This window comes from Syngnathus typhle, linkage group LG15, assembly GCF_033458585.1.
Source record: "Syngnathus typhle isolate RoL2023-S1 ecotype Sweden linkage group LG15, RoL_Styp_1.0, whole genome shotgun sequence".
In the NCBI taxonomy this organism is placed as follows: Eukaryota; Metazoa; Chordata; class Actinopteri; order Syngnathiformes; family Syngnathidae; genus Syngnathus; species Syngnathus typhle.
In genome coordinates, this window is record NC_083752.1 from 12,815,221 (window position 1) to 12,887,309 (window position 72,089).

Consider the following 72,089-nt stretch of genomic DNA (forward strand, 5'->3'; position numbering starts at 1 on the left):
TTCGATGCCAACCTAACCAGAGTGACGGGAGCGGCACAATTCAGAAAAAGTGCTCAGCTCGCCGAGAAAATGCGATTTAAGCAATAAAATTAAAAATGCTTATAAAACATAAACCAAACGTTGGAGGTGGTCATTTCTTAATGCGCAGTAATAAACTGGGCACTCTAAAGCACCCGAGAGCGTTTTTTTCGATGCCAACCTAACCAGAGTGACGGGAGCGGCACAATTCAGAAAAAGCGCTCAGCTCGCCGAGAAAATGCGATTTAAGCAATAAAATTAAAAATGCTTATAAAACATAAACCAAACGTTGGAGGTGGTCATTTCTTCGTGTGCAGTGAATAACTCGGCACTCTAAAGCACCCGAGAGCGTTTTTTTCGATGCCAACCTAACCAGAGTGACGGGAGCGGCACAATTCAGAAAAAGCGCTCAGCTCGCCGAGAAAATGCGATTTAAGCAATAAAATTAAAAATGCTTATAAAACATAAACCAAACGTTGGAGGTGGTCATTTCTTCATGCGCAGTGATAAACTCGGCACTCTAAAGCACCCGAGAGCGTTTTTTTCGATGCCAACCTAACCAGAGTGACGGGAGCGGCACAATTCAGAAAAAGTGCTCAGCTCGCCGAGAAAATGCGATTTAAGCAATAAAATTAAAAATGCTTATAAAACATAAACCAAACGTTGGAGGTGGTCATTTCTTCATGCGCAGTGAATAACTCGGCACTCTAAAGCACCCGAGAGCGTTTTTTTCGATGCCAACCTAACCAGAGTGACGGGAGCGGCACAATTCAGAAAAAGTGCTCAGCTCGCCGAGAAAATGCGATTCAAGCAATAAAATTAAAAATGCTTATAAAACATAAACCAAACGTTGGAGGTGGTCATTTCTTCATGCGCAGTGATAAACTCGGCACTCTAAAGCACCCGAGAGCGTTTTTTTCGATGCCAACCTAACCAGAGTGACGGGAGCGGCACAATTCAGAAAAAGTGCTCAGCTCGCCGAGAAAATGCGATTTAAGCAATAAAATTAAAAATGCTTATAAAACATAAACCAAACGTTGGAGGTGGTCATTTCTTCATGCGCAGTGAATAACTCGGCACTCTAAAGCACCCGAGAGCGTTTTTTTCGATGCCAACCTAACCAGAGTGACGGGAGCGGCACAATTCAGAAAAAGTGCTCAGCTCGCCGAGAAAATGCGATTCAAGCAATAAAATTAAAAATGCTTATAAAACATAAACCAAACGTTGGAGGTGGTCATTTCTTAATGCGCAGTAATAAACTCGGCACTCTAGAGCACCCGAGAGCGTTTTTTTCGATGCCAACCTAACCAGAGTGACGGGAGCGGCACAATTCAGAAAAAGTGCTCAGCTCGCCGAGAAAATGCGATTTAAGCAATAAAATTAAAAATGCTTATAAAACATAAACCAAACGTTGGAGGTGGTCATTTCTTCATGCGCAGTGATAAACTCGGCACTCTAAAGCACCCGAGAGCGTTTTTTTCGATGCCAACCTAACCAGAGTGACGGGAGCGGCACAATTCAGAAAAAGCGCTCAGCTCGCCGAGAAAATGCGATTTAAGCAATAAAATTAAAAATGCTTATAAAACATAAACCAAACGTTGGAGGTGGTCATTTCTTCATGCGCAGTGAATAACTCGGCACTCTAAAGCACCCGAGAGCGTTTTTTTCGATGCCAAGTGACGGGAGCGGCACAATTCAGAAAAAGTGCTCAGCTCGCCGAGAAAATGCGATTTAAGCAATAAAATTAAAAATGCTTATAAAACATAAACCAAACGTTGGAGGTGGTCATTTCTTAATGCGCAGTAATAAACTCGGCACTCTAAAGCACCCGAGAGCGTTTTTTTCGATGCCAACCTAACCAGAGTGACGGGAGCGGCACAATTCAGAAAAAGTGCTCAGCTCGCCGAGAAAATGCGATTTAAGCAATAAAATTAAAAATGCTTATAAAACATAAACCAAACGTTGGAGGTGGTCATTTCTTAATGCGCAGTAATAAACTCGGCACTCTAAAGCACCCGAGAGCGTTTTTTTCGATGCCAACCTAACCAGAGTGACGGGAGCGGCACAATTCAGAAAAAGCGCTCAGCTCGCCGAGAAAATGCGATTTAAGCAATAAAATTAAAAATGCTTATAAAACATAAACCAAACGTTGGAGGTGGTCATTTCTTCGTGTGCAGTGAATAACTCGGCACTCTAAAGCACCCGAGAGCGTTTTTTTCGATGCCAACCTAACCAGAGTGACGGGAGCGGCACAATTCAGAAAAAGCGCTCAGCTCGCCGAGAAAATGCGATTTAAGCAATAAAATTAAAAATGCTTATAAAACATAAACCAAACGTTGGAGGTGGTCATTTCTTCATGCGCAGTGAATAACTCGGCACTCTAAAGCACCCGAGAGCGTTTTTTTCGATGCCAACCTAACCAGAGTGACGGGAGAGGCACAATTCAGAAAAAGCGCTCAGCTCGCCGAGAAAATGCGATTTAAGCAATAAAATTAAAAATGCTTATAAAACATAAACCAAACGTTGGAGGTGGTCATTTCTTCATGCGCAGTGATAAACTCGGCACTCTAAAGCACCCGAGAGCGTTTTTTTCGATGCCAACCTAACCAGAGTGACGGGAGCGGCACAATTCAGAAAAAGTGCTCAGCTCGCCGAGAAAATGCGATTTAAGCAATAAAATTAAAAATGCTTATAAAACATAAACCAAACGTTGGAGGTGGTCATTTCTTCATGCGCAGTGATAAACTCGGCACTCTAGAGCACCCGAGAGCGTTTTTTTCGATGCCAACCTAACCAGAGTGACGGGAGCGGCACAATTCAGAAAAAGCGCTCAGCTCGCCGAGAAAATGCGATTTAAGCAATAAAATTAAAAATGCTTATAAAACATAAACCAAACGTTGGAGGTCATTTCTTCATGCGCAGTGATAAACTCGGCACTCTAAAGCACCCGAGAGCGTTTTTTTCGATGCCAACCTAACCAGAGTGACGGGAGCGGCACAATTCAGAAAAAGTGCTCAGCTCGCCGAGAAAATGCGATTCAAGCAATAAAATTAAAAATGCTTATTAAACATAAACCAAACGTTGGAGGTGGTCATTTCTTCATGCGCAGTGAATAACTCGGCACTCTAAAGCACCCGAGAGCGTTTTTTTCGATGCCAACCTAACCAGAGTGACGGGAGCGGCACAATTCAGAAAAAGTGCTCAGCTCGCCGAGAAAATGCGATTTAAGCAATAAAATTAAAAATGCTTATAAAACATAAACCAAACGTTGGAGGTGGTCATTTCTTAATGCGCAGTAATAAACTCGGCACTCTAAAGCACCCGAGAGCGTTTTTTTCGATGCCTACCTAACCAGAGTGTCGGGAGCGGCACAATTCTGAAAAAGTGCTCAGCTCGCCGAGAAAATGCGATTTAAGCAATAAAATTAAAAATGCTTATTAAACATAAACCAAACGTTGGAGGTGGTCATTTCTTAATGCGCAGTGAATAACTCGGCACTCTAAAGCACCCGAGAGCGTTTTTTTCGATGCCAACCTAACCAGAGTGACGGGAGCGGCACAATTCAGAAAAAGCGCTCAGCTCGCCGAGAAAATGCGATTTAAGCAATAAAATTAAAAATGCTTATTAAACATAAACCAAACATTGGAGGTGGTCATTTCTTCATGCGCAGTGAATAACTCGGCACTCTAAAGCACCCGAGAGCGTTTTTTTCGATGCCAACCTAACCAGAGTGACGGGAGCGGCACAATTCAGAAAAAGCGCTCAGCTCGCCGAGAAAATGCGATTTAAGCAATAAAATTAAAAATGCTTATAAAACATAAACCAAACGTTGGAGGTGGTCATTTCTTCATGCGCAGTGATAAACTCGGCACTCTAAAGCACCCGAGAGCGTTTTTTTCGATGCCAACCTAACCAGAGTGACGGGAGCGGCACAATTCAGAAAAAGTGCTCAGCTCGCCGAGAAAATGCGATTCAAGCAATAAAATTAAAAATGCTTATAAAACATAAACCAAACGTTGGAGGTGGTCATTTCTTAATGCGCAGTAATAAACTCGGCACTCTAGAGCACCCGAGAGCGTTTTTTTTCGATGCCAACCTAACCAGAGTGACGGGAGCGGCACAATTCAGAAAAAGTGCTCAGCTCGCCGAGAAAATGCGATTTAAGCAATAAAATTAAAAATGCTTATAAAACATAAACCAAACGTTGGAGGTGGTCATTTCTTCATGCGCAGTGATAAACTCGGCACTCTAAAGCACCCGAGAGCGTTTTTTTCGATGCCAACCTAACCAGAGTGACGGGAGCGGCACAATTCAGAAAAAGCGCTCAGCTCGCCGAGAAAATGCGATTTAAGCAATAAAATTAAAAATGCTTATAAAACATAAACCAAACGTTGGAGGTGGTCATTTCTTCATGCGCAGTGATAAACTCGGCACTCTAAAGCACCCGAGAGCGTTTTTTTCGATGCCAACCTAACCAGAGTGACGGGAGCGGCACAATTCAGAAAAAGTGCTCAGCTCGCCGAGAAAATGCGATTCAAGCAATAAAATTAAAAATGCTTATTAAACATAAACCAAACGTTGGAGGTGGTCATTTCTTCATGCGCAGTGAATAACTCGGCACTCTAAAGCACCCGAGAGCGTTTTTTTCGATGCCAACCTAACCAGAGTTACGGGAGCGGCACAATTCAGAAAAAGCGCTCAGCTCGCCGAGAAAATGCGATTTAAGCAATAAAATTAAAAATGCTTATAAAACATAAACCTAACGTTGGAGGTGGTCATTTCCTAATGCGCAGTGATAAACTCGGCACTCTAAAGCACCCGAGAGCGTTTTTTTCGATGCCAACCTAACCAGAGTGACGGGAGCGGCACAATTCAGAAAAAGCGCTCAGCTCGCCGAGAAAATGCGATTTAAGCAATAAAATTAAAAATGCTTATAAAACATAAACCAAACGTTGGAGATGGTCATTTCTTCATGCGCAGTGATAAACTCGGCACTCTAAAGCACCCGAGAGCGTTTTTTTCGATGCCAACCTAACCAGAGTGACGGGAGCGGCACAATTCAGAAAAAGTGCTCAGCTCGCCGAGAAAATGCGATTTAAGCAATAAAATTAAAAATGCTTATAAAACATAAACCAAACGTTGGAGGTGGTCATTTCTTCATGCGCAGTGAATAACTCGGCACTCTAAAGCACCCGAGAGCGTTTTTTTCGATGCCAACCTAACCAGAGTGACGGGAGCGGCACAATTCAGAAAAAGTGCTCAGCTCGCCGAAAAAATGCGATTTAAGCAATAAAATTAAAAATGCTTATAAAACATAAACCAAACGTTGGAGGTGGTCATTTCTTAATGCGCAGTAATAAACTCGGCACTCTAAAGCACCCGTGAGCGTTTTTTTCGATGCCAACCTAACCAGAGTGACGGGAGCGGCACAATTCAGAAAAAGTGCTCAGCTCGCCGAGAAAATGCGATTTAAGCAATAAAATTAAAAATGCTTATAAAACATAAACCAAACGTTGGAGGTGTTTATTTCTTCATGCGCAGTGATAAAGTCGGCACTCTAAAGCACCCGAGAGCGTTTTTTTCGATGCCAACCTAACCAGAGTGACGGGAGCGGCACAATTCAGAAAAAGTGCTCAGCTCGCCGAGAAAATGCGATTTAAGCAATAAAATTAAAAATGCTTATTAAACATAAACCAAACGTTGGAGGTTGTCATTTCTTCATGCGCAGTGATAAACTCGGCACTCTAAAGCACCCGAGAGCGTTTTTTTCGATGCCAACCTAACCAGAGTGACGTGAGCGGCACAATTCAGAAAAAGTGCTCAGCTCGCCGAGAAAATGCGATTTAAGCAATAAAATTAAAAATGCTCATAAAACATAAACCAAACGTTGGAGGTGGTCATTTCTTCATGCGCAGTGATAAACTCGGCACTCTAAAGCACCCGAGAGCGTTTTTTTCGATGCCAACCTAACCAGAGTGACGGGAGCGGCACAATTCAGAAAAAGTGCTCAGCTCGCCGAGAAAATGCAATTTAGGCAATAAAATTAAAAATGCTTATAAAACATAAACCAAACGTTGGAGGTGGTCATTTCTTAATGCGCAGTAATAAACTCGGCACTCTAAAGCACCCGAGAGCGTTTTTTTCGATGCCAACCTAACCAGAGTGACGGGAGCGGCACAATTCAGAAAAAGCGCTCAGCTCGCCGAGAAAATGCGATTTAAGCAATAAAATTAAAAATGCTTATAAAACATAAACCAAACGTTGGAGGTGGTCATTTCTTCATGCGCAGTGAATAACTCGGCACTCTAAAGCACCCGAGAGCGTTTTTTTCGATGCCAAGTGACGGGAGCGGCACAATTCAGAAAAAGTGCTCAGCTCGCCGAGAAAATGCGATTTAAGCAATAAAATTAAAAATGCTTATAAAACATAAACCAAACGTTGGAGGTGGTCATTTCTTAATGCGCAGTAATAAACTCGGCACTCTAAAGCACCCGAGAGCGTTTTTTTCGATGCCAACCTAACCAGAGTGACGGGAGCGGCACAATTCAGAAAAAGTGCTCAGCTCGCCGAGAAAATGCGATTTAAGCAATAAAATTAAAAATGCTTATAAAACATAAACCAAACGTTGGAGGTGGTCATTTCTTAATGCGCAGTAATAAACTCGGCACTCTAAAGCACCCGAGAGCGTTTTTTTCGATGCCAACCTAACCAGAGTGACGGGAGCGGCACAGCTCGCCGAGAAAATGCGATTTAAGCAATAAAATTAAAAATGCTTATAAAACATAAACCAAACGTTGGAGGTGGTCATTTCTTAATGCGCAGTAATAAACTCGGCACTCTAAAGCACCCGTGAGCGTTTTTTTCGATGCCAACCTAACCAGAGTGACGGGAGCGGCACAATTCAGAAAAAGCGCTCAGCTCGCCGAGAAAATGCGATTTAAGCAATAAAATTAAAAATGCTTATAAAACATAAACCAAACGTTGGAGGTGGTCATTTCTTAATGCGCAGTAATAAACTCGGCACTCTAAAGCACCCGAGAGCGTTTTTTTCGATGCCAACCTAACCAGAGTGACGGGAGCGGCACAATTCAGAAAAAGCGCTCAGCTCGCCGAGAAAATGCGATTTAAGCAATAAAATTAAAAATGCTTATAAAACATAAACCAAACGTTGGAGGTGGTCATTTCTTCGTGCGCAGTGAATAACTCGGCACTCTAAAGCACCCGATAGCGTTTTTTTCGATGCCAACCTAACCAGAGTGACGGGAGCGGCACAATTCAGAAAAAGTGCTCAGCTCGCCGAGAAAATGCGATTTAAGCAATAAAATTAAAAATGCTTATAAAACATAAACCAAACGTTGGAGGTGGTCATTTCTTCATGCGCAGTGATAAACTCGGCACTCTAAAGCACCCGAGAGCGTTTTTTTCGATGCCAACCTAACCAGAGTGACGGGAGCGGCACAATTCAGAAAAAGTGCTCAGCTCGCCGAGAAAATGCGATTTAAGCAATAAAATTAAAAATGCTTATTAAACATAAACCAAACGTTGGAGGTTGTCATTTCTTCATGCGCAGTGATAAACTCGGCACTCTAAAGCACCCAAGAGCGTTTTTTTCGATGCCAACCTAACCAGAGTGACGTGAGCGGCACAATTCAGAAAAAGTGCTCAGCTCGCCGAGAAAATGCGATTTAAGCAATAAAATTAAAAATGCTCATAAAACATAAACCAAACGTTGGAGGTGGTCATTTCTTCATGCGCAGTGATAAACTCGGCACTCTAAAGCACCCGAGAGCGTTTTTTTCGATGCCAACCTAACCAGAGTGACGGGAGCGGCACAATTCAGAAAAAGTGCTCAGCTCGCCGAGAAAATGCGATTCAAGCAATAAAATTAAAAATGCTTATTAAACATAAACCAAACGTTGGAGGTGGTCATTTCTTCATGCGCAGTGAATAACTCGGCACTCTAAAGCACCCGAGAGCGTTTTTTTCGATGCCAACCTAACCAGAGTGACGGGAGCGGCACAATTCAGAAAAAGTGCTCAGCTCGCCGAGAAAATGCGATTTAAGCAATAAAATTAAAAATGCTTATAAAACATAAACCAAACGTTGGAGGTGGTCATTTCTTAATGCGCAGTAATAAACTCGGCACTCTAAAGCACCCGAGAGCGTTTTTTTCGATGCCAACCTAACCAGAGTGACGGGAGCGGCACAATTCAGAAAAAGCGCTCAGCTCGCCGAGAAAATGCGATTTAAGCAATAAAATTAAAAATGCTTATAAAACATAAACCAAACGTTGGAGGTGGTCATTTCTTCATGCGCAGTGATAAACTCGGCACTCTAAAGCACCCGAGAGCGTTTTTTTCGATGCCAACCTAACCAGAGTGACGGGAGCGGCACAATTCAGAAAAAGTGCTCAGCTCGCCGAGAAAATGCGATTCAAGCAATAAAATTAAAAATGCTTATTAAACATAAACCAAACGTTGGAGGTGGTCATTTCTTCATGCGCAGTGAATAACTCGGCACTCTAAAGCACCCGAGAGCGTTTTTTTCGATGCCAACCTAACCAGAGTGACGGGAGCGGCACAATTCAGAAAAAGTGCTCAGCTCGCCGAGAAAATGCAATTTAAGCAATAAAATTAAAAATGCTTATAAAACATAAACCAAACGTTGGAGGTGGTCATTTCTTAATGCGCAGTAATAAACTCGGCACTCTAAAGCACCCGAGAGCGTTTTTTTCGATGCCTACCTACAGAGTGACGGGAGCGGCACAATTCAGAAAAAGTGCTCAGCTCGCCGAGAAAATGCGATTTAAGCAATAAAATTAAAAATGCTTATTAAACATAAACCAAACGTTGGAGGTGGTCATTTCTTAATGCGCAGTGAATAACTCGGCACTCTAAAGCACCCGAGAGCGTTTTTTTCGATGCCAACCTAACCAGAGTGACGGGAGCGGCACAATTCAGAAAAAGCGCTCAGCTCGCCGAGAAAATGCGATTTAAGCAATAAAATTAAAAATGCTTATTAAACATAAACCAAACATTGGAGGTGGTCATTTCTTCATGCGCAGTGAATAACTCGGCACTCTAAAGCACCCGAGAGCGTTTTTTTCGATGCCAACCTAACCAGAGTGACGGGAGCGGCACAATTCAGAAAAAGCGCTCAGCTCGCCGAGAAAATGCGATTTAAGCAATAAAATTAAAAATGCTCATAAAACATAAACCAAACGTTGGAGGTGGTCATTTCTTCATGCGCAGTGATAAACTCGGCACTCTAAAGCACCCGAGAGCGTTTTTTTCGATGCCAACCTAACCAGAGTGACGGGAGCGGCACAATTCAGAAAAAGTGCTCAGCTCGCCGAGAAAATGCGATTTAAGCAATAAAATTAAAAATGCTTATAAAACATAAACCAAAGGTTGGAGGTGGTCATTTCTTCATGCGCAGTGAATAACTCGGCACTCTAAAGCACCCGAGAGCGTTTTTTTCGATGCCAACCTAACCAGAGTGACGGGAGCGGCACAATTCAGAAAAAGTGCTCAGCTCGCCGAGAAAATGCGATTTAAGCAATAAAATTAAAAATGCTTATAAAACATAAACCAAACGTTGGAGGTGGTCATTTCTTAATGCGCAGTAATAAACTCGGCACTCTAAAGCACCCGAGAGGGTTTTTTTCGATGCCAACCTAACCAGAGTGACGGGAGCGGCACAATTCAGAAAAAGTGCTCAGCTCGCCGAGAAAATGCGATTTAAGCAAAAAAATTAAAAATGCTTATAAAACATAAACCAAACGTTGGAAGTGGTCATTTCTTCATGCGCAATGATAAACTCGGCACTCTAAAGCACCCGAGAGCGTTTTTTTCGATGCCAACCTAACCAGAGTTACGGGAGCGGCACAATTCAGAAAAAGCGCTCAGCTCGCCGAGAAAATGCGATTTAAGCAATAAAATTAAAAATGCTTATAAAACATAAACCAAACGTTGGAGCGGTCATTTCTTCATGCGCAGTGATAAAGTCGGCACTCTAAAGCACCCGAGAGCGTTTTTTTCGATGCCAACCTAACCAGAGTGACGGGAGCGGCACAATTCAGAAAAAGTGCTCAGCTCGCCGAGAAAATGCGATTTAAGCAATAAAATTAAAAATGCTTATTAAACATAAACCAAACGTTGGAGGTTGTCATTTCTTCATGCGCAGTGATAAACTCGGCACTCTAAAGCACCCGAGAGCGTTTTTTTCGATGCCAACCTAACCAGAGTGACGTGAGCGGCACAATTCAGAAAAAGTGCTCAGCTCGCCGAGAAAATGCGATTTAAGCAATAAAATTTAAAATGCTCATAAAACATAAACCAAACGTTGGAGGTGGTCATTTCTTCATGCGCAGTGATAAACTCGGCACTCTAAAGCACCCGAGAGCGTTTTTTTCGATGCCAACCTAACCAGAGTGACGGGAGCGGCACAATTCAGAAAAAGTGCTCAGCTCGCCGAGAAAATGCAATTTAGGCAATAAAATTAAAAATGCTTATAAAACATAAACCAAACGTTGGAGGTGGTCATTTCTTAATGCGCAGTAATAAACTCGGCACTCTAAAGCACCCGAGAGCGTTTTTTTCGATGCCAACCTAACCAGAGTGACGGGAGCGGCACAATTCAGAAAAAGCGCTCAGCTCGCCGAGAAAATGCGATTTAAGCAATAAAATTAAAAATGCTTATAAAACATAAACCAAACGTTGGAGGTGGTCATTTCTTCATGCGCAGTGAATAACTCGGCACTCTAAAGCACCCGAGAGCGTTTTTTTCGATGCCAAGTGACGGGAGCGGCACAATTCAGAAAAAGTGCTCAGCTCGCCGAGAAAATGCGATTTAAGCAATAAAATTAAAAATGCTTATAAAACATAAACCAAACGTTGGAGGTGGTCATTTCTTAATGCGCAGTGATAAACTCGGCACTCTAAAGCACCCGAGAGCGTTTTTTTCGATGCCAACCTAACCAGAGTTACGGGAGCGGCACAATTCAGAAAAAGCGCTCAGCTCGCCGAGAAAATGCGATTTAAGCAATAAAATTAAAAATGCTTATAAAACATAAACCAAACGTTGGAGGTGGTCATTTCTTCATGCGCAGTGAATAATTCGGCACTCTAAAGCACCCGAGAGCGTTTTTTTCGATGCCAACCTAACCAGAGTGACGGGAGCGGCACAATTCAGAAAAAGTGCTCAGCTCGCCGAGAAAATGCGATTTAAGCAATAAAATAAAAAATGCTTATAAAACATAAACCAAACGTTGGAGGTGGTCATTTCTTAATGCGCAGTAATAAACTCGGCACTCTAAAGCACCCGTGAGCGTTTTTTTCGATGCCAACCTAACCAGAGTGACGGGAGCGGCACAATTCAGAAAAAGTGCTCAGCTCGCCGAGAAAATGCGATTTAAGCAATAAAATTAAAAATGCTTATAAAACATAAACCAAACGTTGGAGGTGGTCATTTCTTAATGCGCAGTAATAAACTCGGCACTCTAAAGCACCCGAGAGCGTTTTTTTCGATGCCAACCTAACCAGAGTGACGGGAGCGGCACAATTCAGAAAAAGCGCTCAGCTCGCCGAGAAAATGCGATTTAAGCAATAAAATTAAAAATGCTTATAAAACATAAACCAAACGTTGGAGGTGGTCATTTCTTAATGCGCAGTAATAAACTCGGCACTCTAAAGCACCCGAGAGCGTTTTTTTCGATGCCAACCTAACCAGAGTGACGGGAGCGGCACAATTCAGAAAAAGTGCTCAGCTCGCCGAGAAAATGCGATTTAAGCAATAAAATTAAAAATGCTTATTAAACATAAACCAAACGTTGGAGGTGGTCATTTCTTCATGCGCAGTGATAAACTCGGCACTCTAGAGCACCCGAGAGCGTTTTTTTCGATGCCAACCTAACCAGAGTGACGGGAGCGGCACAATTCAGAAAAAGCGCTCAGCTCGCCGAGAAAATGCGATTTAAGCAATAAAATTAAAAATGCTTATAAAACATAAACCAAACGTTGGAGGTGGTCATTTCTTCATGCGCAGTGATAAACTCGGCACTCTAAAGCACCCGAGAGCGTTTTTTTCGATGCCAACCTAACCAGAGTGACAGGAGCGGCACAATTCAGAAAAAGTGCTCAGCTCGCCGAGAAAAGGCGATTCAAGCAATAAAATTAAAAATGCTTATTAAACATAAACCAAACGTTGGAGGTGGTCATTTCTTCATGCGCAGTGAATAACTCGGCACTCTAAAGCACCCGAGAGCGTTTTTTTCGATGCCAACCTAACCAGAGTGACGGGAGCGGCACAATTCAGAAAAAGTGCTCAGCTCGCCGAGAAAATGCAATTTAAGCAATAAAATTAAAAATGCTTATAAAACATAAACCAAACGTTGGAGGTGGTCATTTCTTAATGCGCAGTAATAAACTCGGCACTCTAAAGCACCCGAGAGCGTTTTTTTCGATGCCTACCTACAGAGTGACGGGAGCGGCACAATTCAGAAAAAGTGCTCAGCTCGCCGAGAAAATGCGATTTAAGCAATAAAAATAAAAATGCTTATTAAACATAAACCAAACGTTGGAGGTGGTCATTTCTTAATGCGCAGTGAATAACTCGGCACTCTAAAGCACCCGAGAGCGTTTTTTTCGATGCCAACCTAACCAGAGTGACGGGAGCGGCACAATTCAGAAAAAGCGCTCAGCTCGCCGAGAAAATGCGATTTAAGCAATAAAATTAAAAATGCTTATTAAACATAAACCAAACATTGGAGGTGGTCATTTCTTCATGCGCAGTGAATAACTCGGCACTCTAAAGCACCCGAGAGCGTTTTTTTCGATGCCAACCTAACCAGAGTGACGGGAGCGGCACAATTCAGAAAAAGCGCTCAGCTCGCCGAGAAAATGCGATTTAAGCAATAAAATTAAAAATGCTTATAAAACATAAACCAAACGTTGGAGGTGGTCATTTCTTAATGCGCAGTAATAAACTCGGCACTCTAAAGCACCCGAGAGCGTTTTTTTTTATGCCAACCTAACCAGAGTGACGGGAGCGGCACAATTCAGAAAAAGTGCTCAGCTCGCCGAGAAAATGGGATTTAAGCAATAAAATTAAAAATGCTTATTAAACATAAACCAAACGTTGGAGGTTGTCATTTCTTCATGCGCAGTGAATAACTCGGCACTCTAAAGCACCCGAGAGCGTTTTTTTCGATGCCAACCTAACCAGAGTGACGGGAGCGGCACAATTCAGAAAAAGCGCTCAGCTCGCCGAGAAAATGCGATTTAAGCAATAAAATTAAAAATGCTTATTAAACATAAACCAAACGTTGGAGGTGGTCATTTCTTCATGCGCAGTGAATAACTCGGCACTCTAAAGCACCCGAGAGCGTTTTTTTCGATGCCAACCTAACCAGAGTGACGGGACAGGCACAATTCAGAAAAAGCGCTCAGCTCGCCGAGAAAATGCGATTTAAGCAATAAAATTAAAAATGCTTATAAAACATAAACCAAACGTTGGAGGTGGTCATTTCTTCATGCGCAGTGATAAACTCGGCACTCTAAAGCACCCGAGAGCGTTTTTTTCGATGCCAACCTAACCAGAGTGACGGGAGCGGCACAATTCAGAAAAAGTGCTCAGCTCGCCGAGAAAATGCGATTTAAGCAATAAAATTAAAAATGCTTATAAAACATAAACCAAACGTTGGAGGTGGTCATTTCTTCATGCGCAGTGATAAACTCGGCACTCTAAAGCACCCGAGAGCGTTTTTTTTTATGCCAACCTAACCAGAGTGACGGGAGCGGCACAATTCAGAAAAAGCGCTCAGCTCGCCGAGAAAATGATTTAAGCAATAAAATTAAAAATGCTTATAAAACATAAACCAAACGTTGGAGGTGGTCATTTCTTCATGCGCAGTGATAAACTCGGCACTCTAAAGCACCCGAGAGCGTTTTTTTCGATGCCAACCTAACCAGAGTGACGGGAGCGGCACAATTCAGAAAAAGTGCTCAGCTCGCCGAGAAAATGCGATTCAAGCAATAAAATTAAAAATGCTTATTAAACATAAACCAAACGTTGGAGGTGGTCATTTCTTCATGCGCAGTGAATAACTCGGCACTCTAAAGCACCCGAGAGCGTTTTTTTCGATGCCAACCTAACCAGAGTGACGGGAGCGGCACAATTCAGAAAAAGTGCTCAGCTCGCCGAGAAAATGCGATTTAAGCAATAAAATTAAAAATGCTTATAAAACATAAACCAAACGTTGGAGGTGGTCATTTCTTAATGCGCAGTAATAAACTCGGCACTCTAAAGCACCCGAGAGCGGTTTTTTCGATGCCAACCTAACCAGAGTGACGGGAGCGGCACAATTCAGAAAAAGTGCTCAGCTCGCCGAGAAAATGCGATTTAAGCAATAAAATTAAAAATGCTTATAAAACATAAACCAAACGTTGGAGGTGGTCATTTCTTAATGCGCAGTAATAAACTCGGCACTCTAAAGCACCCGAGAGCGTTTTTTTCGATGCCAACCTAACCAGAGTGACGGGAGCGGCACAATTCAGAAAAAGTGCTCAGCTCGCCGAGAAAATGCGATTTAAGCAATAAAATTAAAAATGCTTATAAAACATAAACCAAACGTTGGAGGTGGTCATTTCTTAATGCGCAGTAATAAACTCGGCACTCTAAAGCACCCGAGAGCGTTTTTTTCGATGCCAACCTAACCAGAGTGACGGGAGCGGCACAATTCAGAAAAAGCGCACAGCTCCCCGAGAAAATGCGATTTAAGCAATAAAATTAAAAATGCTTATAAAACATAAACCAAACGTTGGAGGTGGTCATTTCCTAATGCGCAGTAATAAACTCGGCACTCTAAAGCACCCGAGAGCGTTTTTTTCGATGCCAACCTAACTAGAGTGACGACAGCGGCACAATTCAGAAAAAGTGCTCAGCTCGCCGAGAAAATGCGATTTAAGCAATAAAATTAAAAATGCTTATTAAACATAAACCAAACGTTGGAGGTGGTCATTTCTTCATGCGCAGTGAATAACTCGGCACTCTAAAGCACCCGAGAGCGTTTTTTTTCGATGCCAACCTAACCAGAGTGACGGGAGCGGCACAATTCAGAAAAAGCGCTCAGCTCGCCGAGAAAATGCGATTTAAGCAATAAAATTAAAAATGCTTATTAAACATAAACCAAACATTGGAGGTGGTCATTTCTTCATGCGCAGTGAATAACTCGGCACTCTAAAGCACCCGAGAGCGTTTTTTTTCGATGCCAACCTAACCAGAGTGACGGGAGCGGCACAATTCAGAAAAAGTGCTCAGCTCGCCGAGAAAATGCGATTTAAGCAATAAAATTAAAAATGCTTATAAAACATAAACCAAACGTTGGAAGTGGTCATTTCTTCATGCGCAGTGATAAACTCGGCACTCTAAAGCACCCGAGAGCGTTTTTTTCGATGCCAACCTAACCAGAGTTACGGGAGCGGCACAATTCAGAAAAAGCGCTCAGCTCGCCGAGAAAATGCGATTTAAGCAATAAAATTAAAAATGCTTATAAAACATAAACCAAACGTTGGAGGTGGTCATTTCTTCATGCGCAGTGATAAACTCGGCACTCTAAAGCACCCGAGAGCGTTTTTTTCGATGCCAACCTAACCAGAGTGACGGGAGCGGCACAATTCAGAAAAAGCGCTCAGCTCGCCGAGAAAATGCGATTTAAGCAATAAAATTAAAAATGCTTATAAAACATAAACCAAACGTTGGAGGTGGTCATTTCTTCATGCGCAGTGATAAACTCGGCACTCTAAAGCACCCGAGAGCGTTTTTTTCGATGCCAACCTAACCAGAGTGACGGGAGCGGCACAATTCAGAAAAAGTGCTCAGCTCGCCGAGAAAATGCGATTTAAGCAATAAAATTAAAAATGCTTATAAAACATAAACCAAACGTTGGAGGTGGTCATTTCTTAATGCGCAGTAATAAACTCGGCACTCTAAAGCACCCGAGAGCGTTTTTTTCGATGCCAACCTAACCAGAGTGACGGGAGCGGCACAATTCAGAAAAAGTGCTCAGCTCGCCGAGAAAATGCGATTTAAGCAATAAAATTAAAAATGCTTATAAAACATAAACCAAACGTTGGAGGTGGTCATTTCTTAATGCGCAGTAATAAACTCGGCACTCTAAAGCACCCGAGAGCGTTTTTTTCGATGCCAACCTAACCAGAGTGACGGGAGCGGCACAATTCAGAAAAAGCGCTCAGCTCGCCGAGAAAATGCGATTTAAGCAATAAAATTAAAAATGCTTATAAAACATAAACCAAACGTTGGAGGTGGTCATTTCTTCGTGCGCAGTGAATAACTCGGCACTCTAAAGCACCCGAGAGCGTTTTTTTCGATGCCAACCTAACCAGAGTGACGGGAGCGGCACAATTCAGAAAAAGTGCTCAGATCGCCGAGAAAATGCGATTTAAGCAATAAAATTAAAAATGCTTATAAAACTTAAACCAAACGTTGGAGGTGGTCATTTCTTAATGCGCAGTAATAAACTCGGCACTCTAAAGCACCCGAGAGCGTTTTTTTCGATGCCAACCTAACCAGAGTGACGGGAGCGGCACAATTCAGAAAAAGTGCTCAGCTCGCCGAGAAAATGCGATTTAAGCAATAAAATTAAAAATGCTTATTAAACATAAACCAAACGTTGGAGTTGGTCATTTCTTCATGCGCAGTGAATAACTCGGCACTCTAAAGCACCCGAGAGCGTTTTTTTCGATGCCAACCTAACCAGAGTGACGGGAGCGGCACAATTCAGAAAAAGCGCTCAGCTCGCCGAGAAAATGCGATTTAAGCAATAAAATTAAAAATGCTTATAAAACATAAACCAAACGTTGGAGGTGGTCATTTCTTAATGCGCAGTAATAAACTCGGCACTCTAAAGCACCCGAGAGCGTTTTTTTCGATGCCAACCTAACCAGAGTGACGGGAGCGGCACAATTCAGAAAAAGTGCTCAGCTCGCCGAGAAAATGCGATTTAAGCAATAAAATTAAAAATGCTTATTAAACATAAACCAAACGTTGGAGGTGGTCATTTCTTCATGCGCAGTGAATAACTCGGCACTCTAAAGCACCCGATAGCGTTTTTTTCGATGCCAACCTAACCAGAGTGACGGGAGCGGCACAATTCAGAAAAAGTGCTCAGCTCGCCGAGAAAATGCGATTTAAGCAATAAAATTAAAAATGCTTATAAAACATAAACCAAACGTTGGAGGTGGTCATTTCTTAATGCGCAGTAATAAACTCGGCACTCTAAAGCACCCGAGAGCGTTTTTTTCGATGCCAACCTAACCAGAGTGACGGGAGCGGCACAATTCAGAAAAAGTGCTCAGCTCGCCGAGAAAATGCGATTTAAGCAATAAAATTAAAAATGCTTATAAAACATAAACCAAACGTTGGAGGTGGTCATTTCTTAATGCGCAGTAATAAACTCGGCACTCTAAAGCACCCGAGAGCGTTTTTTTCGATGCCAACCTAACCAGAGTGACGGGAGCGGCACAATTCAGAAAAAGCGCTCAGCTCGCCGAGAAAATGCGATTTAAGCAATAAAATTAAAAATGCTTATAAAACATAAACCAAACGTTGGAGGTGGTCATTTCTTCGTGCGCAGTGAATAACTCGGCACTCTAAAGCACCCGAGAGCGTTTTTTTCGATGCCAACCTAACCAGAGTGACGGGAGCGGCACAATTCAGAAAAAGTGCTCAGCTCGCCGAGAAAATGTGATTTAAGCAATAAAATTAAAAATGCTTATAAAACATAAACCAAACGTTGGAGGTGGTCATTTCTTAATGCGCAGTAATAAACTCGGCACTCTAAAGCACCCGAGAGCGTTTTTTTCGATGCCAACCTAACCAGAGTGACGGGAGCGGCACAATTCAGAAAAAGTGCTCAGCTCGCCGAGAAAATGCGATTTAAGCAATAAAATTAAAAATGCTTATTAAACATAAACCAAACGTTGGAGGTGGTCATTTCTTCATGCGCAGTGAATAACTCGGCACTCTAAAGCACCCGAGAGCGTTTTTTTCGATGCCAACCTAACCAGAGTGACAGGAGCGGCACAATTCAGAAAAAGCGCTCAGCTCGCCGAGAAAATGCGATTTAAGCAATAAAATTAAAAATGCTTATTAAACATAAACCAAACGTTGGAGGTGGTCATTTCTTCATGCGCAGTGATAAACTCGGCACTCTAAAGCACCCGAGAGCGTTTTTTTCGATGCCAACCTAACCAGAGTGACGGGAGCGGCACAATTCAGAAAAAGCGCTCAGCTCGCCGAGAAAATGCGATTTAAGCAATAAAATTAAAAATGCTTATAAAACATAAACCAAACGTTGGAGGTGGTCATTTCTTCATGCGCAGTGATAAACTCGGCACTCTAAAGCACCCGAGAGCGTTTTTTTCGATGCCAACCTAACCAGAGTGACGGGAGCGGCACAATTCAGAAAAAGTGCTCAGCTCGCCGAGAAAATGCGATTTAAGCAATAAAATTAAAAATGCTTATAAAACATAAACCAAACGTTGGAGGTGGTCATTTCTTCATGCGCAGTGAATAACTCGGCACTCTAAAGCACCCGAGAGCGTTTTTTTCGATGCCAACCTAACCAGAGTGACGGGAGCGGCACAATTCAGAAAAAGTGCTCAGCTCGCCGAGAAAATGCGATTTAAGCAATAAAATTAAAAATGCTTATTAAACATAAACCAAACGTTGGAGGTGGTCATTTCTTCATGCGCAGTGAATAACTCGGCACTCTAAAGCACCCGAGAGCGTTTTTTTCGATGCCAACCTAACCAGAGTGACGGGAGCGGCACAATTCAGAAAAAGTGCTCAGCTCGCCGAGAAAATGCGATTTAAGCAATAAAATTAAAAATGCTTATAAAACATAAACCAAACGTTGGAGGTGGTCATTTCTTAATGCGCAGTAATAAACTCGGCACTCTAAAGCACCCGTGAGCGTTTTTTTCGATGCCAACCTAACCAGAGTGACGGGAGCGGCACAATTCAGAAAAAGTGCTCAGCTCGCCGAGAAAATGCGATTTAAGCAATAAAATTAAAAATGCTTATAAAACATAAACCAAACGTTGGAGGTGGTCATTTCTTAATGCGCAGTAATAAACTCGGCACTCTAAAGCACCCGAGAGCGTTTTTTTCGATGCCAACCTAACCAGAGTGACGGGAGCGGCACAATTCAGAAAAAGCGCTCAGCTCGCCGAGAAAATGCGATTTAAGCAATAAAATTAAAAATGCTTATAAAACATAAACCAAACGTTGGAGGTGGTCATTTCTTAATGCGCAGTAATAAACTCGGCACTCTAAAGCACCCGAGAGCGTTTTTTTCGATGCCAACCTAACCAGAGTGACGGGAGCGGCACAATTCAGAAAAAGTGCTCAGCTCGCCGAGAAAATGCGATTTAAGCAATAAAATTAAAAATGCTTATTAAACATAAACCAAACGTTGGAGGTTGTCATTTCTTCATGCGCAGTGAATAACTCGGCACTCTAAAGCACCCGAGAGCGTTTTTTTCGATGCCAACCTAACCAGAGTGACGGGAGCGGCACAATTCAGAAAAAGCGCTCAGCTCGCCGAGAAAATGCGATTTAAGCAATAAAATTAAAAATGCTTATTAAACATAAACCAAACGTTGGAGGTGGTCATTTCTTCATGCGCAGTGAATAACTCGGCACTCTAAAGCACCCGAGAGCGTTTTTTTCGATACCAACCTAACCAGAGTGACGGGAGAGGCACAATTCAGAAAAAGCGCTCAGCTCGCCGAGAAAATGCGATTTAAGCAATAAAATTAAAAATGCTTATAAAACATAAACCAAACGTTGGAGGTGGTCATTTCTTCATGCGCAGTGATAAACTCGGCACTCTAAAGCACCCGAGAGCGTTTTTTTCGATGCCAACCTAACCAGAGTGACGGGAGCGGCACAATTCAGAAAAAGTGCTCAGCTCGCCGAGAAAATGCGATTTAAGCAATAAAATTAAAAATGCTTATAAAACATAAACCAAACGTTGGAGGTGGTCATTTCTTCATGCGCAGTGATAAACTCGGCACTCTAAAGCACCCGAGAGCGTTTTTTTCGATGCCAACCTAACCAGAGTGACGGGAGCGGCACAATTCAGAAAAAGCGCTCAGCTCGCCGAGAAAATGCGATTTAAGCAATAAAATTAAAAATGCTTATAAAACATAAACCAAACGTTGGAGGTGGTCATTTCTTCATGCGCAGTGATAAACTCGGCACTCTAAAGCACCCGAGAGCGTTTTTTTCGATGCCAACCTAACCAGAGTGACGGGAGCGGCACAATTCAGAAAAAGTGCTCAGCTCGCCGAGAAAATGCGATTCAAGCAATAAAATTAAAAATGCTTATTAAACATAAACCAAACGTTGGAGGTGGTCATTTCTTCATGCGCAGTGAATAACTCGGAACTCTAAAGCACCCGAGAGCGTTTTTTTCGATGCCAACCTAACCAGAGTGACGGGAGCGGCACAATTCAGAAAAAGTGCTCAGCTCGCCGAGAAAATGCGATTTAAGCAATAAAATTAATAATGCTTATAAAACATAAACCAAACGTTGGAGGTGGTCATTTCTTCATGCGCAGTGAATAACTCGGCACTCTAAAGCACCCGAGAGCGTTTTTTTCGATGCCAACCTAACCAGAGTGACGGGAGCGGCACAATTCAGAAAAAGTGCTCAGCTCGCCGAGAAAATGCGATTTAAGCAATAAAATTAAAAATGCTTATAAAACATAAACCAAACGTTGGAGGTGGTCATTTCTTAATGTGCAGTAATAAACTCGGCACTCTAAAGCACCCGAGAGCGTTTTTTTCGATGCCAACCTAACCAGAGTGACGGGAGCGGCACAATTCAGAAAAAGTGCTCAGCTCGCCGAGAAAATGCGATTTAAGCAATAAAATTAAAAATGCTTATAAAACATAAACCAAACGTTGGAGGTGGTCATTTCTTAATGCGCAGTAATAAACTCGGCACTCTAGAGCACCCGAGAGCGTTTTTTTCGATGCCAACCTAACCAGAGTGACGGGAGCGGCACAATTCAGAAAAAGTGCTCAGCTCGCCGAGAAAATGCGATTTAAGCAATAAAATTAAAAATGCTTATAAAACATAAACCAAACGTTGGAAGTGGTCATTTCTTCATGCGCAGTGATAAACTCGGCACTCTAAAGCACCCGAGAGCGTTTTTTTCGATGCCAACCTAACCAGAGTTACGGGAGCGGCACAATTCAGAAAAAGCGCTCAGCTCGCCGAGAAAATGCGATTTAAGCAATAAAATTAAAAATGCTTATAAAACATAAACCAAACGTTGGAGGTGGTCATTTCTTCATGCGCAGTGATAAACTCGGCACTCTAAAGCACCCGAGAGCGTTTTTTTCGATGCCAACCTAACCAGAGTGACGGGAGCGGCACAATTCAGAAAAAGCGCTCAGCTCGCCGAGAAAATGCGATTTAAGCAATAAAATTAAAAATGCTTATAAAACATAAACCAAACGTTGGAGGTGGTCATTTCTTAATGCGCAGTAATAAACTCGGCACTCTAAAGCACCCGAGAGCGTTTTTTTCGATGCCAACCTAACCAGAGTGACGGGAGCGGCACAATTCAGAAAAAGTGCTCAGCTCGCCGAGAAAATGCGATTTAAGCAATAAAATTAAAAATGCTTATAAAACATAAACCAAACGTTGGAGGTGGTCATTTCTTAATGCGCAGTAATAAACTCGGCACTCTAAAGCACCCGAGAGCGTTTTTTTCGATGCCAACCTAACCAGAGTGACGGGAGCGGCACAATTCAGAAAAAGCGCTCAGCTCGCCGAGAAAATGCGATTTAAGCAATAAAATTAAAAATGCTTATAAAACATAAACCAAACGTTGGAGGTGGTCATTTCTTAATGCGCAGTAATAAACTCGGCACTCTAAAGCACCCGAGAGCGTTTTTTTCGATGCCAACCTAACCAGAGTGACAGGAGCGGCACAATTCAGAAAAAGCGCTCAGCTCGCCGAGAAAATGCGATTTAAGCAATAAAATTAAAAATGCTTATTAAACATAAACCAAACGTTGGAGGTGGTCATTTCTTCATGCGCAGTGAATAACTCGGCACTCTAAAGCACCCGAGAGCGTTTTTTTCGATGCCAACCTAACCAGAGTGACGGGAGCGGCACAATTCAGAAAAAGTGCTCAGCTCGCCGAGAAAATGCGATTTAAGCAATAAAATTAAAAATGCTTATAAAACATAAACCAAACGTTGGAGGTGGTCATTTCTTCATGCGCAGTGATAAACTCGGCACTCTAAAGCACCCGAGAGCGTTTTTTTCGATGCCAACCTAACCAGAGTGACGGGAGCGGCACAATTCAGAAAAAGTGCTCAGCTCGCCGAGAAAATGCGATTTAAGCAATAAAATTAAAAATGCTTATAAAACATAAACCAAACGTTGGAGGTGGTCATTTCTTCATGCGCAGTGATAAACTCGGCACTCTAAAGCACCCGAGAGCGTTTTTTTTATGCCAACCTAACCAGAGTGACGGGAGCGGCACAATTCAGAAAAAGCGCTCAGCTCGCCGAGAAAATGATTTAAGCAATAAAATTAAAAATGCTTATAAAACATAAACCAAACGTTGGAGGTGGTCATTTCTTCATGCGCAGTGATAAACTCGGCACTCTAAAGCACCCGAGAGCGTTTTTTTCGATGCCAACCTAACCAGAGTGACGGGAGCGGCACAATTCAGAAAAAGTGCTCAGCTCGCCGAGAAAATGCGATTCAAGCAATAAAATTAAAAATGCTTATTAAACATAAACCAAACGTTGGAGGTGGTCATTTCTTCATGCGCAGTGAATAACTCGGCACTCTAAAGCACCCGAGAGCGTTTTTTTCGATGCCAACCTAACCAGAGTGACGGGAGCGGCACAATTCAGAAAAAGTGCTCAGCTCGCCGAGAAAATGCGATTTAAGCAATAAAATTAAAAATGCTTATAAAACATAAACCAAACGTTGGAGGTGGTCATTTCTTAATGCGCAGTAATAAACTCGGCACTCTAAAGCACCCGAGAGCGTTTTTTTCGATGCCAACCTAACCAGAGTGACGGGAGCGGCACAATTCAGAAAAAGCGCACAGCTCCCCGAGAAAATGCGATTTAAGCAATAAAATTAAAAATGCTTATAAAACATAAACCAAACGTTGGAGGTGGTCATTTCCTAATGCGCAGTAATAAACTCGGCACTCTAAAGCACCCGAGAGCGTTTTTTTCGATGCCAACCTAACTAGAGTGACGACAGCGGCACAATTCAGAAAAAGTGCTCAGCTCGCCGAGAAAATGCGATTTAAGCAATAAAATTAAAAATGCTTATTAAACATAAACCAAACGTTGGAGGTGGTCATTTCTTCATGCGCAGTGAATAACTCGGCACTCTAAAGCACCCGAGAGCGTTTTTTTTCGATGCCAACCTAACCAGAGTGACGGGAGCGGCACAATTCAGAAAAAGCGCTCAGCTCGCCGAGAAAATGCGATTTAAGCAATAAAATTAAAAATGCTTATTAAACATAAACCAAACATTGGAGGTGGTCATTTCTTCATGCGCAGTGAATAACTCGGCACTCTAAAGCACCCGAGAGCGTTTTTTTTCGATGCCAACCTAACCAGAGTGACGGGAGCGGCACAATTCAGAAAAAGTGCTCAGCTCGCCGAGAAAATGCGATTTAAGCAATAAAATTAAAAATGCTTATAAAACATAAACCAAACGTTGGAAGTGGTCATTTCTTCATGCGCAGTGATAAACTCGGCACTCTAAAGCACCCGAGAGCGTTTTTTTCGATGCCAACCTAACCAGAGTTACGGGAGCGGCACAATTCAGAAAAAGCGCTCAGCTCGCCGAGAAAATGCGATTTAAGCAATAAAATTAAAAATGCTTATAAAACATAAACCAAACGTTGGAGGTGGTCATTTCTTCATGCGCAGTGATAAACTCGGCACTCTAAAGCACCCGAGAGCGTTTTTTTCGATGCCAACCTAACCAGAGTGACGGGAGCGGCACAATTCAGAAAAAGCGCTCAGCTCGCCGAGAAAATGCGATTTAAGCAATAAAATTAAAAATGCTTATAAAACATAAACCAAACGTTGGAGGTGGTCATTTCTTCATGCGCAGTGATAAACTCGGCACTCTAAAGCACCCGAGAGCGTTTTTTTCGATGCCAACCTAACCAGAGTGACGGGAGCGGCACAATTCAGAAAAAGTGCTCAGCTCGCCGAGAAAATGCGATTTAAGCAATAAAATTAAAAATGCTTATAAAACATAAACCAAACGTTGGAGGTGGTCATTTCTTAATGCGCAGTAATAAACTCGGCACTCTAAAGCACCCGAGAGCGTTTTTTTCGATGCCAACCTAACCAGAGTGACGGGAGCGGCACAATTCAGAAAAAGTGCTCAGCTCGCCGAGAAAATGCGATTTAAGCAATAAAATTAAAAATGCTTATAAAACATAAACCAAACGTTGGAGGTGGTCATTTCTTAATGCGCAGTAATAAACTCGGCACTCTAAAGCACCCGAGAGCGTTTTTTTCGATGCCAACCTAACCAGAGTGACGGGAGCGGCACAATTCAGAAAAAGCGCTCAGCTCGCCGAGAAAATGCGATTTAAGCAATAAAATTAAAAATGCTTATAAAACATAAACCAAACGTTGGAGGTGGTCATTTCTTCGTGCGCAGTGAATAACTCGGCACTCTAAAGCACCCGAGAGCGTTTTTTTCGATGCCAACCTAACCAGAGTGACGGGAGCGGCACAATTCAGAAAAAGTGCTCAGATCGCCGAGAAAATGCGATTTAAGCAATAAAATTAAAAATGCTTATAAAACTTAAACCAAACGTTGGAGGTGGTCATTTCTTAATGCGCAGTAATAAACTCGGCACTCTAAAGCACCCGAGAGCGTTTTTTTCGATGCCAACCTAACCAGAGTGACGGGAGCGGCACAATTCAGAAAAAGTGCTCAGCTCGCCGAGAAAATGCGATTTAAGCAATAAAATTAAAAATGCTTATTAAACATAAACCAAACGTTGGAGTTGGTCATTTCTTCATGCGCAGTGAATAACTCGGCACTCTAAAGCACCCGAGAGCGTTTTTTTCGATGCCAACCTAACCAGAGTGACGGGAGCGGCACAATTCAGAAAAAGCGCTCAGCTCGCCGAGAAAATGCGATTTAAGCAATAAAATTAAAAATGCTTATAAAACATAAACCAAACGTTGGAGGTGGTCATTTCTTAATGCGCAGTAATAAACTCGGCACTCTAAAGCACCCGAGAGCGTTTTTTTCGATGCCAACCTAACCAGAGTGACGGGAGCGGCACAATTCAGAAAAAGTGCTCAGCTCGCCGAGAAAATGCGATTTAAGCAATAAAATTAAAAATGCTTATTAAACATAAACCAAACGTTGGAGGTGGTCATTTCTTCATGCGCAGTGAATAACTCGGCACTCTAAAGCACCCGATAGCGTTTTTTTCGATGCCAACCTAACCAGAGTGACGGGAGCGGCACAATTCAGAAAAAGTGCTCAGCTCGCCGAGAAAATGCGATTTAAGCAATAAAATTAAAAATGCTTATAAAACATAAACCAAACGTTGGAGGTGGTCATTTCTTAATGCGCAGTAATAAACTCGGCACTAAAGCACCCGAGAGCGTTTTTTTCGATGCCAACCTAACCAGAGTGACGGGAGCGGCACAATTCAGAAAAAGCGCTCAGCTCGCCGAGAAAATGCGATTTAAGCAATAAAATTAAAAATGCTTATAAAACATAAACCAAACGTTGGAGGTGGTCATTTCTTCATGCGCAGTGAATAACTCGGCACTCTAAAGCACCCGAGAGCGTTTTTTTCGATGCCAAGTGACGGGAGCGGCACAATTCAGAAAAAGTGCTCAGCTCGCCGAGAAAATGCGATTTAAGCAATAAAATTAAAAATGCTTATAAAACATAAACCAAACGTTGGAGGTGGTCATTTCTCAATGCGCAGTAATAAACTCGGCACTCTAAAGCACCCGAGAGCGTTTTTTTCGATGCCAACCTAACCAGAGTGACGGGAGCGGCACAATTCAGAAAAAGTGCTCAGCTCGCCGAGAAAATGCGATTTAAGCAAATGCTTATAAAACATAAACCAAACGTTGTAGGTGGTCATTTCTTAATGCGCAGTAATAAACTCGGCACTCTAAAGCACCCGAGAGCGTTTTTTTCGATGCCAACCTAACCAGAGTGACGGGAGCGGCACAATTCAGAAAAAGCGCTCAGCTCGCCGAGAAAATGCGATTTAAGCAATAAAATTAAAAATGCTTATAAAACATAAACCAAACGTTGGAAGTGGTCATTTCTTCATGCGCAGTGATAAACTCGGCACTCTAAAGCACCCGAGAGCGTTTTTTTCGATGCCAACCTAACCAGAGTTACGGGAGCGGCACAATTCAGAAAAAGCGCTCAGCTCGCTGAGAAAATGCGATTTAAGCAATAAAATTAAAAATGCTTATAAAACATAAACCAAACGTTGGAGGTGGTCATTTCTTCATGCGCAGTGATAAACTCGGCACTCTAAAGCACCCGAGAGCGTTTTTTTCGATGCCAACCTAACCAGAGTGACGGGAGCGGCACAATTCAGAAAAAGCGCTCAGCTCGCCGAGAAAATGCGATTTAAGCAATAAAATTAAAAATGCTTATAAAACATAAACCAAACGTTGGAGGTGGTCATTTCTTCATGCGCAGTGATAAACTCGGCACTCTAAAGCACCCGAGAGCGTTTTTTTCGATGCCAACCTAACCAGAGTGACGGGAGCGGCACAATTCAGAAAAAGTGCTCAGCTCGCCGAGAAAATGCGATTTAAGCAATAAAATTAAAAATGCTTATAAAACATAAACCAAACGTTGGAGGTGGTCATTTCTTAATGCGCAGTAATAAACTCGGCACTCTAAAGCACCCGTGAGCGTTTTTTTCGATGCCAACCTAACCAGAGTGACGGGAGCGGCACAATTCAGAAAAAGTGCTCAGCTCGCCGAGAAAATGCGATTTAAGCAATAAAATTAAAAATGCTTATAAAACATAAACCAAACGTTGGAGGTGATCATTTCTTCATGCGCAGTGATAAAGTCGGCACTCTAAAGCACCCGAGAGCGTTTTTTTCGATGCCAACCTAACCAGAGTGACGGGAGCGGCACAATTCAGAAAAAGTGCTCAGCTCGCCGAGAAAATGCGATTTAAGCAATAAAATTAAAAATGCTTATTAAACATAAACCAAACGTTGGAGTGGTCATTTCTTCATGCGCAGTGATAAACTCGGCACTCTAAAGCACCCGAGAGCGTTTTTTTCGATGCCAACCTAACCAGAGTGACGGGAGCGGCACAATTCAGAAAAAGTGCTCAGCTCGCCGAGAAAATGCGATTTAAGCAATAAAATTAAAAATGCTTATAAAACATAAACCAAACGTTGGAGGTGGTCATTTCTTCATGCGCAGTGAATAACTCGGCACTCTAAAGCACCCGAGAGCGTTTTTTTCGATGCCAACCTAACCAGAGTGACGGGAGCGGCACAATTCAGAAAAAGTGCTCAGCTCGCCGAAAAAATGCGATTTAAGCAATAAAATTAAAAATGCTTATAAAACATAAACCAAACGTTGGAGGTGGTCATTTCTTAATGCGCAGTAATAAACTCGGCACTCTAAAGCACCCGTGAGCGTTTTTTTCGATGCCAACCTAACCAGAGTGACGGGAGCGGCACAATTCAGAAAAAGTGCTCAGCTCGCCGAGAAAATGCGATTTAAGCAATAAAATTAAAAATGCTTATAAAACATAAACCAAACGTTGGAGGTGGTCATTTCTTCATGCGCAGTGATAAAGTCGGCACTCTAAAGCACCCGAGAGCGTTTTTTTCGATGCCAACCTAACCAGAGTGACGGGAGCGGCACAATTCAGAAAAAGTGCTCAGCTCGCCGAGAAAATGCGATTTAAGCAATAAAATTAAAAATGCTTATTAAACATAAACCAAACGTTGGAGGTGGTCATTTCTTCATGCGCAGTGATAAACTCGGCACTCTAAAGCACCCGAGAGCGTTTTTTTCGATGCCAACCTAACCAGAGTGACGGGAGCGGAACAATTCAGAAAAAGTGCTCAGCTCGCCGAGAAAATGCGATTTAAGCAATAAAATTAAAAATGCTTATAAAACATAAACCAAACGTTGGAGGTGGTCATTTCTTAATGCGCAGTAATAAACTCGGCACTCTAAAGCACCCGAGAGCGTTTTTTTCGATGCCAACCTAACCAGAGTGACGGGAGCGGCACAATTCAGAAAAAGTGCTCAGCTCGCCGAGAAAATGCGATTTAAGCAATAAAATTAAAAATGCTTATAAAACATAAACCAAACGTTGGAGGTGGTCATTTCTTAATGCGCAGTAATAAACTCGGCACTCTAAAGCACCCGAGAGCGTTTTTTTCGATGCCAACCTAACCAGAGTGACGGGAGCGGCACAATTCAGAAAAAGTGCTCAGCTCGCCGAGAAAATGCGATTTAAGCAATAAAATTAAAAATGCTTATTAAACATAAACCAAACGTTGGAGGTGGTCATTTCTTCATGCGCAGTGAATAACTCGGCACTCTAAAGCACCCGAGAGCGTTCTTTTCGATGCCAACCTAACCAGAGTGACGGGAGCGGCACAATTCAGAAAAAGCGCTCAGCTCGCCGAGAAAATGCGATTTAAGCAATAAAATTAAAAATGCTTATAAAACATAAACCAAACGTTGGAGGTGGTCATTTCTTCATGCGCAGTGAATAACTCGGCACTCTAAAGCACCCGAGAGCGTTTTTTTCGATGCCAAGTGACGGGAGCGGCACAATTCAGAAAAAGTGCTCAGCTCGCCGAGAAAATGCGATTTAAGCAATAAAATTAAAAATGCTTATAAAACATAAACCAAACGTTGGAGGTGGTCATTTCTTAATGCGCAGTAATAAACTCGGCACTCTAAAGCACCCGAGAGCGTTTTTTTCGATGCCAACCTAACCAGAGTGACGGGAGCGGCACAATTCAGAAAAAGTGCTCAGCTCGCCGAGAAAATGCGATTTAAGCAATAAAATCAAAAATGCTTATAAAACATAAACCAAACGTTGGAGGTGGTCATTTCTTAATGCGCAGTAATAAACTCGGCACTCTAAAGCACCCGAGAGCGTTTTTTTCGATGCCAACCTAACCAGAGTGACGGGAGCGGCACAATTCAGAAAAAGTGCTCAGCTCGACGAGAAAATGCGATTTAAGCAATAAAATTAAAAATGCTTATTAAACATAAACCAAACGTTGGAGGTGGTCATTTCTTCATGCGCAGTGAATAACTCGGCACTCTAAAGCACCCGATAGCGTTTTTTTCGATGCCAACCTAACCAGAGTGACGGGAGCGGCACAATTCAGAAAAAGTGCTCAGCTCGCCGAGAAAATGCGATTTAAGCAATAAAATTAAAAATGCTTATAAAACATAAACCAAACGTTGGAGGTGGTCATTTCTTAATGCGCAGTAATAAACTCGGCACTCTAAAGCACCCGAGAGCGTTTTTTTCGATGCCAACCTAACCAGAGTGACGGGAGCGGCACAATTCAGAAAAAGTGCTCAGCTCGCCGAGAAAATGCGATTTAAGCAATAAAATTAAAAATGCTTATAAAACATAAACCAAACGTTGGAGGTGGTCATTTCTTAATGCGCAGTAATAAACTCGGCACTCTAAAGCACCCGAGAGCGTTTTTTTCGATGCCAACCTAACCAGAGTTACGGGAGCGGCACAATTCAGAAAAAGCGCTCAGCTCGCCGAGAAAATGCGATTTAAGCAATAAAATTAAAAATGCTTATTAAACATAAACCAAACGTTGGAGGTGTTCATTTCTTAATGCGCAGTAATAAACTCGGCACTCTAAAGCACCCGAGAGCGTTTTTTTCGATGCCAACCTAACCAGAGTGACGGGAGCGGCACAATTCAGAAAAAGTGCTCAGCTCGCCGAGAAAATGCGATTTAAGCAATAAAATTAAAAATGCTTATTAAACATAAACCAAACGTTGGAGGTGGTCATTTCTTCATGCGCAGTGAATAACTCGGCACTCTAAAGCACCCGATAGCGTTTTTTTCGATGCCAACCTAACCAGAGTGACGGGAGCGGCACAATTCAGAAAAAGTGCTCAGCTCGCCGAGAAAATGCGATTTAAGCAATAAAATTAAAAATGCTTATAAAACATAAACCAAACGTTGGAGGTGGTCATTTCTTAATGCGCAGTAATAAACTCGGCACTCTAAAGCACCCGAGAGCGTTTTTTTCGATGCCAACCTAACCAGAGTGACGGGAGCGGCACAATTCAGAAAAAGTGCTCAGCTCGCCGAGAAAATGCGCTTTAAGCAATAAAATTAAAAATGCTTATAAAACATAAACCAAACGTTGGAGGTGGTCATTTCTTAATGCGCAGTAATAAACTCGGCACTCTAAAGCACCCGAGAGCGTTTTTTTCGATGCCAACCTAACCAGAGTGACGGGAGCGGCACAATTCAGAAAAAGCGCTCAGCTCGCCGAGAAAATGCGATTTAAGCAATAAAATTAAAAATGCTTATAAAACATAAACCAAACGTTGGAGGTGGTCATTTCTTCGTGCGCAGTGAATAACTCGGCACTCTAAAGCACCCGAGAGCGTTTTTTTCGATGCCAATTAACCTAACCAGAGTGACGGGAGCGGCACAATTCAGAAAAAGTGCTCAGCTCGCCGAGAAAATGCGATTTAAGCAATAAAATTAAAAATGCTTATAAAACATAAACCAAACGTTGGAGGTGGTCATTTCTTAATGCGCAGTAATAAACTCGGCACTCTAAAGCACCCGAGAGCGTTTTTTTCGATGCCAACCTAACCAGAGTGACGGGAGCGGCACAATTCAGAAAAAGTGCTCAGCTCGCCGAGAAAATGCGATTTAGGCAATAAAATTAAAAATGCTTATAAAACATAAACCAAACGTTGGAGGTGGTCATTTCTTAATGCGCAGTAATAAACTCGGCACTCTAAAGCACCCGAGAGCGTTTTTTTCGATGCCAACCTAACCAGAGTGACGGGAGCGGCACAATTCAGAAAAAGCGCTCAGCTCGCCGAGAAAATGCGATTTAAGCAATAAAATTAAAAATGCTTATAAAACATAAACCAAACGTTGGAGGTGGTCATTTCTTCATGCGCAGTGAATAACTCGGCACTCTAAAGCACCCGAGAGCGTTTTTTTCGATGCCAAGTGACGGGAGCGGCACAATTCAGAAAAAGTGCTCAGCTCGCCGAGAAAATGCGATTTAAGCAATAAAATTAAAAATGCTTATAAAACATAAACCAAACGTTGGAGGTGGTCATTTCTTAATGCGCAGTAATAAACTCGGCACTCTAAAGCACCCGAGAGCGTTTTTTTCGATGCCAACCTAACCAGAGTGACGGGAGCGGCACAATTCAGAAAAAGTGCTCAGCTCGCCGAGAAAATGCGATTTAAGCAATAAAATTAAAAATGCTTATAAAACATAAACCAAACGTTGGAGGTGGTCATTTCTTAATGCGCAGTAATAAACTCGGCACTCTAAAGCACCCGAGAGCGTTTTTTTCGATGCCAACCTAACCAGAGTGACGGGAGCGGCACAATTCAGAAAAAGCGCTCAGCTCGCCGAGAAAATGCGATTTAAGCAATAAAATTAAAAATGCTTATAAAACATAAACCAAACGTTGGAGGTGGTCATTTCTTCATGCGCAGTGATAAACTCGGCACTCTAAAGCACCCGAGAGCGTTTTTTTCGATGCCAACCTAACCAGAGTGACGGGAGCGGCACAATTCAGAAAAAGTGCTCAGCTCGCCGAGAAAATGCGATTTAAGCAATAAAATTAAAAATGCTTATAAAACATAAACCAAACGTTGGAGGTGGTCATTTCTTAATGCGCAGTAATAAACTCGGCACTCTAAAGCACCCGAGAGCGTTTTTTTCGATGCCAACCTAACCAGAGTGACGGGAGCGGCACAATTCAGAAAAAGTGCTCAGCTCGCCGAGAAAATGCGATTTAAGCAATAAAATTAAAAATGCTTATTAAACATAAACCAAACGTTGGAGGTGGTCATTTCTTCATGCGCAGTGAATAACTCGGCACTCTAAAGCACCCGAGAGCGTTTTTTTTCGATGCCAACCTAACCAGAGTGACGGGAGCGGCACAATTCAGAAAAAGCGCTCAGCTCGCCGAGAAAATGCGATTTAAGCAATAAAATTAAAAATGCTTATAAAACATAAACCAAACGTTGGAGGTGGTCATTTCTTCATGCGCAGTGAATAACTCGGCACTCTAAAGCACCCGAGAGCGTTTTTTTCGATGCCAAGTGACGGGAGCGGCACAATTCAGAAAAAGTGCTCAGCTCGCCGAGAAAATGCGATTTAAGCAATAAAATTAAAAATGCTTATAAAACATAAACCAAACGTTGGAGGTGGTCATTTCTTAATGCGCAGTAATAAACTCGGCACTCTAAAGCACCCGAGAGCGTTTTTTTCGATGCCAACCTAACCAGAGTGACGGGAGCGGCACAATTCAGAAAAAGTGCTCAGCTCGCCGAGAAAATGCGATTTAAGCAATAAAATTAAAAATGCTTATAAAACATAAACCAAACGTTGGAGGTGGTCATTTCTTAATGCGCAGTAATAAACTCGGCACTCTAAAGCACCCGAGAGCGTTTTTTTCGATGCTAACCTAACCAGAGTGACGGGAGCGGCACAATTCAGAAAAAGTGCTCAGCTCGCCGAGAAAATGCGATTTAAGCAATAAAATTAAAAATGCTTATTAAACATAAACCAAACGTTGGAGGTGGTCATTTCTTCATGCGCAGTGAATAACTCGGCACTCTAAAGCACCCGATAGCGTTTTTTTCGATGCCAACCTAACCAGAGTGACGGGAGCGGCACAATTCAGAAAAAGTGCTCAGCTCGCCGAGAAAATGCGATTTAAGCAATAAAATTAAAAATGCTTATAAAACATAAACCAAACGTTGGAGGTGGTCATTTCTTAATGCGCAGTAATAAACTCGGCACTCTAAAGCACCCGAGAGCGTTTTTTTCGATGCCTACCTAACCAGAGTGACGGGAGCGGCACAATTCAGAAAAAGTGCTCAGCTCGCCGAGAAAATGCGATTTAAGCAATAAAATTAAAAATGCTTATAAAACATAAACCAAACGTTGGAGGTGGTCATTTCTTAATGCGCAGTAATAAACTCGGCACTCTAAAGCACCCGAGAGCGTTTTTTTCGATGCCAACCTAACCAGAGTTACGGGAGCGGCACAATTCAGAAAAAGCGCTCAGCTCGCCGAGAAAATGCGATTTAAGCAATAAAATTAAAAATGCTTATTAAACATAAACCAAACGTTGGAGGTGTTCATTTCTTAATGCGCAGTAATAAACTCGGCACTCTAAAGCACCCGAGAGCGTTTTTTTCGATGCCAACCTAACCAGAGTGACGGGAGCGGCACAATTCAGAAAAAGTGCTCAGCTCGCCGAGAAAATGCGCTTTAAGCAATAAAATTAAAAATGCTTATAAAACATAAACCAAACGTTGGAGGTGGTCATTTCTTAATGCGCAGTAATAAACTCGGCACTCTAAAGCACCCGAGAGCGTTTATTTCGATGCCAACCTAACCAGAGTGACGGGAGCGGCACAATTCAGAAAAAGTGCTCAGCTCGCCGAGAAAATGCGATTTAAGCAATAAAATTAAAAATGCTTATAAAACATAAACCAAACGTTGGAGGTGGTCATTTCTTAATGCGCAGTAATAAACTCGGCACTCTAAAGCACCCGAGAGCGTTTTTTTCGATGCCAACCTAACCAGAGTGACGGGAGCGGCACAATTCAGAAAAAGTGCTCAGCTCGCCGAGAAAATGCGATTTAAGCAATAAAACTAAAAATGCTTATTAAACATAAACCAAACGTTGGAGGTGGTCATTTCTTCATGCGCAGTGAATAACTCGGCACTCTAAAGCACCCGAGAGCGTTTTTTTCGATGCCAACCTAACCAGAGTGACGGGAGCGGCACAATTCAGAAAAAGCGCTCAGCTCGCCGAGAAAATGCGATTTAAGCAATAAAATTAAAAATGCTTATTAAACATAAACCAAACATTGGAGGTGGTCATTTCTTCATGCGCAGTGAATAACCCGGCACTCTAAAGCACCCGAGAGCGTTTTTTTCGATGCCAACCTAACCAGAGTGACGGGAGCGGCACAATTCAGAAAAAGCGCTCAGCTCGCCGAGAAAATGCGATTTAAGCAATACAATTAAAAATGCTTATAAAACATAAACCAAACGTTGGAGGTGGTCATTTCTTCATGCGCAGTGATAAATTTGGCACTCTAAAGCACCCGAGAGCGTTTTTTTCGATGCCAACCTAACCAGAGTGACGGGAGCGGCACAATTCAGAAAAAGCGCTCAGCTCGCCGAGAAAATGCGATTTAAGCAATAAAATTAAAAATGCTTATAAAACATAAACCAAACGTTGGAGGTGGTCATTTCTTAATGCGCAGTAATAAACTCGGCACTCTAAAGCACCCGTGAGCGTTTTTTTCGATGCCAACCTAACCAGAGTGACGGGAGCGGCACAATTCAGAAAAAGTGCTCAGCTCGCCGAGAAAATGCGATTTAAGCAATAAAATTAAAAATGCTTATAAAACATAAACCAAACGTTGGAGGTGGTCATTTCTTCATGCGCAGTGATAAAGTCGGCACTCTAAAGCACCCGAGAGCGTTTTTTTCGATGCCAACCTAACCAGAGTGACGGGAGCGGCACAATTCAGAAAAAGTGCTCAGCTCGCCGAGAAAATGCGATTTAAGCAATAAAATTAAAAATGCTTATAAAACATAAACCAAACGTTGGAGGTGGTCATTTCCTAATGCGCAGTAATAAACTCGGCACTCTAAAGCACCCGAGAGCGTTTTTTTCGATGCCAACCTAACCAGAGTGACGGGAGCGGCACAATTCAGAAAAAGCGCTCAGCTCGCCCAGAAAATGCGATTTAAGCAATAAAATTAAAAATGCTTATAAAACATAAACCAAACGTTGGAGGTGGTCATTTCTTCATGCGCAGTGATAAACTCGGCACTCTAAAGCACCCGAGAGCGTTTTTTTCGATGCCAACCTAACCAGAGTGACGGGAGCGGCACAATTCAGAAAAAGTGCTCAGCTCGCCGAGAAAATGCGATTTAAGCAATAAAATTAAAAATGCTTATAAAACATAAACCAAACGTTGGAGGTGGTCATTTCTTCATGCGCAGTGATAAACTCGGCACTCTAAAGCACCCGAGAGCGTTTTTTTCGATGCCAACCTAACCAGAGTGACGGGAGCGGCACAATTCAGAAAAAGCGCTCAGCTCGCCGAGAAAATGCGATTTAAGCAATAAAATTAAAAATGCTTATAAAACATAAACCAAACGTTGGAGGTGGTCATTTCTTCATGCGCAGTGATAAACTCGGCACTCTAAAGCACCCGAGAGCGTTTTTTTCGATGCCAACCTAACCAGAGTGACGGGAGCGGCACAATTCAGAAAAAGTGCTCAGCTCGCCGAGAAAATGCGATTCAAGCAATAAAATTAAAAATGCTTATTAAACATAAACCAAACGTTGGAGGTGGTCATTTCTTCATGCGCAGTGAATAACTCGGCACTCTAAAGCACCCGAGAGCGTTTTTTTCGATGCCAACCTAACCAGAGTGACGGGAGCGGCACAATTCAGAAAAAGTGCTCAGCTCGCCGAGAAAATGCGATTTAAGCAATAAAATTAAAAATGCTTATAAAACATAAACCAAACGTTGGAGGTGGTCATTTCTTAATGCGCAGTAATAAACTCGGCACTCTAAAGCACCCGAGAGCGTTTTTTTCGATGCCAACCTAACCAGAGTGACGGGAGCGGCACAATTCAGAAAAAGTGCTCAGCTCGCCGAGAAAATGCGATTTAAGCAATAAAATTAAAAATGCTTATAAAACATAAACCAAACGTTGGAGGTGGTCATTTCTTAATGCGCAGTAATAAACTCGGCACTCTAAAGCACCCGAGAGCGTTTATTTCGATGCCAACCTAACCAGAGTGACGCGAGCGGCACAATTCAGAAAAAGTGCTCAGCTCGCCGAGAAAATGCGATTTAAGCAATAAAATTAAAAATGCTTATAAAACATAAACCAAACGTTGGAGGTGGTCATTTCTTAATGCGCAGTAATAAACTCGGCACTCTAAAGCACCCGAGAGCGTTTTTTTCGATGCCAACCTAACCAGAGTGACGGGAGCGGCACAATTCAGAAAAAGTGCTCAGCTCGCCGAGAAAATGCGATTTAAGCAATAAAACTAAAAATGCTTATTAAACATAAACCAAACGTTGGAGGTGGTCATTTCTTCATGCGCAGTGAATAACTCGGCACTCTAAAGCACCCGAGAGCGTTTTTTTCGATGCCAACCTAACCAGAGTGACGGGAGCGGCACAATTCAGAAAAAGCGCTCAGCTCGCCGAGAAAATGCGATTTAAGCAATAAAATTAAAAATGCTTATTAAACATAAACCAAACATTGGAGGTGGTCATTTCTTCATGCGCAGTGAATAACTCGGCACTCTAAAGCACCCGAGAGCGTTTTTTTCGATGCCAACCTAACCAGAGTGACGGGAGCGGCACAATTCAGAAAAAGCGCTCAGCTCGCCGAGAAAATGCGATTTTTGCAATACAATTAAAAATGCTTATAAAACATAAACCAAACGTTGGAGGTGGTCATTTCTTCATGCGCAGTGATAAACTCGGCACTCTAAAGCACCCGAGAGCGTTTTTTTCGATGCCAACCTAACCAGAGTGACGGGAGCGGCACAATTCAGAAAAAGTGCTCAGCTCGCCGAGAAAATGCGATTTAAGCAATAAAATTAATAATGCTTATAAAACATAAACCAAACGTTGGAGGTGGTCATTTCTTCATGCGCAGTGATAAACTCGGCACTCTAAAGCACCCGAGAGCGTTTTTTTCGATGCCAACCTAACCAGAGTGACGGGAGCGGCACAATTCAGAAAAAGTGCTCAGCTCGCCGAGAAAATGCGATTTAAGCAATAAAATTAAAAATGCTTATAAAACATAAACCAAACGTTGGAGGTGGTCATTTCTTAATGCGCAGTAATAAACTCGGCACTCTAAAGCACCCGAGAGCGTTTTTTTCGATGCCAACCTAACCAGAGTGACGGGAGCGGCACAATTCAGAAAAAGTGCTCAGCTCGCCGAGAAAATGCGATTTAAGCAATAAAATTAAAAATGCTTATTAAACATAAACCAAACGTTGGAGGTGGTCATTTCTTCATGCGCAGTGAATAACTCGGCACTCTAAAGCACCCGAAAGCGTTTTTTTCGATGCCAACCTAACCAGAGTGACGGGAGCGGCACAATTCAGAAAAAGCGCTCAGCTCGCCGAGAAAATGCGATTTAAGCAATAAAATTAAAAATGCTTATAAAACATAAACCAAACGTTGGAGGTGGTCATTTCTTAATGCGCAGTAATAAACTCGGCACTCTAAAGCACCCGAGAGCGTTTTTTTCGATGCCAACCTAACCAGAGTGATGGGAGCGGCACAATTCAGAAAAAGTGCTCAGCTCGCCGAGAAAATGCGATTTAAGCAATAAAATTAAAAATGCTTATAAAACATAAACCAAACGTTGGAGGTGGTCATTTCTTAATGCGCAGTAATAAACTCGGCACTCTAGAGCACCCGAGAGCGTTTTTTTCGATGCCAACCTATAACCAGAGTGACGGGAGCGGCACAATTCAGAAAAAGTGCTCAGCTCGCCGAGAAAATGCGATTTAAGCAATAAAATTAAAAATGCTTATAAAACATAAACCAAACGTTGGAAGTGGTCATTTCTTCATGCGCAGTGATAAACTCGGCACTCTAAAGCACCCGAGAGCGTTTTTTTCGATGCCAACCTAACCAGAGTTACGGGAGCGGCACAATTCAGAAAAAGCGCTCAGCTCGCCGAGAAAATGCGATTTAAGCAATAAAATTAAAAATGCTTATAAAACATAAACCAAACGTTGGAGGTGGTCATTTCTTCATGCGCAGTGATAAACTCGGCACTCTAAAGCACCCGAGAGCGTTTTTTTCGATGCCAACCTAACCAGAGTGACGGGAGCGGCACAATTCAGAAAAAGCGCTCAGCTCGCCGAGAAAATGCGATTTAAGCAATAAAATTAAAAATGCTTATAAAACATAAACCAAACGTTGGAGGTGGTCATTTCTTAATGCGCAGTAATAAACTCGGCACTCTAAAGCACCCGAGAGCGTTTTTTTCGATGCCAACCTAACCAGAGTGACGGGAGCGGCACAATTCAGAAAAAGTGCTCAGCTCGCCGAGAAAATGCGATTTAAGCAATAAAATTAAAAATGCTTATAAAACATAAACCAAACGTTGGAGGTGGTCATTTCTCAATGCGCAGTAATAAACTCGGCACTCTAAAGCACCCGAGAGCGTTTTTTTCGATGCCAACCTAACCAGAGGGACGGGAGCGGCACAATTCAGAAAAAGTGCTCAGCTCGCCGAGAAAATGCGATTTAAGCAATAAAATTAAAAATGCTTATAAAACATAAACCAAACGTTGGAGGTGGTCATTTCTTAATGCGCAGTAATAAACTCGGCACTCTAAAGCACCCGAGAGCGTTTTTTTCGATGCCAACCTAACCAGAGTGACGGGAGCGGCACAATTCAGAAAAAGCGCTCAGCTCGCCGAGAAAATGCGATTTAAGCAATAAAATTAAAAATGCTTATAAAACATAAACCAAACGTTGGAGGTGGTCATTTCCTAATGCGCAGTAATAAACTCGGCACTCTAAAGCACCCGAGAGCGTTTTTTTCGATGCCAACCTAACCAGAGTGACGGGAGCGGCACAATTCAGAAAAAGTGCTCAGCTCGCCGAGAAAATGCGATTTAAGCAATAAAATTAAAAATGCTTATTAAACATAAACCAAACGTTGGAGGTGGTCATTTCTTCATGCGCAGTGAATAACTCGGCACTCTAAAGCACCCGAGAGCGTTTTTTTCGATGCCAACCTAACCAGAGTGACGGGAGCGGCACAATTCAGAAAAAGCGCTCAGCTCGCCGAGAAAATGCGATTTAAGCAATAAAATTAAAAATGCTTATTAAACATAAACCAAACATTGGAGGTGGTCATTTCTTCATGCGCAGTAATAAACTCGGCACTCTAAAGCACCCGAGAGCGTTTTTTTCGATGCCAACCTAACCAGAGTGACGGGAGCGGCACAATTCAGAAAAAGTGCTCAGCTCGCCGAGAAAATGCGATTTAAGCAATAAAATTAAAAATGCTTATAAAACATAAACCAAACGTTGGAGGTGGTCATTTCTTAATGCGCAGTAATAAACTCGGCACTCTAGAGCACCCGAGAGCGTTTTTTTCGATGCCAACCTAACCAGAGTGACGGGAGCGGCACAATTCAGAAAAAGCGCTCAGCTCGCCGAGAAAATGCGATTTAAGCAATAAAATTAAAAATGCTTATAAAACATAAACCAAACGTTGGAGGTGGTCATTTCTTAATGCGCAGTAATAAACTCGGCACTCTAAAGCACCCGAGAGCGTTTTTTTCGATGCCAACCTAACCAGAGTGACGGGAGCGGCACAATTCAGAAAAAGTGCTCAGCTCGCCGAGAAAATGCGATTTAAGCAATAAAATTAAAAATGCTTATAAAACATAAACCAAACGTTGGAGGTGGTCATTTCTTAATGCGCAGTAATAAACTCGGCACTCTAAAGCACCCGAGAGCGTTTTTTTCGATGCCAACCTAACCAGAGTGACGGGAGCGGCACAATTCAGAAAAAGTGCTCAGCTCGCCGAGAAAATGCGATTTAAGCAATAAAATTAAAAATGCTTATTAAACATAAACCAAACGTTGGAGGTGGTCATTTCTTCATGCGCAGTGAATAACTCGGCACTCTAAAGCACCCGATAGCGTTTTTTTCGATGCCAACCTAACCAGAGTGACGGGAGCGGCACAATTCAGAAAAAGCGCTCAGCTCGCCGAGAAAATGCGATTTAAGCAATAAAATTAAAAATGCTTATTAAACATAAACCAAACATTGGAGGTGGTCATTTCTTCATGCGCAGTAATAAACTCGGCACTCTAAAGCACCCGAGAGCGTTTTTTTCGATGCCAACCTAACCAGTGACGGGAGCGGCACAATTCAGAAAAAGTGCTCAAATCGCCGAGAAAATGCGATTTAAGCAATAAAATTAAAAATGCTTATAAAACATAAACCAAACGTTGGAGGTGGTCATTTCTTAATGCGCAGTAATAAACTCGGCACTCTAGAGCACCCGAGAGCGTTTTTTTCGATGCCAACCTAACCAGAGTGACGGGAGCGGCACAATTCAGAAAAAGCGCTCAGCTCGCCGAGAAAATGCGATTTAAGCAATAAAATTAAAAATGCTTATAAAACATAAACCAAACGTTGGAGGTGGTCATTTCTTAATGCGCAGTAATAAACTCGGCACTCTAAAGCACCCGAGAGCGTTTTTTTCGATGCCAACCTAACCAGAGTGACGGGAGCGGCACAATTCAGAAAAAGTGCTCAGCTCGCCGAGAAAATGCGATTTAAGCAATAAAATTAAAAATGCTTATAAAACATAAACCAAACGTTGGAGGTGGTCATTTCTTAATGCGCAGTAATAAACTCGGCACTCTAAAGCACCCGAGAGCGTTTTTTTCGATGCCAACCTAACCAGAGTGACGGGAGCGGCACAATTCAGAAAAAGTGCTCAGCTCGCCGAGAAAATGCGATTTAAGCAATAAAATTAAAAATGCTTATTAAACATAAACCAAACGTTGGAGGTGGTCATTTCTTCATGCGCAGTGAATAACTCGGCACTCTAAAGCACCCGATAGCGTTTTTTTCGATGCCAACCTAACCAGAGTGACGGGAGCGGCACAATTCAGAAAAAGTGCTCAGCTCGCCGAGAAAATGCGATTTAAGCAATAAAATTAAAAATGCTTATAAAACATAAACCAAACGTTGGAGGTGGTCATTTCTTAATGCGCAGTAATAAACTCGGCACTCTAAAGCACCCGAGAGCGTTTTTTTCGATGCCAACCTAACCAGAGTGACGGGAGCGGCACAATTCAGAAAAAGTGCTCAGCTCGCCGAGAAAATGCGATTTAAGCAATAAAATTAAAAATGCTTATAAAACATAAACCAAACGTTGGAGGTGGTCATTTCTTAATGCGCAGTAATAAACTCGGCACTCTAAAGCACCCGAGAGCGTTTTTTTCGATGCCAACCTAACCAGAGTGACGGGAGCGGCACAATTCAGAAAAAGCGCTCAGCTCGCCGAGAAAATGCGATTTAAGCAATAAAATTAAAAATGCTTATAAAACATAAACCAAACGTTGGAGGTGGTCATTTCTTCATGCGCAGTGATAAACTCGGCACTCTAAAGCACCCGAGAGCGTTTTTTTCGATGCCAACCTAACCAGAGTGACGGGAGCGGCACAATTCAGAAAAAGTGCTCAGCTCGCCGAGAAAATGCGATTTAAGCAATAAAATTAAAAATGCTTATAAAACATAAACCAAACGTTGGAGGTGGTCATTTCTTCATGCGCAGTGATAAACTCGGCACTCTAAAGCACCCGAGAGCGTTTTTTTCGATGCCAACCTAACCAGAGTGACGGGAGCGGCACAATTCAGAAAAAGCGCTCAGCTCGCCGAGAAAATGCGATTTAAGCAATAAAATTAAAAATGCTTATAAAACATAAACCAAACGTTGGAGGTGGTCATTTCTTCATGCGCAGTGATAAACTCGGCACTCTAAAGCACCCGAGAGCGTTTTTTTCGATGCCAACCTAACCAGAGTGACGGGAGCGGCACAATTCAGAAAAAGTGCTCAGCTCGCCGAGAAAATGCGATTCAAGCAATAAAATTAAAAATGCTTATTAAACATAAACCAAACGTTGGAGGTGGTCATTTCTTCATGCGCAGTGAATAACTCGGCACTCTAAAGCACCCGAGAGCGTTTTTTTCGATGCCAACCTAACCAGAGTGACGGGAGCGGCACAATTCAGAAAAAGTGCTCAGCTCGCCGAGAAAATGCGATTTAAGCAATAAAATTAAAAATGCTTATAAAACATAAACCAAACGTTGGAGGTGGTCATTTCTTAATGCGCAGTAATAAACTCGGCACTCTAAAGCACCCGAGAGCGTTTTTTTCGATGCCAACCTAACCAGAGTGACGGGAGCGGCACAATTCAGAAAAAGTGCTCAGCTCGCCGAGAAAATGCGATTTAAGCAATAAAATTAAAAATGCTTATAAAACATAAACCAAACGTTGGAGGTGGTCATTTCTTAATGCGCAGTAATAAACTCGGCACTCTAAAGCACCCGAGAGCGTTTATTTCGATGCCAACCTAACCAGAGTGACGGGAGCGGCACAATTCAGAAAAAGTGCTCAGCTCGCCGAGAAAATGCGATTTAAGCAATAAAATTAAAAATGCTTATAAAACATAAACCAAACGTTGGAGGTGGTCATTTCTTAATGCGCAGTAATAAACTCGGCACTCTAAAGCACCCGAGAGCGTTTTTTTCGATGCCAACCTAACCAGAGTGACGGGAGCGGCACAATTCAGAAAAAGTGCTCAGCTCGCCGAGAAAATGCGATTTAAGCAATAAAACTAAAAATGCTTATTAAACATAAACCAAACGTTGGAGGTGGTCATTTCTTCATGCGCAGTGAATAACTCGGCACTCTAAAGCACCCGAGAGCGTTTTTTTCGATGCCAACCTAACCAGAGTGACGGGAGCGGCACAATTCAGAAAAAGCGCTCAGCTCGCCGAGAAAATGCGATTTAAGCAATAAAATTAAAAATGCTTATTAAACATAAACCAAACATTGGAGGTGGTCATTTCTTCATGCGCAGTGAATAACTCGGCACTCTAAAGCACCCGAGAGCGTTTTTTTCGATGCCAACCTAACCAGAGTGACGGGAGCGGCACAATTCAGAAAAAGCGCTCAGCTCGCCGAGAAAATGCGATTTTTGCAATACAATTAAAAATGCTTATAAAACATAAACCAAACGTTGGAGGTGGTCATTTCTTCATGCGCAGTGATAAACTCGGCACTCTAAAGCACCCGAGAGCGTTTTTTTCGATGCCAACCTAACCAGAGTGACGGGAGCGGCACAATTCAGAAAAAGTGCTCAGCTCGCCGAGAAAATGCGATTTAAGCAATAAAATTAATAATGCTTATAAAACATAAACCAAACGTTGGAGGTGGTCATTTCTTCATGCGCAGTGAATAACTCGGCACTCAAAGCACCCGAGAGCGTTTTTTTCGATGCCAACCTAACCAGAGTGACGGGAGCGGCACAATTCAGAAAAAGTGCTCAGCTCGCCGAGAAAATGCGATTTAAGCAATAAAATTAAAAATGCTTATAAAACATAAACCAAACGTTGGAGGTGGTCATTTCTTAATGCGCAGTAATAAACTCGGCACTCTAAAGCACCCGAGAGCGTTTTTTTCGATGCCAACCTAACCAGAGTGACGGGAGCGGCACAATTCAGAAAAAGTGCTCAGCTCGCCGAGAAAATGCGATTTAAGCAATAAAATTAAAAATGCTTATAAAACATAAACCAAACGTTGGAGGTGGTCATTTCTTAATGCGCAGTAATAAACTCGGCACTCTAGAGCACCCGAGAGCGTTTTTTTCGATGCCAACCTAACCAGAGTGACGGGAGCGGCACAATTCAGAAAAAGTGCTCAGCTCGCCGAGAAAATGCGATTTAAGCAATAAAATTAAAAATGCTTATAAAACATAAACCAAACGTTGGAAGTGGTCATTTCTTCATGCGCAGTGATAAACTCGGCACTCTAAAGCACCCGAGAGCGTTTTTTTCGATGCCAACCTAACCAGAGTTACGGGAGCGGCACAATTCAGAAAAAGCGCTCAGCTCGCCGAGAAAATGCGATTTAAGCAATAAAATTAAAAATGCTTATAAAACATAAACCAAACGTTGGAGGTGGTCATTTCTTCATGCGCAGTGATAAACTCGGCACTCTAAAGCACCCGAGAGCGTTTTTTTCGATGCCAACCTAACCAGAGTGACGGGAGCGGCACAATTCAGAAAAAGCGCTCAGCTCGCCGAGAAAATGCGATTTAAGCAATACAATTAAAAATGCTTATAAAACATAAACCAAACGTTGGAGGTGGTCATTTCTTAATGCGCAGTAATAAACTCGGCACTCTAAAGCACCCGAGAGCGTTTTTTTCGATGCCAACCTAACCAGAGTGACGGGAGCGGCACAATTCAGAAAAAGTGCTCAGCTCGCCGAGAAAATGCGATTTAAGCAATAAAATTAAAAATGCTTATAAAACATAAACCAAACGTTGGAGGTGGTCATTTCTCAATGCGCAGTAATAAACTCGGCACTCTAAAGCACCCGAGAGCGTTTTTTTCGATGCCAACCTAACCAGAGTGACGGGAGCGGCACAATTCAGAAAAAGTGCTCAGCTCGCCGAGAAAATGCGATTTAAGCAATAAAATTAAAAATGCTTATAAAACATAAACCAAACGTTGGAGGTGGTCATTTCTTCATGCGCAGTGAATAACTCGGCACTCTAAAGCACCCGAGAGCGTTTTTTTCGATGCCAACCTAACCAGAGTGACGGGAGCGGCACAATTCAGAAAAAGTGCTCAGCTCGCCGAGAAAATGCGATTTAAGCAATAAAATTAAAAATGCTTATAAAACATAAACCAAACGTTGGAGGTGGTCATTTCTTCATGCGCAGTGATAAAGTCGGCACTCTAAAGCACCCGAGAGCGTTTTTTTCGATGCCAACCTAACCAGAGTGACGGGAGCGGCACAATTCAGAAAAAGTGCTCAGCTCGCCGAGAAAATGCGATTTAAGCAATAAAATTAAAAATGCTTATTAAACATAAACCAAACGTTGGAGGTGGTCATTTCTTCATGCGCAGTGAATAACTCGGCACTCTAAAGCACCCGAAAGCGTTTTTTTCGATGCCAACCTAACCAGAGTGACGGGAGCGGCACAATTCAGAAAAAGCGCTCAGCTCGCCGAGAAAATGCGATTTAAGCAATAAAATTAAAAATGCTTATAAAACATAAACCAAACGTTGGAGGTGGTCATTTCTTAATGCGCAGTAATAAACTCGGCACTCTAAAGCACCCGAGAGCGTTTTTTTCGATGCCAACCTAACCAGAGTGACGGGAGCGGCACAATTCAGAAAAAGTGCTCAGCTCGCCGAGAAAATGCGATTTAAGCAATAAAATTAAAAATGCTTATAAAACATAAACCAAACTTTGGAGGTGGTCATTTCTTCATGCGCAGTGATAAACTCGGCACTCTAAAGCACCCGAGAGCGTTTTTTTCGATGCCAACCTAACCAGAGTGACGGGAGCGGCACAATTCAGAAAAAGTGCTCAGCTCGCCGAGAAAATGCGATTCAAGCAATAAAATTAAAAATGCTTATTAAACATAAACCAAACGTTGGAGGTGGTCATTTCTTCATGCGCAGTGAATAACTCGGCACTCTAAAGCACCCGAGAGCGTTTTTTTCGATGCCAACCTAACCAGAGTGACGGGAGCGGCACAATTCAGAAAAAGTGCTCAGCTCGCCGAGAAAATGCGATTTAAGCAAAAAAATTAAAAATGCTTATAAAACATAAACCAAACGTTGGAGGTGGTCATTTCTTAATGCGCAGTAATAAACTCGGCACTCTAAAGCACCCGAGAGCGTTTTTTTCGATGCCAACCTAACCAGAGTGACGGGAGCGGCACAATTCAGAAAAAGTGCTCAGCTCGCCGAGAAAATGCGATTTAAGCAATAAAATTAAAAATGCTTATAAAACATAAACCAAACGTTGGAGGTGGTCATTTCTTAATGCGCAGTAATAAACTCGGCACTCTAAAGCACCCGAGAGCGTTTTTTTCGATGCCAACCTAACCAGAGTGACGGGAGCGGCACAATTCAGAAAAAGTGCTCAGCTCGCCGAGAAAATGCGATTTAAGCAATAAAATTAAAAATGCTTATAAAACATAAACCAAACGTTGGAGGTGGTCATTTCTTAATGCGCAGTAATAAACTCGGCACTCTAAAGCACCCGAGAGCGTTTTTTTCGATGCCAACCTAACCAGAGTTACGGGAGCGGCACAATTCAGAAAAAGCGCTCAGCTCGCCGAGAAAATGCGATTTAAGCAATAAAATTAAAAATGCTTATAAAACATAAACCAAACGTTGGAGGTGGTCATTTCTTAATGCGCAGTAATAAACTCGGCACTCTAAAGCACCCGAGAGCGTTTTTTTCGATGCCAACCTAACCAGAGTGACGGGAGCGGCACAATTCAGAAAAAGTGCTCAGCTCGCCGAGAAAATGCGATTTAAGCAATAAAATTAAAAATGCTTATAAAACATAAACCAAACGTTGGAGGTGGTCATTTCTTAATGCGCAGTAATAAACTCGGCACTCTAAAGCACCCGAGAGCGTTTTTTTCGATGCCAACCTAACCAGAGTGACGGGAGCGGCACAATTCAGAAAAAGCGCTCAGCTCGCCGAGAAAATGCGATTTAAGCAATAAAATTAAAAATGCTTATAAAACATAAACCAAACGTTGGAGGTGGTCATTTCTTCATGCGCAGTGATAAACTCGGCACTCTAAAGCACCCGAGAGCGTTTTTTTCGATGCCAACCTAACCAGAGTGACGGGAGCGGCACAATTCAGAAAAAGTGCTCAGCTCGCCGAGAAAATGCGATTTAAGCAATAAAATTAAAAATGCTTATAAAACATAAACCAAACGTTGGAGGTGGTCATTTCTTCATGCGCAGTGATAAACTCGGCACTCTAAAGCACCCGAGAGCGTTTTTTTCGATGCCAACCTAACCAGAGTGACGGGAGCGGCACAATTCAGAAAAAGTGCTCAGCTCGCCGAGAAAATGCGATTCAAGCAATAAAATTAAAAATGCTTATTAAACATAAACCAAACGTTGGAGGTGGTCATTTCTTCATGCGCAGTGAATAACTCGGCACTCTAAAGCACCCGAGAGCGTTTTTTTCGATGCCAACCTAACCAGAGTGACGGGAGCGGCACAATTCAGAAAAAGTGCTCAGCTCGCCGAGAAAATGCGATTTAAGCAATAAAATTAAAAATGCTTATAAAACATAAACCAAACGTTGGAGGTGGTCATTTCTTAATGCGCAGTAATAAACTCGGCACTCTAAAGCACCCGAGAGCGTTTTTTTCGATGCCAACCTAACCAGAGTGACGGGAGCGGCACAATTCAGAAAAAGTGCTCAGCTCGCCGAGAAAATGCGATTTAAGCAATAAAATTAAAAATGCTTATAAAACATAAACCAAACGTTGGAGGTGGTCATTTCTTAATGCGCAGTAATAAACTCGGCACTCTAAAGCACCCGAGAGCGTTTTTTTCGATGCCAACCTAACCAGAGTGACGGGAGCGGCACAATTCAGAAAAAGCGCTCAGCTCGCCGAGAAAATGCGATTTAAGCAATAAAATTAAAAATGCTTATAAAACATAAACCAAACGTTGGAGGTGGTCATTTCTTCGTGCGCAGTGAATAACTCGGCACTCTAAAGCACCCGAGAGCGTTTTTTTCGATGCCAACCTAACCAGAGTGACGGGAGCGGCACAATTCAGAAAAAGTGCTCAGCTCGCCGAGAAAATGCGATTTAAGCAATAAAATTAAAAATGCTTATAAAACATAAACCAAACGTTGGAGGTGGTCATTTCTTAATGCGCAGTAATAAACTCGGCACTCTAAAGCACCCGAGAGCGTTTTTTTCGATGCCAACCTAACCAGAGTGACGGGAGCGGCACAATTCAGAAAAAGCGCTCAGCTCGCCGAGAAAATGCGATTTAAGCAATAAAATTAAAAATGCTTATAAAACATAAACCAAACGTTGGAGGTGGTCATTTCTTAATAAACTCAGCACTCTAAAGCACCCGAGAGCGTTTTTTTCGATGCCAACCTAACCAGAGTGACGGGAGCGGCACAATTCAGAAAAAGTGCTCAGCTCGCCGAGAAAATGCGATTTAAGCAATAAAATTAAAAATGCTTATAAAACATAAACCAAACGTTGGAGGTGGTCATTTCTTCATGCGCAGTGAATAACTCGGCACTCTAAAGCACCCGAGAGCGTTTTTTTCGATGCCAAGTGACGGGAGCGGCACAATTCAGAAAAAGTGCTCAGCTCGCCGAGAAAATGCGATTTAAGCAATAAAATTAAAAATGCTTATAAAACATAAACCAAACGTTGGAGGTGGTCATTTCTTAATGCGCAGTAATAAACTCGGCACTCTAAAGCACCCGAGAGCGTTTTTTTCGATGCCAACCTAACCAGAGTGACGGGAGCGGCACAATTCAGAAAAAGTGCTCAGCTCGCCGAGAAAATGCGATTTAAGCAATAAAATTAAAAATGCTTATAAAACATAAACCAAACGTTGGAGGTGGTCATTTCTTAATGCGCAGTAATAAACTCGGCACTCTAAAGCACCCGAGAGCGTTTTTTTCGATGCCAACCTAACCAGAGTGACGGGAGCGGCACAATTCAGAAAAAGCGCTCAGCTCGCCGAGAAAATGCGATTTAAGCAATAAAATTAAAAATGCTTATAAAACATAAACCAAACGTTGGAGGTGGTCATTTCTTCGTGTGCAGTGAATAACTCGGCACTCTAAAGCACCCGAGAGCGTTTGTTTCGATGCCAACCTAACCAGAGTGACGGGAGCGGCACAATTCAGAAAAAGTGCTCAGCTCGCCGAGAAAATGCGATTTAAGCAATAAAATTAAAAATGCTTATAAAACATAAACCAAACGTTGGAGGTGGTCATTTCTTAATGCGCAGTAATAAACTCGGCACTCTAAAGCACCCGAGAGCGTTTTTTTCGATGCCAACCTAACCAGAGTGACGGGAGCGGCACAATTCAGAAAAAGTGCTCAGCTCGCCGAGAAAATGCGATTTAAGCAATAAAATTAAAAATGCTTATTAAACATAAACCAAACGTTGGAGGTGGTCATTTCTTCATGCGCTGTGAATAACTCGGCACTCTAAAGCACCCGAGAGCGTTTTTTTCGATGCCAACCTAACCAGAGTGACGGGAGCGGCACAATTCAGAAAAAGCGCTCAGCTCGCCGAGAAAATGCGATTTAAGCAATAAAATTAAAAATGCTTATTAAACATAAACCAAACATTGGAGGTGGTCATTTCTTCATGCGCAGTGAATAACTCGGCACTCTAAAGCACCCGAGAACGTTTTTTTCGATGCCAACCTAACCAGAGTGACGGGAGCGGCACAATTCAGAAAAAGCGCTCAGCTCGCCGAGAAAATGCGATTTAAGCAATACAATTAAAAATTCTTATAAAACATAAACCAAACGTTGGAGGTGGTCATTTCTTCATGCGCAGTGATAAACTCGGCACTCTAAAGCACCCGAGAGCGTTTTTTTCGATGCCAACCTAACCAGAGTGACGGGAGCGGCACAATTCAGAAAAAGTGCTCAGCTCGCCGAGAAAATGCGATTTAAGCAATAAAATTAAAAATGCTTATAAAACATAAACCAAACGTTGGAGGTGATCATTTCTTCATGCGCAGTGATAAAGTCGGCACTCTAAAGCACCCGAGAGCGTTTTTTTCGATGCCAACCTAACCAGAGTGACGGGAGCGGCACAATTCAGAAAAAGTGCTCAGCTCGCCGAGAAAATGCGATTTAAGCAATAAAATTAAAAATGCTTATTAAACATAAACCAAACGTTGGAGGTGGTCATTTCTTCATGCACAGTGATAAACTCGGCACTCTAAAGCACCCGAGAGCGTTTTTTTCGATGCCAACCTAACCAGAGTGACGGGAGCGGCACAATTCAGAAAAAGTGCTCAGCTCGCCGAGAAAATGCGATTTAAGCAATAAAATTAAAAATGCTTATAAAACATAAACCAAACGTTGGAGGTGGTCATTTCTTCATGCGCAGTGATAAAGTCGGCACTCTAAAGCACCCGAGAGCGTTTCTTTCGATGCCAACCTAACCAGAGTGACGGGAGCGGCACAATTCAGAAAAAGTGCTCAGCTCGCCGAGAAAATGCGATTTAAGCAATAAAATTAAAAATGCTTATAAAACATAAACCAAACGTTGGAGGTGGTCATTTCTTAATGCGCAGTAATAAACTCGGCACTCTAAAGCACCCGAGAGCGTTTTTTTCGATGCCAACCTAACCAGAGTGACGGGAGCGGCACAATTCAGAAAAAGTGCTCAGCTCGCCGAGAAAATGCGATTTAAGCAATAAAATTAAAAATGCTTATAAAACATAAACCAAACGTTGGAGGTGGTCATTTCTTCGTGTGCAGTGAATAACTCGGCACTCTAAAGCACCCGAGAGCGTTTTTTTCGATGCCAACCTAACCAGAGTGACGGGAGCGGCACAATTCAGAAAAAGTGCTCAGCTCGCCGAGAAAATGCGATTTAAGCAATAAAATTAAAAATGCTTATTAAACATAAACCAAACGTTGGAGGTGGTCATTTCTTCATGCGCAGTGAATAACTCGGCACTCTAAAGCACCCGAAAGCGTTTTTTTCGATGCCAACCTAACCAGAGTGACGGGAGCGGCACAATTCAGAAAAAGCGCTCAGCTCGCCGAGAAAATGCGATTTAAGCAATAAAATTAAAAATGCTTATAAAACATAAACCAAACGTTGGAGGTGGTCATTTCTTAATGCGCAGTAATAAACTCGGCACTCTAAAGCACCCGAGAGCGTTTTTTTCGATGCCAACCTAACCAGAGTGACGGGAGCGGCACAATTCAGAAAAAGTGCTCAGCTCGCCGAGAAAATGCGATTTAAGCAATAAAATTAAAAATGCTTATAAAACATAAACCAAACGTTGGAGGTGGTCATTTCTTAATGCGCAGTAATAAACTCGGCACTCTAAAGCACCCGAGAACGTTTTTTTCGATGCCAACCTAACCAGAGTGACGGGAGCGGCACAATTCAGAAAAAGCGCTCAGCTCGCCGAGAAAATGCGATTTAAGCAATAAAATTAAAAATGCTTATAAAACATAAACCAAACGTTGGAGGTGGTCATTTCTTCGTGTGCAGTGAATAACTCGGCACTCTAAAGCACCCGAGAGCGTTTGTTTCGATGCCAACCTAACCAGAGTGACGGGAGCGGCACAATTCAGAAAAAGTGCTCAGCTCGCCGAGAAAATGCGATTTAAGCAATAAAATTAAAAATGCTTATAAAACATAAACCAAACGTTGGAGGTGGTCATTTCTTAATGCGCAGTAATAAAGTCGGCACTCTAAAGCACCCGAGAGCGTTTTTTTCGATGCCAACCTAACCAGAGTGACGGGAGCGGCACAATTCAGAAAAAGTGCTCAGCTCGCCGAGAAAATGCGATTTAAGCAATAAAATTAAAAATGCTTATTAAACATAAACCAAACGTTGGAGGTGGTCATTTCTTCATGCGCTGTGAATAACTCGGCACTCTAAAGCACCCGAGAGCGTTTTTTTCGATGCCAACCTAACCAGAGTGACGGGAGCGGCACAATTCAGAAAAAGCGCTCAGCTCGCCGAGAAAATGCGATTTAAGCAATAAAATTAAAAATGCTTATTAAACATAAACCAAACATTGGAGGTGGTCATTTCTTCATGCGCAGTGAATAACTCGGCACTCTAAAGCACCCGAGAACGTTTTTTTCGATGCCAACCTAACCAGAGTGACGGGAGCGGCACAATTCAGAAAAAGCGCTCAGCTCGCCGAGAAAATGCGATTTAAGCAATACAATTAAAAATGCTTATAAAACATAAACCAAACGTTGGAGGTGGTCATTTCTTCATGCGCAGTGATAAACTCGGCACTCTAAAGCACCCGAGAGCGTTTTTTTCGATGCCAACCTAACCAGAGTGACGGGAGCGGCACAATTCAGAAAAAGTGCTCAGCTCGCCGAGAAAATGCGATTTAAGCAATAAAATTAAAAATGCTTATAAAACATAAACCAAACGTTGGAGGTGGTCATTTCTTCATGCGCAGTGAATAACTCGGCACTCTAAAGCACCCGAGAGCGTTTTTTTCGATGCCAACCTAACCAGAGTGACGGGAGCGGCACAATTCAGAAAAAGTGCTCAGCTCGCCGAGAAAATGCGATTTAAGCAATAAAATTAAAAATGCTTATTAAACATAAACCAAACGTTGGAGGTGGTCATTTCTTCATGCGCAGTGAATAACTCGGCACTCTAAAGCACCCGAAAGCGTTTTTTTCGATGCCAACCTAACCAGAGTGACGGGAGCGGCACAATTCAGAAAAAGCGCTCAGCTCGCCGAGAAAATGCGATTTAAGCAATAAAATTAAAAATGCTTATAAAACATAAACCAAACGTTGGAGGTGGTCATTTCTTAATGCGCAGTAATAAACTCGGCACTCTAAAGCACCCGAGAGCGTTTTTTTCGATGCCAACCTAACCAGAGTGACGGGAGCGGCACAATTCAGAAAAAGTGCTCAGCTCGCCGAGAAAATGCGATTTAAGCAATAAAATTAAAAATGCTTATAAAACATAAACCAAACGTTGGAGGTGGTCATTTCTTAATGCGCAGTAATAAACTCGGCACTCTAAAGCACCCGAGAGCGTTTTTTTCGATGCCAACCTAACCAGAGTGACGGGAGCGGCACAATTCAGAAAAAGCGCTCAGCTCGCCGAGAAAATGCGATTTAAGCAATAAAATTAAAAATGCTTATAAAACATAAACCAAACGTTGGAGGTGGTCATTTCTTCGTGTGCAGTGAATAACTCGGCACTCTAAAGCACCCGAGAGCGTTTGTTTCGATGCCAACCTAACCAGAGTGACGGGAGCGGCACAATTCAGAAAAAGTGCTCAGCTCGCCGAGAAAATGCGATTTAAGCAATAAAATTAAAAATGCTTATAAAACATAAACCAAACGTTGGAGGTGGTCATTTCTTAATGCGCAGTAATAAACTCGGCACTCTAAAGCACCCGAGAGCGTTTTTTTCGATGCCAACCTAACCAGAGTGACGGGAGCGGCACAATTCAGAAAAAGTGCTCAGCTCGCCGAGAAAATGCGATTTAAGCAATAAAATTAAAAATGCTTATTAAACATAAACCAAACGTTGGAGGTGGTCATTTCTTCATGCGCTGTGAATAACTCGGCACTCTAAAGCACCCGAGAGCGTTTTTTTCGATGCCAACCTAACCAGAGTGACGGGAGCGGCACAATTCAGAAAAAGCGCTCAGCTCGCCGAGAAAATGCGATTTAAGCAATAAAATTAAAAATGCTTATTAAACATAAACCAAACATTGGAGGTGGTCATTTCTTCATGCGCAGTGAATAACTCGGCACTCTAAAGCACCCGAGAACGTTTTTTTCGATGCCAACCTAACCAGAGTGACGGGAGCGGCACAATTCAGAAAAAGCGCTCAGCTCGCCGAGAAAATGCGATTTAAGCAATACAATTAAAAATGCTTATAAAACATAAACCAAACGTTGGAGGTGGTCATTTCTTCATGCGCAGTGATAAACTCGGCACTCTAAAGCACCCGAGAGCGTTTTTTTCGATGCCAACCTAACCAGAGTGACGGGAGCGGCACAATTCAGAAAAAGTGCTCAGCTCGCCGAGAAAATGCGATTTAAGCAATAAAATTAAAAATGCTTATAAAACATAAACCAAACGTTGGAGGTGGTCATTTCTTCATGCGCAGTGAATAACTCGGCACTCTAAAGCACCCGAGAGCGTTTTTTTCGATGCCAACCTAACCAGAGTGACGGGAGCGGCACAATTCAGAAAAAGTGCTCAGCTCGCCGAGAAAATGCGATTTAAGCAATAAAATTAAAAATGCTTATAAAACATAAACCAAACGTTGGAGGTGGTCATTTCTTAATGCGCAGTAATAAACTCGGCACTCTAAAGCACCCGTGAGCGTTTTTTTCGATGCCAACCTAACCAGAGTGACGGGAGCGGCACAATTCAGAAAAAGTGCTCAGCTCGCCGAGAAAATGCGATTTAAGCAATAAAATTAAAAATGCTTATAAAACATAAACCAAACGTTGGAGGTGATCATTTCTTCATGCGCAGTGATAAAGTCGGCACTCTAAAGCACCCGAGAGCGTTTTTTTCGATGCCAACCTAACCAGAGTGACGGGAGCGGCACAATTCAGAAAAAGTGCTCAGCTCGCCGAGAAAATGCGATTTAAGCAATAAAATTAAAAATGCTTATTAAACATAAACCAAACGTTGGAGGTGGTCATTTCTTCATGCGCAGTGATAAACTCGGCACTCTAAAGCACCCGAGAGCGTTTTTTTCGATGCCAACCTAACCAGAGTGACGGGAGCGGCACAATTCAGAAAAAGTGCTCAGCTCGCCGAGAAAATGCGATTTAAGCAATAAAATTAAAAATGCTTATAAAACATAAACCAAACGTTGGAGGTGGTCATTTCTTCATGCGCAGTGATAAAGTCGGCACTCTAAAGCACCCGAGAGCGTTTCTTTCGATGCCAACCTAACCAGAGTGACGGGAGCGGCACAATTCAGAAAAAGTGCTCAGCTCGCCGAGAAAATGCGATTTAAGCAATAAAATTAAAAATGCTTATAAAACATAAACCAAACGTTGGAGGTGGTCATTTCTTAATGCGCAGTAATAAACTCGGCACTCTAAAGCACCCGAGAGCGTTTTTTTCGATGCCAACCTAACCAGAGTGACGGGAGCGGCACAATTCAGAAAAAGTGCTCAGCTCGCCGAGAAAATGCGATTTAAGCAATAAAATTAAAAATGCTTATAAAACATAAACCAAACGTTGGAGGTGGTCATTTCTTCGTGTGCAGTGAATAACTCGGCACTCTAAAGCACCCGAGAGCGTTTTTTTCGATGCCAACCTAACCAGAGTGACGGGAGCGGCACAATTCAGAAAAAGTGCTCAGCTCGCCGAGAAAATGCGATTTAAGCAATAAAATTAAAAATGCTTATTAAACATAAACCAAACGTTGGAGGTGGTCATTTCTTCATGCGCAGTGAATAACTCGGCACTCTAAAGCACCCGAAAGCGTTTTTTTCGATGCCAACCTAACCAGAGTGACGGGAGCGGCACAATTCAGAAAAAGCGCTCAGCTCGCCGAGAAAATGCGATTTAAGCAATAAAATTAAAAATGCTTATAAAACATAAACCAAACGTTGGAGGTGGTCATTTCTTAATGCGCAGTAATAAACTCGGCACTCTAAAGCACCCGAGAGCGTTTTTTTCGATGCCAACCTAACCAGAGTGACGGGAGCGGCACAATTCAGAAAAAGTGCTCAGCTCGCCGAGAAAATGCGATTTAAGCAATAAAATTAAAAATGCTTATAAAACATAAACCAAACGTTGGAGGTGGTCATTTCTTCATGCGCAGTGAATAACTCGGCACTCTAAAGCACCCGAAAGCGTTTTTTTCGATGCCAACCTAACCAGAGTGACGGGAGCGGCACAATTCAGAAAAAGCGCTCAGCTCGCCGAGAAAATGCGATTTAAGCAATAAAATTAAAAATGCTTATAAAACATAAACCAAACGTTGGAGGTGGTCATTTCTTAATGCGCAGTAATAAACTCGGCACTCTAAAGCACCCGAGAGCGTTTTTTTCGATGCCAACCTAACCAGAGTGACGGGAGCGGCACAATTCAGAAAAAGTGCTCAGCTCGCCGAGAAAATGCGATTTAAGCAATAAAATTAAAAATGCTTATAAAACATAAACCAAACGTTGGAGGTGGTCATTTCTTAATGCGCAGTAATAAACTCGGCACTCTAAAGCACCCGAGAGCGTTTTTTTCGATGCCAACCTAACCAGAGTGACGGGAGCGGCACAATTCAGAAAAAGCGCTCAGCTCGCCGAGAAAATGCGATTTAAGCAATAAAATTAAAAATGCTTATAAAACATAAACCAAACGTTGGAGGTGGTCATTTCTTCGTGTGCAGTGAATAACTCGGCACTCTAAAGCACCCGAGAGCGTTTGTTTCGATGCCAACCTAACCAGAGTGACGGGAGCGGCACAATTCAGAAAAAGTGCTCAGCTCGCCGAGAAAATGCGATTTAAGCAATAAAATTAAAAATGCTTATAAAACATAAACCAAACGTTGGAGGTGGTCATTTCCTAATGCGCAGTAATAAAGTCGGCACTCTAAAGCACCCGAGAGCGTTTTTTTCGATGCCAACCTAACCAGAGTGACGGGAGCGGCACAATTCAGAAAAAGTGCTCAGCTCGCCGAGAAAATGCGATTTAAGCAATAAAATTAAAAATGCTTATTAAACATAAACCAAACGTTGGAGGTGGTCATTTCTTCATGCGCTGTGAATAACTCGGCACTCTAAAGCACCCGAGAGCGTTTTTTTCGATGCCAACCTAACCAGAGTGACGGGAGCGGCACAATTCAGAAAAAGCGCTCAGCTCGCCGAGAAAATGCGATTTAAGCAATAAAATTAAAAATGCTTATTAAACATAAACCAAACATTGGAGGTGGTCATTTCTTCATGCGCAGTGAATAACTCGGCACTCTAAAGCACCCGAGAACGTTTTTTTCGATGCCAACCTAACCAGAGTGACGGGAGCGGCACAATTCAGAAAAAGCGCTCAGCTCGCCGAGAAAATGCGATTTAAGCAATACAATTAAAAATGCTTATAAAACATAAACCAAACGTTGGATGTGGTCATTTCTTCATGCGCAGTGATAAACTCGGCACTCTAAAGCACCCGAGAGCGTTTTTTTCGATGCCAACCTAACCAGAGTGACGGGAGCGGCACAATTCAGAAAAAGTGCTCAGCTCGCCGAGAAAATGCGATTTAAGCAATAAAATTAAAAATGCTTATAAAACATAAACCAAACGTTGGAGGTGGTCATTTCTTCATGCGCAGTGAATAACTCGGCACTCTAAAGCACCCGAGAGCGTTTTTTTCGATGCCAACCTAACCAGAGTGACGGGAGCGGCACAATTCAGAAAAAGTGCTCAGCTCGCCGAGAAAATGCGATTTAAGCAATAAAATTAAAAATGCTTATTAAACATAAACCAAACGTTGGAGGTGGTCATTTCTTCATGCGCAGTGAATAACTCGGCACTCTAAAGCACCCGAAAGCGTTTTTTTCGATGCCAACCTAACCAGAGTGACGGGAGCGGCACAATTCAGAAAAAGCGCTCAGCTCGCCGAGAAAATGCGATTTAAGCAATAAAATTAAAAATGCTTATAAAACATAAACCAAACGTTGGAGGTGGTCATTTCTTAATGCGCAGTAATAAACTCGGCACTCTAAAGCACCCGAGAGCGTTTTTTTCGATGCCAACCTAACCAGAGTGACGGGAGCGGCACAATTCAGAAAAAGTGCTCAGCTCGCCGAGAAAATGCGATTTAAGCAATAAAATTAAAAATGCTTATAAAACATAAACCAAACGTTGGAGGTGGTCATTTCTTAATGCGCAGTAATAAACTCGGCACTCTAAAGCACCCGAGAGCGTTTTTTTCGATGCCAACCTAACCAGAGTGACGGGAGCGGCACAATTCAGAAAAAGCGCTCAGCTCGCCGAGAAAATGCGATTTAAGCAATAAAATTAAAAATGCTTATAAAACATAAACCAAACGTTGGAGGTGGTCATTTCTTCGTGTGCAGTGAATAACTCGGCACTCTAAAGCACCCGAGAGCGTTTGTTTCGATGCCAACCTAACCAGAGTGACGGGAGCGGCACAATTCAGAAAAAGTGCTCAGCTCGCCGAGAAAATGCGATTTAAGCAATAAAATTAAAAATGCTTATAAAACATAAACCAAACGTTGGAGGTGGTCATTTCTTAATGCGCAGTAATAAACTCGGCACTCTAAAGCACCCGAGAGCGTTTTTTTCGATGCCAACCTAACCAGAGTGACGGGAGCGGCACAATTCAGAAAAAGTGCTCAGCTCGCCGAGAAAATGCGATTTAAGCAATAAAATTAAAAATGCTTATTAAACATAAACCAAACGTTGGAGGTGGTCATTTCTTCATGCGCTGTGAATAACTCGGCACTCTAAAGCACCCGAGAGCGTTTTTTTCGATGCCAACCTAACCAGAGTGACGGGAGCGGCACAATTCAGAAAAAGCGCTCAGCTCGCCGAGAAAATGCGATTTAAGCAATAAAATTAAAAATGCTTATTAAACATAAACCAAACATTGGAGGTGGTCATTTCTTCATGCGCAGTGAATAACTCGGCACTCTAAAGCACCCGAGAACGTTTTTTTCGATGCCAACCTAACCAGAGTGACGGGAGCGGCACAATTCAGAAAAAGCGCTCAGCTCGCCGAGAAAATGCGATTTAAGCAATAAAATTAAAAATGCTTATAAAACATAAACCAAACGTTGGAGGTGGTCATTTCTTCGTGTGCAGTGAATAACTCGGCACTCTAAAGCACCCGAGAGCGTTTTTTTCGATGCCAACCTAACCAGAGTGACGGGAGCGGCACAATTCAGAAAAAGTGCTCAGCTCGCCGAGAAAATGCGATTTAAGCAATAAAATTAAAAATGCTTATTAAACATAAACCAAACGTTGGAGGTGGTCATTTCTTCATGCGCAGTGAATAACTCGGCACTCTAAAGCACCCGAAAGCGTTTTTTTCGATGCCAACCTAACCAGAGTGACGGGAGCGGCACAATTCAGAAAAAGCGCTCAGCTCGCCGAGAAAATGCGATTTAAGCAATAAAATTAAAAATGCTTATAAAACATAAACCAAACGTTGGAGGTGGTCATTTCTTAATGCGCAGTAATAAACTCGGCACTCTAAAGCACCCGAGAGCGTTTTTTTCGATGCCAACCTAACCAGAGTGACGGGAGCGGCACAATTCAGAAAAAGTGCTCAGCTCGCCGAGAAAATGCGATTTAAGCAATAAAATTAAAAATGCTTATAAAACATAAACCAAACGTTGGAGGTGGTCATTTCTTCATGCGCAGTGAATAACTCGGCACTCTAAAGCACCCGAAAGCGTTTTTTTCGATGCCAACCTAACCAGAGTGACGGGAGCGGCACAATTCAGAAAAAGCGCTCAGCTCGCCGAGAAAATGCGATTTAAGCAATAAAATTAAAAATGCTTATAAAACATAAACCAAACGTTGGAGGTGGTCATTTCTTAATGCGCAGTAATAAACTCGGCACTCTAAAGCACCCGAGAGCGTTTTTTTCGATGCCAACCTAACCAGAGTGACGGGAGCGGCACAATTCAGAAAAAGTGCTCAGCTCGCCGAGAAAATGCGATTTAAGCAATAAAATTAAAAATGCTTATAAAACATAAACCAAACGTTGGAGGTGGTCATTTCTTAATGCGCAGTAATAAACTCGGCACTCTAAAGCACCCGAGAGCGTTTTTTTCGATGCCAACCTAACCAGAGTGACGGGAGCGGCACAATTCAGAAAAAGCGCTCAGCTCGCCGAGAAAATGCGATTTAAGCAATAAAATTAAAAATGCTTATAAAACATAAACCAAACGTTGGAGGTGGTCATTTCTTCGTGTGCAGTGAATAACTCGGCACTCTAAAGCACCCGAGAGCGTTTGTTTCGATGCCAACCTAACCAGAGTGACGGGAGCGGCACAATTCAGAAAAAGTGCTCAGCTCGCCGAGAAAATGCGATTTAAGCAATAAAATTAAAAATGCTTATAAAACATAAACCAAACGTTGGAGGTGGTCATTTCCTAATGCGCAGTAATAAAGTCGGCACTCTAAAGCACCCGAGAGCGTTTTTTTCGATGCCAACCTAACCAGAGTGACGGGAGCGGCACAATTCAGAAAAAGTGCTCAGCTCGCCGAGAAAATGCGATTTAAGCAATAAAATTAAAAATGCTTATTAAACATAAACCAAACGTTGGAGGTGGTCATTTCTTCATGCGCTGTGAATAACTCGGCACTCTAAAGCACCCGAGAGCGTTTTTTTCGATGCCAACCTAACCAGAGTGACGGGAGCGGCACAATTCAGAAAAAGCGCTCAGCTCGCCGAGAAAATGCGATTTAAGCAATAAAATTAAAAATGCTTATTAAACATAAACCAAACATTGGAGGTGGTCATTTCTTCATGCGCAGTGAATAACTCGGCACTCTAAAGCACCCGAGAACGTTTTTTTCGATGCCAACCTAACCAGAGTGACGGGAGCGGCACAATTCAGAAAAAGCGCTCAGCTCGCCGAGAAAATGCGATTTAAGCAATACAATTAAAAATGCTTATAAAACATAAACCAAACGTTGGATGTGGTCATTTCTTCATGCGCAGTGATAAACTCGGCACTCTAAAGCACCCGAGAGCGTTTTTTTCGATGCCAACCTAACCAGAGTGACGGGAGCGGCACAATTCAGAAAAAGTGCTCAGCTCGCCGAGAAAATGCGATTTAAGCAATAAAATTAAAAATGCTTATAAAACATAAACCAAACGTTGGAGGTGGTCATTTCTTCATGCGCAGTGAATAACTCGGCACTCTAAAGCACCCGAGAGCGTTTTTTTCGATGCCAACCTAACCAGAGTGACGGGAGCGGCACAATTCAGAAAAAGTGCTCAGCTCGCCGAGAAAATGCGATTTAAGCAATAAAATTAAAAATGCTTATTAAACATAAACCAAACGTTGGAGGTGGTCATTTCTTCATGCGCAGTGAATAACTCGGCACTCTAAAGCACCCGAAAGCGTTTTTTTCGATGCCAACCTAACCAGAGTGACGGGAGCGGCACAATTCAGAAAAAGCGCTCAGCTCGCCGAGAAAATGCGATTTAAGCAATAAAATTAAAAATGCTTATAAAACATAAACCAAACGTTGGAGGTGGTCATTTCTTAATGCGCAGTAATAAACTCGGCACTCTAAAGCACCCGAGAGCGTTTTTTTCGATGCCAACCTAACCAGAGTGACGGGAGCGGCACAATTCAGAAAAAGTGCTCAGCTCGCCGAGAAAATGCGATTTAAGCAATAAAATTAAAAATGCTTATAAAACATAAACCAAACGTTGGAGGTGGTCATTTCTTAATGCGCAGTAATAAACTCGGCACTCTAAAGCACCCGAGAGCGTTTTTTTCGATGCCAACCTAACCAGAGTGACGGGAGCGGCACAATTCAGAAAAAGCGCTCAGCTCGCCGAGAAAATGCGATTTAAGCAATAAAATTAAAAATGCTTATAAAACATAAACCAAACGTTGGAGGTGGTCATTTCTTCGTGTGCAGTGAATAACTCGGCACTCTAAAGCACCCGAGAGCGTTTGTTTCGATGCCAACCTAACCAGAGTGACGGGAGCGGCACAATTCAGAAAAAGTGCTCAGCTCGCCGAGAAAATGCGATTTAAGCAATAAAATTAAAAATGCTTATAAAACATAAACCAAACGTTGGAGGTGGTCATTTCTTAATGCGCAGTAATAAACTCGGCACTCTAAAGCACCCGAGAGCGTTTTTTTCGATGCCAACCTAACCAGAGTGACGGGAGCGGCACAATTCAGAAAAAGTGCTCAGCTCGCCGAGAAAATGCGATTTAAGCAATAAAATTAAAAATGCTTATTAAACATAAACCAAACGTTGGAGGTGGTCATTTCTTCATGCGCTGTGAATAACTCGGCACTCTAAAGCACCCGAGAGCGTTTTTTTCGATGCCAACCTAACCAGAGTGACGGGAGCGGCACAATTCAGAAAAAGCGCTCAGCTCGCCGAGAAAATGCGATTTAAGCAATAAAATTAAAAATGCTTATTAAACATAAACCAAACATTGGAGGTGGTCATTTCTTCATGCGCAGTGAATAACTCGGCACTCTAAAGCACCCGAGAACGTTTTTTTCGATGCCAACCTAACCAGAGTGACGGGAGCGGCACAATTCAGAAAAAGCGCTCAGCTCGCCGAGAAAATGCGATTTAAGCAATACAATTAAAAATGCTTATAAAACATAAACCAAACGTTGGAGGTGGTCATTTCTTCATGCGCAGTGATAAACTCGGCACTCTAAAGCACCCGAGAGCGTTTTTTTCGATGCCAACCTAACCAGAGTGACGGGAGCGGCACAATTCAGAAAAAGTGCTCAGCTCGCCGAGAAAATGCGATTTAAGCAATAAAATTAAAAATGCTTATAAAACATAAACCAAACGTTGGAGGTGGTCATTTCTTCATGCGCAGTGAATAACTCGGCACTCTAAAGCACCCGAGAGCGTTTTTTTCGATGCCAACCTAACCAGAGTGACGGGAGCGGCACAATTCAGAAAAAGTGCTCAGCTCGCCGAGAAAATGCGATTTAAGCAATAAAATTAAAAATGCTTATAAAACATAAACCAAACGTTGGAGGTGGTCATTTCTTAATGCGCAGTAATAAACTCGGCACTCTAAAGCACCCGTGAGCGTTATTTTCGATGCCAACCTAACCAGAGTGACGGGAGCGGCACAATTCAGAAAAAGTGCTCAGCTCGCCGAGAAAATGCGATTTAAGCAATAAAATTAAAAAATGCTTATTAAACATAAACCAAACGTTGGAGGTGGTCATTTCTTCATGCGCAGTGATAAACTCGGCACTCTAAAGCACCCGAGAGCGTTTTTTTCGATGCCAACCTAACCAGAGTGACGGGAGCGGCACAATTCAGAAAAAGTGCTCAGCTCGCCGAGAAAATGCGATTTAAGCAATAAAATTAAAAATGCTTATTAAACATAAACCAAACGTTGGAGGTGATCATTTCTTCATGCGCAGTGATAAAGTCGGCACTCTAAAGCACCCGAGAGCGTTTTTTTCGATGCCAACCTAACCAGAGTGACGGGAGCGGCACAATTCAGAAAAAGTGCTCAGCTCGCCGAGAAAATGCGATTTAAGCAATAAAATTAAAAATGCTTATTAAACATAAACCAAACGTTGGAGGTGGTCATTTCTTCATGCGCAGTGATAAACTCGGCACTCTAAAGCACCCGAGAGCGTTTTTTTCGATGCCAACCTAACCAGAGTGACGGGAGCGGCACAATTCAGAAAAAGTGCTCAGCTCGCCGAGAAAATGCGATTTAAGCAATAAAATTAAAAATGCTTATAAAACATAAACCAAACGTTGGAGGTGGTCATTTCTTAATGCGCAGTAATAAACTCGGCACTCTAAAGCACCCGTGAGCGTTTTTTTCAATGCCAACCTAACCAGAGTGACGGGAGCGGCACAATTCAGAAAAAGTGCTCAGCTCGCCGAGAAAATGCGATTTAAGCAATAAAATTAAAAATGCTTATAAAACATAAACCAAACGTTGGAGGTGATCATTTCTTCATGCGCAGTGATAAAGTCGGCACTCTAAAGCACCCGAGAGCGTTTTTTTCGATGCCAACCTAACCAGAGTGACGGGAGCGGCACAATTCAGAAAAAGTGCTCAGCTCGCCGAGAAAATGCGATTTAAGCAATAAAATTAAAAAATGCTTATTAAACATAAACCAAACGTTGGAGGTGGTCATTTCTTCATGCGCAGTGATAAACTCGGCACTCTAAAGCACCCGAGAGCGTTTTTTTCGATGCCAACCTAACCAGAGTGACGGGAGCGGCACAATTCAGAAAAAGTGCTCAGCTCGCCGAGAAAATGCGATTTAAGCAATAAAATTAAAAATGCTTATAAAACATAAACCAAACGTTGGAGGTGGTCATTTCTTAATGCGCAGTAATAAACTCGGCACTCTAAAGCACCCGAGAGCGTTTTTTTCGATGCCAACCTAACCAGAGTGACGGGAGCGGCACAATTCAGAAAAAGTGCTCAGCTCGCCGAGAAAATGCGATTTAAGCAATAAAATTAAAAATGCTTATTAAACATAAACCAAACGTTGGAGGTGGTCATTTCTTCATGCGCAGTGAATAACTCGGCACTCTAAAGCACCCGAAAGCGTTTTTTTCGATGCCAACCTAACCAGAGTGACGGGAGCGGCACAATTCAGAAAAAGCGCTCAGCTCGCCGAGAAAATGCGATTTAAGCAATAAAATTAAAAATGCTTATAAAACATAAACCAAACGTTGGAGGTGGTCATTTCTTAATGCGCAGTAATAAACTCGGCACTCTAAAGCACCCGAGAGCGTTTTTTTCGATGCCAACCTAACCAGAGTGACGGGAGCGGCACAATTCAGAAAAAGTGCTCAGCTCGCCGAGAAAATGCGATTTAAGCAATAAAATTAAAAATGCTTATAAAACATAAACCAAACGTTGGAGGTGGTCATTTCTTAATGCGCAGTAATAAACTCGGCACTCTAAAGCACCCGAGAGCGTTTTTTTCGATGCCAACCTAACCAGAGTGACGGGAGCGGCACAATTCAGAAAAAGCGCTCAGCTCGCCGAGAAAATGCGATTTAAGCAATAAAATTAAAAATGCTTATAAAACATAAACCAAACGTTGGAGGTGGTCATTTCTTCATGCGCAGTGAATAACTCGGCACTCTAAAGCACCCGAGAGCGTTTTTTTCGATGCCAAGTGACGGGAGCGGCACAATTCAGAAAAAGTGCTCAGCTCGCCGAGAAAATGCGATTTAAGCAATAAAATTAAAAATGCTTATAAAACATAAACCAAACGTTGGAGGTGGTCATTTCTTAATGCGCAGTAATAAACTCGGCACTCTAAAGCACCCGAGAGCGTTTTTTTCGATGCCAACCTAACCAGAGTGACGGGAGCGGCACAATTCAGAAAAAGTGCTCAGCTCGCCGAGAAAATGCGATTTAAGCAATAAAATTAAAAATGCTTATAAAACATAAACCAAACGTTGGAGGTGGTCATTTCTTAATGCGCAGTAATAAACTCGGCACTCTAAAGCACCCGAGAGCGTTTTTTTCGATGCCAACCTAACCAGAGTGACGGGAGCGGCACAATTCAGAAAAAGCGCTCAGCTCGCCGAGAAAATGCGATTTAAGCAATAAAATTAAAAATGCTTATAAAACATAAACCAAACGTTGGAGGTGGTCATTTCTTCGTGTGCAGTGAATAACTCGGCACTCTAAAGCACCCGAGAGCGTTTTTTTCGATGCCAACCTAACCAGAGTGACGGGAGCGGCACAATTCAGAAAAAGCGCTCAGCTCGCCGAGAAAATGCGATTTAAGCAATAAAATTAAAAATGCTTATAAAACATAAACCAAACGTTGGAGGTGGTCATTTCTTCATGCGCAGTGAATAACTCGGCACTCTAAAGCACCCGAGAGCGTTTTTTTCGATGCCAACCTAACCAGAGTGACGGGAGCGGCACAATTCAGAAAAAGCGCTCAGCTCGCCGAGAAAATGCGATTTAAGCAATAAAATTAAAAATGCTTATAAAACATAAACCAAACGTTGGAGGTGGTCATTTCTTCATGCGCAGTGATAAACTCGGCACTCTAAAGCACCCGAGAGCGTTTTTTTCGATGCCAACCTAACCAGAGTGACGGGAGCGGCACAATTCAGAAAAAGTGGTCAGCTCGCCGAGAAAATGCGATTTAAGCAATAAAATTAAAAATGCTTATAAAACATAAACCAAACGTTGGAGGTGGTCATTTCTTCATGCGCAGTGAATAACTCGGCACTCTAAAGCACCCGAGAGCGTTTTTTTCGATGCCAACCTAACCAGAGTGACGGGAGCGGCACAATTCAGAAAAAGTGCTCAGCTCGCCGAGAAAATGCGATTTAAGCAATAAAATTAAAAATGCTTATAAAACATAAACCAAACGTTGGAGGTGGTCATTTCTTAATGCGCAGTAATAAACTCGGCACTCTAAAGCACCCGAGAGCGTTTTTTTCGATGCCAACCTAACCAGAGTGACGGGAGCGGCACAATTCAGAAAAAGTGCTCAGCTCGCCGAGAAAATGCGATTTAAGCAATAAAATTAAAAATGCTTATAAAACATAAACCAAACGTTGGAGGTGGTCATTTCTTCATGCGCAGTGATAAACTCGGCACTCTAAAGCACCCGAGAGCGTTTTTTTCGATGCCAACCTAACCAGAGTGACGGGAGCGGCACAATTCAGAAAAAGTGCTCAGCTCGCCGAAAAAATGCGATTTAAGCAATAAAATTAAAAATGCTTATAAAACATAAACCAAACGTTGGAGGTGGTCATTTCTTAATGCGCAGTAATAAACTCGGCACTCTAAAGCACCCGAGAGCGTTTTTTTCGATGCCAACCTAACCAGAGTGACGGGAGCGGCACAATTCAGAAAAAGTGCTCAGCTCGCCGAGAAAATGCGATTTAAGCAATAAAATTAAAAATGCTTATAAAACATAAACCAAACGTTGGAGGTGGTCATTTCTTCATGCGCAGTGATAAAGTCGGCACTCTAAAGCACCCGAGAGCGTTTTTTTCGATGCCAACCTAACCAGAGTGACGGGAGCGGCACAATTCAGAAAAAGTGCTCAGCTCGCCGAGAAAATGCGATTTAAGCAATAAAATTAAAAATGCTTATTAAACATAAACCAAACGTTGGAGGTGGTCATTTCTTCATGCGCAGTGATAAACTCGGCACTCTAAAGCACCCGAGAGCGTTTTTTTCGATGCCAACCTAACCAGAGTGACGGGAGCGGCACAATTCAGAAAAAGTGCTCAGCTCGCCGAGAAAATGCGATTTAAGCAATAAAATTAAAAATGCTTATAAAACATAAACCAAACGTTGGAGGTGGTCATTTCTTCATGCGCAGTGATAAACTCGGCACTCTAAAGCACCCGAGAGCGTTTTTTTCGATGCCAACCTAACCAGAGTGACGGGAGCGGCACAATTCAGAAAAAGTGCTCAGCTCGCCGAGAAAATGCGATTTAGGCAATAAAATTAAAAATGCTTATAAAACATAAACCAAACGTTGGAGGTGGTCATTTCTTAAACTCGGCACTCTAAAGCACCCGAGAGCGTTTTTTTCGATGCCAACCTAACCAGAGTGACGGGAGCGGCACAATTCAGAAAAAGCGCTCAGCTCGCCGAGAAAATGCGATTTAAGCAATAAAATTAAAAATGCTTATAAAACATAAACCAAACGTTGGAGGTGGTCATTTCTTCATGCGCAGTGAATAACTCGGCACTCTAAAGCACCCGAGAGCATTTTTTTCGATGCCAAGTGACGGGAGCGGCACAATTCAGAAAAAGTGCTCAGCTCGCCGAGAAAATGCGATTTAAGCAATAAAATTAAAAATGCTTATAAAACATAAACCAAACGTTGGAGGTGGTCATTTCTTAATGCGCAGCAATAAACTCGGCACTCTAAAGCACCCGAGAGCGTTTTTTTCGATGCCAACCTAACCAGAGTGACGGGAGCGGCACAATTCAGAAAAAGTGCTCAGCTCGCCGAGAAAATGCGATTTAAGCAATAAAATTAAAAATGCTTATAAAACATAAACCAAACGTTGGAGGTGATCATTTCTTAATGCGCAGTAATAAACTCGGCACTCTAAAGCACCCGAGAGCGTTTTTTTCGATGCCAACCTAACCAGAGTGACGGGAGCGGCACAATTCAGAAAAAGTGCTCAGCTCGCCGAGAAAATGCGATTTAAGCAATAAAATTAAAAATGCTTATTAAACATAAACCAAACGTTGGAGGTGGTCATTTCTTCATGCGCAGTGAATAACTCGGCACTCTAAAGCACCCGAGAGCGTTTTTTTCGATGCCAACCTAACCAGAGTGACGGGAGCGGCACAATTAAGAAAAAGCGCTCAGTTCGCCGAGAAAATGCGATTTAAGCAATAAAATTAAAAATGCTTATAAAACATAAACCAAACGTTGGAGGTGGTCATTTCTTAATGCGCAGTAATAAACTCGGCACTCTAAAGCACCCGAGAGCGTTTTTTTCGATGCCAACCTAACCAGAGTGACGGGAGCGGCACAATTCAGAAAAAGTGCTCAGCTCGCCGAGAAAATGCGATTTAAGCAATAAAATTAAAAATGCTTATAAAATATAAACAAAACGTTGGAGGTGGTCATTTCTTAATGCGCAGTAATAAACTCGGCACTCTAAAGCACCCGAGAGCGTTTTTTTCGATGCCAACCTAACCAGAGTGACGGGAGCGGCACAATTCAGAAAAAGTCCTCAGCTCGCCGAGAAAATGCGATTTAAGCAATAAAATTAAAAATGCTTATTAAACATAAACCAAACGTTGGAGGTGGTCATTTCTTCATGCGCAGTGATAGACTCGGCACTCTAAAGCACCCGAGAGCGTTTTTTTCGATGCCAACCTAACCAGAGTGACGGGAGCGGCACAATTCAGAAAAAGTGCTCAGCTCGCCGAGAAAATGCGATTTAAGCAATAAAATTAAAAATGCTTATAAAACATAAACCAAACGTTGGAGGTGGTCATTTCTTAATGCGCAGTAATAAACTGGGCACTCTAAAGCACCCGAGAGCGTTTTTTTCGATGCCAACCTAACCAGAGTGACGGGAGCGGCACAATTCAGAAAAAGTGCTCAGCTCGCCGAGAAAATGCGATTTAAGCAATAAAATTAAAAATGCTTATAAAACATAAACCAAACGTTGGAGGTGATTATTTCTTCATGCGCAGTGATAAAGTCGGCACTCTAAAGCACCTGTGGTGAATTCTCTTCGATGGTCAGCTGGTCTTCCAAACAAGATGGTGAAAAAGTGGCTGGCTTGGGGAAGGAAAACTTCAGTCACACATGGCTGATTGGGGAAAGATTTTATTCAACCGATGTCAGAGAGAAGTGTCTCGCGCCCTAGCCAAGATGTCGAGTTCCCTTTGTCTACCCTCGTCCTAAACCTTATACTCTTGCGCTTCCCTCCACGCGGGAGCGCGCGGATGGGGCTGTTGGCTGACCTATGACCCCGCAGTTGCCTCCTCAGCTCTACATCATGTGTATCTTAGCAGTTGTTAATGGAAGCCAGATGTGTCTGGCGCCAACGAGTCTACCTTCCTGGACCAAGCCCTAAACAATACCACACGAACCTGACCCGAACATGCCCTGGTCGTACTTAGGCTTACTAGTGAGATATACATTGCATGATACCAGAATAAAAATTCACAACATACCCCCCTGCCGGGGCACATCAAGTGCCCCGGCAACAACTCAACACGAAAAAGACATCGGTACATCCAAAAACCTACCCCCAACCATTTTATGGTCTTCGACTACAATTTGGACCTATTTGTCTCATCCTAAACCATGCTCAAGGCATGCTACTTAAGGTTACATTAACTAGGAAAGCTCAACCTAATTTAATAGCAAATTCCTCCCTGACAGCAATCTGAGGCCTCTCAGGAACCACATTTGACCAAGATCGAATCCCCCAACCCCATTAACTGATTGACGCCGTCCGCACACCCCCCTTCGGCAATATATCACCAACGCCATCAATTTGGAGAGGAAAAGTTTGCTGTGGCCCGTTAGAAGCCCCAAAAAGTTGCCGGACCGCCGTCGAAAAAACCCCGCCAATCTAATGACGAGGAAAAAGAGGGAGGCCCATTCTACACCCCCGGAGGCGCCTCTCACCTGGCGAGAGTCAGGTGAAGGGAGCTCCGGCACACACCACATTTCACAAAGCGTAGCATGAGCCCTAAACACAGCAACAAGCAGAACCATGACCCTCAAATACAGATCGCTCAACATGCAACGTCGTATCGTAAACATGCCACGGGGCAAGCAAATGAGGTCACATAATAAAGTAAATATCATGGCAACAAAACAACGATGTAACACAGTGAGGTATATAAAAACGAATCGTCAAAGCCTGCGAGAACATTAAACCCGTCGTCGCGCTGCCCCCCTTGCATGCACAAGTGCGTGCAGATATGAAATCCAGTCCACTGAGCCGTCAGTGGAAAATAGCACTAGTAGTAGACGGCACTGTCCCGGGCCGGCTGTCCGTTCAGTGTCCTCCTGTTGCTTATGATGGCCGTTGAATCCCGTGCAAGGCCCCGGTCAGCACCCAGGCGACCTATGACAAGCTAAAGCTACTGTCTGTATCAAGTGACGTTAACAGTGCAAACATGTGAAGTCATAATGGCAAAAGCCGCAGCCCAGGCCGGACGTCCTTCCGGCCCCGACGGCCACCGCTGGCAGGGCAACACAACCCGATAGCTCCAGTGTTTCCAGCCCCCTCAAATAATTATTTGGCGGTGATGGGGCAACGAGGAAAAAGCTGTGTCAATCGTCTCATCGAAATCTCATCAGAACGCCCGAGGGCTCCCGACACCTACCCCTCGTTTCCAGAGGCCCACGCGGTCCCTGAAACAAACAAACAAACAAACAAGCAAACAAACAAGCAAACAAACAAGCAAACACTCCAGGACTCATTCCCCTCATTTCTCGTCGTGCCGACAGCGTTGCTAGCTCCCCCCAGTCACAATGTAAATTCTACCTGTTCCTGGTAGCCTTTCCTGTCGCAGATGTCCCTGTCTCAATCACACTGTCATCTTTCTGAAGTCCCGTCAGTCATGTCACTTCAGCCGCTCTTTTTCCCGTCCAAATACTATTTGTCACCCCCAAATTCCTTCTTCAGTCTAAAGATGTGTAGCATTCTCAAACCGGTACCCCTCACAATACTGTAGTTTCCTAGGTCTGTACCTTTATGTATCTGTGCCTTATGTTTGAGCCACCTCACTGTTCAAACCAGTCATCATTCTGAAACAACGCTCACGTAATCTTTTCAAAACGGTACAGCCACTCAAATCCTTTCTGTATTCGTTATGCAAACTACTCGTCCTAAAATGTATAATTAAACCTTTGCCCTGTAATAGCAGCTTTAATGCAGTCACGCGTTCAGAAATTTCCCCCTTCCTTGTCTCTGGCCCCGTCGTCCTCTGACATTCAATGACCTTCCAAACTTTTGTCGTGTACTGTGCCACTGTCCATTCCCAAATCACTGTATGATTTGTCCTTCGTACTTTGTCATTGAAAAACCTTAAACCTTATTGTCACTAAATTGTTACCACGCTTCGCATCCATTCCAGGCTGTTGTCCCCCGTTAACTCCCTTTCTTTCAAGATGCTTCTTCCGCTCCTTCCGTCACTGCTAGTTGAATTCTGGCGTGTCCTGTTAAAGCTTAAAAACAAGTGAATTTGGAAAAAACTTTGTATATCACAATTACAAATTGCAACCTACTCACCCCTTTCTGTTTTACCACTCCCCCCTTTTGACACATTCACCCAATGTGTCATTACGTATCAAAAGGAACCTGCAAAGCGTCCCCTCTCATCACCACACTCATTGTAGCCAGGCCCACGGAACCTCTAGCTTCCATCTGGGCCCCGGGACCGTCACCCCAAGTCTCTGAAACTTGACTGTCCACCACACACTCGGCAACACACACAAAAATCAGCGCACTCCTGTCAGTGAGCTTATAGCCCTGCTGACAGCGGACATTTGTACACACAAAAACAGACATCAAGTATCAAAACAAAAACAGTCATAAAATGAATCCTGGCGCTCGGGGATCCTGTCCTGAAAACCATGTAATCAACAAGTTCATTATAAAAACCAAAAGGGCAAGGGTTAACATATTCTCGTAAATTCAACACAAACGTTCCACGAACGCAATCGACAACCTGCAAGAACGAAAACAAGTTACGCAAGCAGCGCGCAATCCGCTCCTTGGCTGGCGGCCGTTGCTGCTGCTGCAAAAAATCAAGTCACACAGAAAACCAAAGCAGAGCTCGCTCATGTCGCAAGCAAGCTCAAGCGTCAAACATTTGGTCACTGTCCACCTAGTCCGTCACCCCGTTGGGTGAGCTCAAGGTCGTCACACGTCAAATTGTCCAAAGTCTTGATGTTCAATACTAGTTCTGTCTTGTCTGACCATATCACTGAAACGGGCCTTCTCCATCGAACCGTTTGGTTGTCGATGGTGCCCCTGATTGATCATTGAACCATGGTTCCGATCAGAACTCATCACTTACCAGTTCCAGTCCCTCCGATCTGTACCACCCCTTCAGGTGAGAGGAATTTTATCCTCAACGGCAAACACATCATCCCAACTTCAGACCTCTCTGGCCAATCATACTGCGCACACACAGC